At 48.5% G+C, this 72,089-nt stretch overlaps 1 protein-coding gene across 1 annotated transcript; it reads left to right on the top strand.

Moving 5' to 3' along the window:
* Positions 1 to 16,122: 16,122 nt before the first annotated feature.
* rpia (ribose 5-phosphate isomerase A (ribose 5-phosphate epimerase)) lies at positions 16,123 to 52,359 on the top strand. Its single transcript, XM_072497642.1, has 9 exons — positions 16,123 to 16,304; positions 24,461 to 24,521; positions 32,062 to 32,117; positions 41,080 to 41,139; positions 44,759 to 44,823; positions 45,459 to 45,527; positions 46,018 to 46,159; positions 48,574 to 48,673; positions 51,987 to 52,359. The coding sequence occupies exons 1-9, from the start codon at positions 16,149 to 16,151 to the stop codon at positions 52,082 to 52,084; spliced, it is 807 nt and encodes a 268-aa protein (XP_072353743.1). The 5' UTR covers positions 16,123 to 16,148; the 3' UTR covers positions 52,085 to 52,359.
* The last annotated feature ends 19,730 nt before the right edge of the window (positions 52,360 to 72,089 follow it).

Below are 72,089 nucleotides of genomic sequence, written 5' to 3'. Positions count from 1 at the left end.
TGTAATCAGATCTATGAGATGAAGTCATGTCAAAATGAGTACTTAGTTGGATTAGAATGTTTAGATCAAAGATACTTTTTACAATCAAAGTTAAATCAGAGTTACTTTACAATAAAGTCATAAAAACGAGATAACTGTTAGAAAAATATATAAACCCGAAGAAAGAGAACAACAGGCAGAACCAGAACTCAGAGAGAGGGAGAGAGAGGGGAGAAGCAGAGAAGGAACAAGCAGCTCAGAGTCAGATTACAGTCAGCTCGGCCATGGGAAAGGGACAGGGCAGAGCAGCCGAGCTAAAACAGCTAATACATCGAAGGAAGACTAGAATTTAAAGAGTAGGCAGAGTCAGCTCAGAGTCAGCTCAGAGACAGCCAGCAGAGCCAGCTCTCATAGCTCGGTACATGGGAAAGATAGGACATAGCAACCAAGCTCATCAGCAAATACATCTAAAGAAGGCCAAATTTTAAAAAGAAGATTGATTGTCAAGTTGGGCCTGAAGGTCGCTTCAACCAACCAGAAGGATCCAGAAGCAAGATCTTTTTCCTTTCTGTAAAGAAAGTGATTGCAGCTTTTAAAAGAAAAAATATAATAATAAAATAACTTAATTTAACCTGAAATAGTAGTTATTCCAAAGTCTACTTTACTTACTTAGCAATGCGGGACCCAGGATCGATGCGACTAAGTAGTAAGTAGATTAAATCTTCGGTGAAGGTATGGGTTATACCGGGGCATAACCTGAAAACATAGTTTGACCTGAATAGCACCCACTGAAGACTGCATCGGAGTCGGGTGGTGAGAATCCCTGATCACCATTTAGAATGTCGGCCCTTTTTGGTATAGGGGGACTTCTAAGAATAGTGGTGAGTTTTCAAAAACAACTCCCTGTGCTCCATGGCCGTGAGCATTGAGACCCTGGTCGAGGTGGGAACGGGCCTCCAGGACAGGCAGCGGCAGGTGGTGGCTGAGCCTCAGGGGATGGCATCGCTCGCACTCCCATCCCATGGAGTAGCCCGGAGGCCATTGGGCAACCCAAGAGAGGAGGAGATGATGGGGCCCATGCTGGTGACTCCTGCAGAGGAAGTGCCAAAACATTGCAGCGCCTTGGACTCCACCCCCCCCCCTCCCCCTCCTGTCCCTGGTACATCTGATGGGCTGCGGGCAGAACAGAGCGGCACCACACCACTTGGGACTCCCGAGCAGCGGCCAGGCCCATCGAGGCACGGCCGCCAATGGGGACCCGGGTCACAATGCGGGAACGCCAATAGGCCACCTCCACTCCTGACATACTATCTGGGGATCCACTGAGACATGGCGTTAGGGCCCGTAAGGTCAGAAAGGTGGACACCAGTTAGGTTGGCACGGGTGCAGCACACAGTATAGCGATGGGGCTGGAGCATAAGCCTGTATATATATGTTCACCATTTCACAATAAACACCCGTTCACAATGTTTCACCCAGCCTCAGTGCTCTGCTAGACGGGTGTGTGGGATGGGCTGGGTGGCTGGCCAGGGGATGCTGAGGTGGGGAGGAGATGGGTGGAAGGTGGGAGTGGGCTTGGGCCAGGGACCCTAGTTCACCCAGCACTCAATGACCCAATGCCCCACCCCATCCCTCTCCAGTCCATACCCCCGCCTTGACACCCCACCCCACAACCCGCAACCACCCCCCCCAACCTTCCCCACCCTAAGGAGTTGATGGGACCGTGTGGTGGAATGGCCAGCTCGCATGCAGGGATCACCCAGGTGGACAGTGGAAAGTGCTACTATGGGCAGGAGGCAGACATTGTCAAATGAAGCGGAGCACCAGAGCTGATCGCAGAGCGGGTTGTCATCATCCTCCATCCCATCGACCAGACCCGGTATTACTGCAAACCCAGCGCCCCCGGCTCGTAGTGCGGCAGATAGGAATCACAGAGGGGGTTGCAAGGGGATTGGAGGGGGGTATTGCGCAGAGAGGGTGTTCATGGGAGAGGGTGGTTGGCTGCGAAGGCGGTGTGGGGGTGGGAAGGGATGTCCATGCCGCTGGCTAGGCCCCCTAGTCGGTGAACATGGAGGCGATTGGAGTGTCCATGCACGTCGGCCCTGGTGCACATGTTGTTCGGCCTCCTGCGCCTGCCCAGGCCCCCTGTCCTGCCTATCCACACCCTCCTCCACATCCACCTTGTCGAATGAGGCCTGGCGCTCATCCTCCTCTTCCAGCGCATCGCCCCTCTGCTGTGTGATGTTGTGGAGGATGCAAGAGCCCACCATGATGAGGGAAATCCTCCCAGTGCCACACTGGAGGGCTCCTCCAGAGCAGTCCAGGCACCTGAACCACATCTTCAGGATGCCTAAGCACCGCTCGATCATGTCCCTGCTGACGGCCTGGGCATCGTTGTAGTGGGTCTCCGCGTCAGTCTGTGGCCTCCAGATAAGCGTCGTCAGCCACAGTCTGCAAAGAGCTCGTCCCTCACCCCAGGTTGTGTCTCGAAGAGGTTAGAAACAGCTGAGTGTGACAGGATGAAGGCAGATATGCACACTGCCCGGGTATCAGGTGCAGGTGTGCATGATGTGCATCTCATGGTCACACACCAGCTGCACGTTCATCGAGTGGAACCCCTTTCGGCCTGTCATTCACTGGAGCTCGTAGAGCGACCCGTCAATCACCCCCTGTACCCAGGGCATCTCAGTGATGATGGCGAAACCCATGCATCCTGGTAGCCTCGGTCCACATTGAATTTGATTTATTGTGCCAACCGGGCATACAGGGCCTCCGTGACAGCGTGGATGCACCTGTGCATCGAGGTCTGTGAGATTCCGGACAGGTCCCTACTATACACCTGGGAGGACCCCATAGCTTAAAAATTCAGGGCGATCGTCGCCATGACGGCCTCCGGGAGAAGGTGTCCTCCCCCATACCCCTGCGGTTCCAGGTGCATCGTGATCTGGCAGATAAGTTGCACTGACCCCCCCTGCTCAGCCGGAGTATGCAACGGCATGCCAGGTTCGGCAGGACCTTGAATGACAGGCACTATCGGTACACACAAGGCCTGATGCGGCACCTCCTTCCCACCTCCTCCTCGGCCTGTTGTGTGGCCGACTCTCCATCCGCACCGGCTGCCTCCTGTTTCTCTGGGGTGGGCTCCACTGCTGCAGGTCCCCCTCGAGCAGCTCCTGTTTATACAGTCTCAGTGCACCCCCAGGGCTGCGCCGACTAGGGTGAAGGCCACCATTACTGGTTGCATTCCGAAGTCCATTGTCTGCAGGGAGTGAAAGTCAGACATGTTAGCATGGTGTGTAACCCCATGCCCACCAGGTCTATTGGGTTACACGCTGGCCCGGTCTGCACTGCAGACCCTGCCACCGCAAGTCCCCCTCCCCCACCTTCCCAAACACCACACCCACCTCCGGCCATTATTCCTGACACACTGCCCTCCGCACCCCTGGCCTCGTTGGTGCCCAGCACTGTTGGGGCCTCTGGCACTGGTGCCCGCCCTGCTACCATTGACAGGCACTACAGCGATACACTCCGTGAACCCGTCTGTCACCCTCCTGTAGGGGCTACTGTGGGTGCTGCCATTGCGTGGGCTGCATGCTACCGTGCCTGTGGGTGGCAGCTGTTTGGGGTGGAAGAGTTGGTGGGTGGAGGATGAGGGATGGAATACGGGGGGTGGTGGGGTGGGGGCACCCATGTGGCCAGTGTCACTCTGCGCACCACGGGCCAGTGGGGTGCGCAGCAAGATGGCTGCCATGCGGGCAGTGGCAATGGGCACTCCAGTCCTGTGGGGGGGTCACCCCGACACCACGGCCCATCACCTGGTCCCCCCCCCACTGCCCCCCCCTCCCCCGCTGCCCCTCACACACCAGGACCAACCAGACCCCACCCCCCTGCCAGCTCTGCCAGTGGCATGACCAGCAGCCCACGGTCATGCTTCTGCATGCCCTACCTCCTCATTCTTCCTCAGCAGTCACAGCGCCTGCTGCCGATATTTGAAACCACAAATGAAACACGCCGTTGGTAATTCCTCCCAGTCGAGGCGGAGCAACGCCGAGCCCCGGAGAATACCGCTCAGGCCCGCTAATGATATGCGACGTGCGTTTACTGTATGTGCGGAGTAGAACACATTGACGCCACTGTCGAGGCACCGGAGCGGGCATTCTGGCGGGTGTCCGGCACCGGCCAAGATTTTGGCCTCCTGACCGATTTTCTGCCCAATCACATTTCCCGATTTTGGTGTCGGCCGATGGAGAATTCCACCTGCTGTGTTTCTATGGCAGATCAGATATGCAATATTTATTCCACCTCTTTGCAGTTCCCATAGAATGTTCCAGGCTTCTCCCTTTCAAAGTAGCTTCATGCAAATCTCGCACAGAAAAGAACATTCTATTCCTTCTTTGCCTGGTGAGAATAGGCCATTGTGTCAGAGAGAATAACTCTATTGTTTTCAGTTATCCTGGGCATTAGTGTTAATGACTGACTTTAGCAAACATAGTCCAAAAGGTTGATGGCTCTGGCCTTTTCTTTTCAAGCCTATACAGATCTATTTTACAGTTAATGGGCAACACTTTAAAAAGTTACATTGCTTTTCCCTGAATCCTTTGTGTGGAGTAAGAGTGAAAAAAACTCTTCAAAACTCCTCAAACATAAACTTAGATTTTATATGGCTGGTGAAGTACTTAATACGGACACTTTTGGAATGTTGCAACACACTGCAAAAATAATTCATTAGCCATTAAAGGTCTGGTGAGTTGGAACACACAGAGAATATTAAATAGGCTGTTCTATTTTGGAACTCATGACTGGGATCTGATGTGGTCGACATGCCCCCATTCCAAAATATCAGGTGAGTCCCAGGCCAATAATTATCCCTTAAACAACATCACAAAAGCAGACTTTTAAAAATCATGCTTGTACAGTATATGGTTCTCACTGACATGGCCAGCATTTATTGCCCATCCCTAATTGCCCTTGGGAAGGTGGTGGTGTGCTACCTTCTTCAACTGTTGCAGGTCTTGCTGCATTTGGACGTGGACTGCTTCATTATCTGAGGAGTCATGAATGGTGCTGAACATTGTGCAGTCATCCGCAAACATCCCCACTTCTGACCATATGATGGAAGAGAGGTCATTGATGAAGCAGCTGAAGTTGGTGGGGCCTGCACATCTTTGGACTGTGGGAAAAAAACTGGAGCACCCGGAGGAAACCCATGCAGACTCGGGGAGAAAGCGCAAACTCCAAACTGTTACCCAAGGTCGGAATCGAACCCGGGTCCCTGGCAATGTGAGGCAGCAGTGCTAACCACTGTGCCGCCAAAGCCAACAACCACAACCCCTGCGACCTACCAGCCCCGTCTGCTCAACTGCCTCTAATAGTAGTGTGGAGATAATGGCCAAGTTCGACAGGCCAAGATTGGCATTGCCGAATTAGATTAAGTTGACTAGAAATCTTCACAATTAATGAAGGAGACCTTCATGACATCTTCAAAAAATACCAGGAGGTTTTCCAAAATGAGTAGGCAAGACACAGGGCCTGAAAGCAAAAATCTATGTGGATTCTGAGGCCCGTCCAACTTTTACAGAGCCCGGCCCCCATGCCTTACATGAGAAAGGAAGGAGCAGTTCTCCGAAAGCTAGTGATTCGAAACAAACATGTTGGACTTTAACCTGGTGTTGTAAGATTTCTTACTTGAGAAGGTTAAGTTTGAACTCAAGCAGCTAGAAGGATTAGGCATCATCTAACCTGTACAGTTTTAGAAGTGGGCAGCTCTCGTTGTGTCAGTGGTTAAATCAGATGGAACCATTACGATACGTGGGAACTACAAGTGAACCGTGAATTGGGCGGCAACATTGGACCGATACCCAATACCAAGAACTGAAGATTTATATGTTAAATTAGCAGGAGGTTTTACTTGCACTGAACTTGATGTGGTCCATGATAGATCATGGTGCGGAAAGGCATATCACCTATTCCTCGAGGACTCTGACCAATGCTGAACAAACTTACTCGCAAATCGACAAAGAGGGACTAGTGTAATCTTTGGAATGAAAAAGTTCCATCAATACATATATGGACGAGATTTCATAATAGTTACCAATCACAAACCCCAATTGGGCTTATTTAGGGAAGATAGGGCCATTTCTCCCAGGGCTTCAGCTCGGGTCCAACACGTTTGTTGGCAGCCTACTAGTATACGTTTCAGCATAGGCTGGGCACACACACTTCAAACACGGATGCTTTAAGCCGCCTTTCCCTACCCAAAAATATACCAGTACCATTGGAAATTGTTCTTCATTTAAACTTTCTTGATACATTGTCAGTGACGGCATAACAGATCAAGTTTTGGACCCAAAAAGACCCCATATTATCTTGAGTTAAACCATGGTCCTCCACAGCTGACATCATGATTGGATTGGATTGGGATTATGGACAGCACAGCGGCGCAGTGGTTAGCACTGCTGCCTCATGGCGCCGAGGTCCCAAGTTCAATCCCGGCTCTGAGTCACTGTCCATGTGGAGTTTGCACATTCTCCCCATGTTTGCATGGGTTTTGCTCCCACAACGCAAAGATGTGCGGTGTAGGTTGGCCACGCTAAATTGCCCCGTAAATGGAAAAAATGAATTGGGTACACTAAATTTATTTTAAAAACAAATGATTGGATTGGATTGGATTTGTTTATTGTCACAGTGTAGCCATCTGGGATGGCCACTTCCCGATTACAAAATGGACACTTTGCAAAGATTGCAGGGAAAATGGACAATACTGAGAAAACAAGTAGGTTCAGGGTTTGTCTGCATATTGGAGCCGTAGCTCCCAGACAAGACCAAAACTGTAGGCCCATTAGCATACTAATGGCCCATCTCTGGGAACAAAAGAGTAACATTTGAGTAACCGATACGAAGGTAGGCACACCGGCGCCAGAGGAGACCGGAACAAAGCAGGCCAACGGCCACCTAGGACATGCCCAGCCATCAGGGCACCCACCCCTTTATTGGAGGGAATCAATAGGAACGATCGAGAAACGGCCCAATTAATTGGGGCCAAGTTCAAGGCCCGCCCAAAAGCGTGCAAAGCCCCTTTGGGTATAAGAAGTATCCCCCAAGAGAGAATCGTTCCCTTTGCTCTGGCTCTCACCGAGGAGAGACCTGCCCAACAGCTGCACCAGAACAAGTAAGTCCAAGGTCAACGCATGCTACCAGACAGATGACTTTAGCTGTTATCCTGTACCAGTTACACCCCAGCAGCCTCAGAACCGAACAATGGCCATTGTTCCTCTGACTGGGTGGGCGCCCGAAGCTAAGTATAGGCTTTAGCAGTAGTGATAGTTTAGTCTGTAGTGTTTGTGCATGAGTATATTTAACTGTGTGTGTAAATAAATAAGCATGTGACTTTGAACTTACTAACTGGTGTATCGAGTCTTTGATCAGTATTCAGTTTGAACCTTGTGGCAGTATCGAAAGATACCTGGCAACTCTAGAGCGAAACGTAATTAGAATTAAGGAAGGCGACCATATTGACCGCCATATTCAGAGCCAAATAAAGAGAAACACAAATTAGCAACAACGTGTACTGAGGTACAGTGAAAAGTATTGTTCTAAGTGAAGCTCAGACAGATCATTCTGTACATGAAAAGAAAATACGTAATTGAGCAAACATAAAATACACAATGTAAATACATAGACACAGGCATTGGGTGAAGTATACAGAGTGTAGTACTACTCAATAGAGAAGATGGGTGAAGAGATCAGATCAGAATAATAACAAGCCTGACCAGTTCAGACCCTTTCAGATGAGAAAAGACAAGTTAAGTTGTGAAGACGGCGTATTACTATGGGGAGCAAAGGTGGCCGTTCCCACTTCCTCTCGACAGCTATTATTTTTTAAAATATAAATTTTGAGTACCTAATTATTTTTTATTTCCAATTAAGGGGCAATTTAACATGGCCAATCCACCTAACCTACATCTCTTTGGGTTGTGGGGTGAAACCCATGCAGACATGGGAAGAATGTGCAAACTCCACACGGACAGTGACCCAGGGCCGGGATTCGAACCCGGGTCCTTAGCGCCATAGTCCCAGTGCTAACCACTGCACCACATGTAGTCCTTATTGCAAGGGCTACACAGTGCCCATTCTGGGATTACAACGATGAAATTGCTCATACGCAGTTATGTTTGGTGGCCTAGGCTGGACATCGACTTAGACAAATCTGGTCAAACAATGTGTCAAATGCAGTATAACTTGCCATCTGCGTTCTTTAATGCACCTTGGGAATGGCGAGGTCAACCATGGATGTGACTACACATCGATTTTGCAGGTCCATCCATGGGCTCCATGTTCATCCTCATCTTTGATGCTCATTCCAAGTGGTTGGACAGACACAAAATGTAGCCCATGACCTTATCAGCAATGGCAGAAAAATTGCTTCACGTGTTAGCCATCCATGGGTTGCCCGAGGTGCTGGTCTTAGATAATGGGACTGCTTTTACGAGTGATGAGTTGAAATGAAAATGAAATGAAATGAAAATCGCTTATTGTCACAAGTAGGCTTCAAATGAAGTTACTGTGAAAAGCCCCGAGTCGCCACATTCCGGCTCCTGTTCGGGTAGGCTGGTACAGGAATTGAACCATGCTGCTGGCCTACCTTGGTCTGCTTTCAAAGCCAGCGATTTAGTCCTGTGCTAAACCAGTCCCAATTCCAATATTTCATGGGAACCAACAGCGAACCGTTCCCCACCACCCTGCTTCAAATAGACTGGTTGAGAGATCCATCCAAACATTCAAAGCCACCATGAAGAAACAGCCATCAGCCTCGCTCCAAACCAGATTGGCCTGTTTCTTGCTCGTCTATAAAATAAAACCTCATGTCACCACAGGCGTTACACCCACTGAGTTGTTAATGGGCTGATGCATTAGAACACAGTTGTATCTGATATTTCCGAATTTGGCGGGGGGTAAAACAGAATGCCCAGAAGAAACATCACAATTCGAGTGAACATTTGAGTTGCGTGACTTGGTATAAGTAAAGAATTTTGGTGCTTGTCCCAATTGGATCCCTGGAATGGTCAAGGCCAGAACAGGTCCAGTATCCCAATAGTGGGGTCCAGTGCCTATAGTGGGGTCCACGTCTGACTTTATGATGGAAGGAAGGTAATGAATGAAGCAGCTGAAGGTGGTTGGACCTAGGACACTATCCTGAGGGACTCCTGCAGTGATATCTTGAAACTGAGAGTATTGACCTCCAGCCACCACCACATCTTCCTTTGTGCCAGGTATGATTCTAACCAGCGGATGGTTTTCCCCCGATCCCATTGACTCCAATTTTGATAGGGTTCCTTGATGCCAAACTCGGTTAAATGCTGCCTTGACCACGTGATGAGGTGTGTCGATGAGGGTAGTGCAGTTGATGTAGTTTACATGGATTTCAGCAGAGCTTTTGACAAGGTTCCACATGGGAGACTAAAGAAGAAATCTCCAAGTCCGGACGAATTGTGTCCCAGGCTGCTGTGGGAGGCGAGAAGGAGATTTCAGGGGTCCTGTTCCAAATTTTTAATTCTTCTCTTGCCATGGGAGAGGTGTCAGAAGACTGGAGAACCACAAATGTGGTCCCACAATTTAAGAAAGGCTGTAGGGATAAACCATGGATCCACAGTGAGTCTCAAGTCAGTGGTGTGGAAACTAAATGAGAACATTCTGAAGGAGAGAAACTATCTCCACATGGAGAGGCAAGGTTGGATCATGAACAGTCAGCACGGCTTTGTCACAGGGACATCATGCCTAACAAACTTGATTGAATTTTTTGAGCACGTGACTAAGTGTGTAGATGAGTGTAATGTAGTCGATATAGTTTTCATGGATTTCAGCAAAGTCCCACATGGGATACAGGGTAACTTGATAAGGTGGATTCAAAATTGACTTATCTGTAGGAGGCAGAGGGTGATGACAGACGACTGCTTTAGTGACTGGAAGCCAATGCAAAGTGGCGTATGTCATTCATATAAATGACACAGATGATTATGTGGGGGATAGTATCAGTAGGTTTTCAGATGACACAATGATTGGTTGGGTGGTTGACAGTTAGGTTGAGGAAGATATAGGCGGGATGGTCAAATAGGCAGAAAAGGGAGGCAGGACGGTGGCTCAGTGGGTTAGCCCTGATGCCTCGTGGCACTGAGGTCCCAGGTTCGATCCCGGCTCTGGGTCACTGTCCGCGTGGAGTTTACACATTCTCCCCGTGTTTGCGTGGGTTTCGCCCCCATAACCTAAAGATGTGCAGGGTAGGTGGATTGGCCACACTAAATTGTGGCAAATGGAATTTAACCCTGAAAAGTGTGAGGTATTAGACTCTGAAAGGAGTAATGTGACAAGGAAGTATTCAATAAACAGCCTGACACTGGGAAGTTCTGAGGAACAAAGGGACCTTGACGTGTTTGTCCATAAATCTCTGAAGGCAGAAGGACAGGTTAATAGGGTGGTGAAAAAGGCATATGGGATACTTGCCTTTATCAATTGTTTTTCATTTTTTAAAATTTAGAGTACCCAATTCATTTTTTCCAATTAAGGGGCAATTTAGCGGGGCCAGTCCACCTACCTTGCTAATGGGCCTACAGTTTTGGTCTTGTCTGGGAGCTGCGGCTCCAATATACAGACAAACCCTGAACCTGCTTGTTTTCTCAGTATTGTCCATTTTCCCTGCAATCTTTGCAAAGTGTCCATTTTGTAATCGGGAAGTGGCCATCCCAGATGGCTACACTCCATCCTCAACACGAAGCGTGAAGGATCACCTAACCGCATCATCTTCGTTTTCTGACCAAGCCGGGCACCCATAAGCACTTCACGGGCTCTACACTGTCCTATCCTATGAATCGCAATTTTAACCGAAAATCATTTTACATACATACATCATTATAAAACTCTACGGGGCGCTATGGCATTCAGGCATGCATTACAAAATAAAAAAAGTGGAACCTCTAACTATCCTCAATAAACTATCCTCAGTTAAACAATCAAAAATAATCTACAACACTTTAAACTGTACAAATAGCAGCAACACAAGTTTCTCTGGCTTTGCAGTCAAGCACAGAGATTTACATTTCTTTATTGAATGAACAAAACACACACAAAGAAAAACGGATGCACTTTAATTCACTTAAAGGGGTTGGGGGGGTTTGGGAGTCTGAAAATAGGGGATCTAAATGTGTATACCGGGGTGCAAGAGTGGGAGGCTCTCCTTTGCCATTTCCTGAGTCTAAGTGTCTGCACGACACTGCAGAGTATCGCCAGTACTAAGAGGGCTTCTACTATGTAAGATAGTGAATTACAGGTGATAAACTTGTCACACCAGGTCGGGGTGTCGGTAACTGTCTCGGGGGTAATTATCTCGGGGTTCAGTGTATGGCAGGGGTGGGAATCATTCACGGCCTGTGTGGTAGGGGGTCAAGGGGGTAGCGTCCGAGCGCAACTGAAGGGATCCCGCTAAGATCCAGGTGAAAAGCGTGAAGTTTGTCTTCATCTTTCCTTTGGTCGGCCTTCTTCTTTTCTTCCTCTGAGGTTCCAGAGGTCTGTGGACACAAGCATAATATCTGTTATTATCTTGCTTAAGATCTCGTATGTCTGTCCTTTGTTGCCAATTACCCATTATAATTGGTCACCATCTGTGACTCCCTCATTTTTAACTTTTTAAAAACCGAATATTTGGACAAGACATCCGAGAAAAATACTGACACAGTGCGAGCCGTCTCGCAGCCTGTGCGATCTACCATCCTAGTGTTTGAGGGTGTAAATAGCATATGGAAGCAACCTAAGGGTCGCCAAACAAACAAAAGAATTTCGAACTGAAAGTGCCAAAATGGGGTGCATATCGGTCGCGGCGGGTAAGAAATGGGTGGAATCCCCGGGTAGGACGGTAATCAGTGCCGTTTGTGCTCTACCTGAGCGTAGCTGACCAGAGGGGGGGTCCTCAGGCAGGGCGGGGCCCAGTGCTGTTTCTCCACTGCCTGAGCGACCGGCAAGAATGGGTAAGAATGTGGTCATCATGGGGACTGCCTCTCGTGATTACCTTCAAATCAGGAGATGATTGGTTGTCTGCCGACAAACTAGTTCCTCTGAACGGTTGTCTGTCGACAAACTTGTTCCATTAACTGCCAGTGGGCGTTAAAAGAGTGGTGGCGTGGGACCATGAAAACTTTTAAATTCACAAACAACATTTAACATTTACAGTAACAAACATTTAACGTAACACCCAGACATAACAAAAATCATGCAGGTTCCATCAGAGAGTAGGATACCATAAATCACATTTGGACTGGGGTGTAGCTAGCATATGGAGTCAGTGTAGTGTGACCGAAGAAGAGAGGAAGTTGGAGAGAAACAAAAATGAAGTGGCATTGCTGAGGTGTCCCTGCCATGAGAAGTGGTGGGCAAGTGCTCACAGTTTGCATGGGGCAGCTGGGACCTTGCAGCTGCAGTGGGTGGTGTTCTCCTTCATATCTGGGGGTTAGTCTAGCTGGTGGGGGTCTCCTGCAATCTCGGGCAAAGTGTCCTGACTGCCCACAGTTGTAACATGACCCCTGGGGTACTTAAGGTGGAGCAGGCTCTCTGGGGTATTGCTCCCTTGGGTATAGTTCCCTGGGTGGGGGGTTGGGGCTGTTGGTGTCGTTGCTGGTTTGGGGGGCATTTGTGGGCTGATTCCGTTGCTGTTTCGGGGGGCTTGACATTCTCGTGCCTAATGTTCTAACTGTCCCCAATTATAACACTCCAGGGATTTGGTTTGCTGTGGGCTGTTTCTTCCCTCATTTACCCATGCGGGGTTCTGGTGCGTCCTAACTGGATGCATGATTGCATCTGCCTGCTCTTCCTCTGCTTTACCATAAGCTGTTTTACCTTGGATGGACTGTTCCCAAATGAGGGACAATCTCTTTAAAACCCATTTTTTGTTGTGGGCCTCGTCTGAGGGGTCATAATTTGCGCAAGCTCTCTGCCCTGCCTCTGTTGCATGAGAGACTAGGATGCGGATCCATTTGGCCATATTATCTGGGGACAAATGGGCGCGGGCTAACTCTCCAAACACTGCAGTAAAATGTATCCACAGGCGTCCAGCAAACGCTGTGGGGTGCTCTGTCTTTTTTTGCCTACACTTGTTTAGGCCTTCTATGGGGTCTCCTTTGTTATAGCCGATCGCATCTAGGATCGCTGTGTGCATTTCTTGGAGTGTGCCTCCTCCTACATTCTGTGGGTCGGGAAGAGCTGCCATGACTGAAGGGTCGAGGCTTAAAACTGTGAGCTTCACTTGCTCCTTTTCGTCCAGGCCGTACATGGTAGCCTGCTGTTTAACTCTAGCGAAAAACTAGTGGGGGTCTGATGTGGAAGGAACGGTGTAATTTGTCCACACGTGTCCCGTAATTGGGTCACGGTTAACGGGGTTGTATATAGGAAATCTGCGTTTCCTTCTGCTGCGGCCCTGCGGTGTGCGGTTACCGAGTTCATAGGGGTGTGTTCTGCCTGTTCAGTCGGGGGTTGTTTTTTTTTCTCTTTTGTGTGTTTTTCCTGCGTACATGTCCCATGTACATATCTGTGGGCAGTCTCATTTAACTCCTGCCAATCGGGGCCGTTTTCCTGGTCTAACTGGGGTCCAAACGTACTTTGAAACCCATTCTGGACGGAAAGCGGAGATTGCAATTCTGCAATTTGCTTCCGGCACTTTGCGTGATCTATGGAGTTCTGCTTTTGTTCTGTCGTGGAAGTGTGGAGCGCTCGTAGGGCTGCTTTTAAATCATTGCACTGTTTCTGCAATTGCTCTACCCGTTGCTCGGTTTCTTGTCTTACCAAGACCGCGCGTTGCGTGTCCTGGTAGGCCTTATCGTACTGGGTCTGAAAACTACTCAAATGGGCGTGACAAGACTGGTGTGCCCTCTTGGCATCATCCACCTCTCTGTCCCTCGCTGATAACTGTTCTCTTAACTCCTTATTCTCCTTCTCAAATTCGCTCACATCTCCCTCACTATTTCTGTCTCTCTCCTCAATCTCTCTACGGAGCGTCCTAACGACCTCCTCTGTGCCTCGTGATTGTGCCAAGCAGGACACGATTGCCATCGGCTTGCGAGCTTTCCCTAAGCTCTTCTTATGAATCTCTGACAGGTTCTCCCACCAAGTATGTCCTATATTCTCGGGACATGTTTCGTCATTGGCGCAGAATTCACTCCAAAGGGGCCATCCTTTCCCTTTGAGATATTTTCTGATCTCTTCTTCCCATACTGGACACTGTCCTACTCTACTGGTCGCTGCGACCTCAAATTCCTGGGGGTTCATAAGGCGTTCCAATGACTTCATTGCCATTTTCTCTACCTCTGGGTTCTCTACTGAATTTGGAACAGGGGGTGATAAAGTGGTGATTTAAACAGGGTATGGCTTACGCTAATTTCCGGCCGACAAAATTCCCGACAGTTTTACGCAGCAAAATCTCTCAGGTTTACCTTATATCCGTTAGTACGCATGCATTAACACACTTCCGAATCTCGGATGTTTGATCAGTATCGTTCTCACACTTGTGGTTTTTCTGTTTCCAATTGGATTCCAATTCAAATTTGGGTTCTCTCGGAGTGACTAGGCCACTTCTAGGTCGAGTCCCGTCAGAGGTCGCCAGTAAATGTTGCTCTCTTTGATTGGCTCTGAATATGGCGGTCAATATGGTCACCTTCCTTAATTCTAATTACATTTGCTCTAGAGTCGGCAGGTATCTTTCGATACCACCACAAGGTTCAAAACCGAATACTGATCAAAGACTCGGTACACCAGTTAGTTAGTTCAAAGTCAATGCTTATTTATTTACACACACAGTTAAATCTACTCATGCACAAAAACTCTACAGACTAAACTATCACTACTGCTAAAGCCTGTACTTAGCTTCGGGCGTCCACTCAGTCAGAGGGACAATGGCCGTTGTTCGATTCTGAGGCTGCTGGGGTCGAACTGGTACAGGGGAACAGCTAAGGTCGTCTGTCTGGTAGCGTGCGCTGACCTTGGACTTACTTGCTTCTGGTGCAGCTGGTGGACAGGTCTCTCCTTGGTGAGAGCCGGGCCCAAGAGAACGATTCTCTCTTGGGGGCTCCTTCTTATACCCAAAGGGGCTTCGCGCTCTTTTGGGCAGGCCTTGAACTTGGCCCCAATCAATTGGACCGTTTCTTGATCATTCATATTGATCTCGTCCAATAAAGGGGTGGGTGCCCTGATGGCTGGGCGTGTCCTAGGTGGCCGTTAGCCTGCTTTGTTTCGGTCTCCTCTGGCGCCGGGGTGTCTGCCTTAGTATCGGTTACTTAAATGTTACTCTTTTGTTCCCGGAGATGGGCCATTAGTATGCTAATGGGCCTACAGTTTTGGTCTTGTCTGGGAGCTGCGGCTCCAATATACAGACAAACCCTGGACCTGTTTGTTTTCTCAGTATTGTCCATTTTCCCTGCAATCTTTGCAAAGTGTCCATTTAGTAATCGGGAAGTGGCCATCCCAGATGGCTACACCAACCGGCCAACCTTTAAGACCCAACCCGGCCAACCTTCGCGACCCACGCCGGCTGACCTGTGCGACCCACCATTTTCTCTTACCTTGATCGTTGCTGACAAAAATGGAGAAAACGGTTTTGGGTCCCTTTGGCCCCCCCCGAACTTGGAAAAAAAAAGGCTGCGACCATATTAAAAAAAAATGCGGCCGCACAGCGCATGCGTGCCCGATCTTCGGTGCGTATGCACATAGTTGCCCATGCGCACCGATGGTCGGGCACGAATGCGCAGTGCGGCCAATTTTTAAAATCTGTTCCTGGCCATTTTGAAGGCCGCTCGCAGCCGGCATTAATAGCCGGCTGTTGCGCGCGGATTTGGGCGATTCGAAGCGCCATGACGGACGGTTCTGCGACCCACCTGCGGGTCGTGCCCCCGAGTTTGACAATGCCTGGTCTAAACAGTAGCAGTTCATTAAAAAAGTGTTGCCAGCAAGCATTCAACTTTAATGGTTAATACATTGGCGTTGAAAGAGGGTGCAGACTGGGAGCTGTAGTCCTGGCTGCTGTGCAGTGAGGACTACATTTCCCAGGTGGAAGGGAGGGGGGTGGATTGAGAGCCACAGCTCCGGTCCTACCCTGCCCTGCCCGCTCTGGTAGGCGGCCGCGGGGGGGGGGAGTGGCAATGTTACTGAGGCTTCCTGCACTCCTGTCCTGGGGGCTGCGGTGCGGCTCCGCTGCAGCTCCGCAGCGACTGGTACTGAAGAGGAAGTTCAGCGGAGGCATGGAGGAAGAGGCGAAAAGGAAAGCTGGTTACATGGCTGTGGATAATCACGTGCAAGTGAGCAGTGCTGCCAATGAGTGTATCGCAGTGCATTCTGATTCACTGCAGAACTGCCTTTTAATGTTTGCCCCCAGATTCGCTTTGCTCTGGACATTGTGTGTGTTCAACTGCATGGGACGCTGTCCTGGGGTCGCGGGGATAGGTTTGGCAATGTGCTTCAGACTATTTACTGCTATTTCCATTAACTGAATTGTAGATTTATGGTTAGAAGGGGGGTGGAGATACAAGAACATTGTGCCACTTGGCACTCAGCAGATGTGGAAAAGTCAGTTGTGTATATTTTGTGTGAAATTTTAAGGTTCACCTCACCCACTTCCCCACTTTACAGCTGGGAGATGTACTGAAAGATGCCAGCCTAATTTCCAGTCCAAAACTGCATTGGGGTGCCAGTCCCAGAGAGAGCGAGAGAGAGAGGAAGTGGGGCTTTACATGTGTTCACAGTCAGTGAAAACCTTCTCAACTTCTTCCTTGGAGTACACAAAAGGGGGGTGGGGTGGCTGATACTGCCGAAATCTCGAGACCCACACTGCTCACAAGGGAAACTGGAATCGGGGCTGTTTGTTTACAGCCTTGAAGGATTGATTCCCTTCAGCAGGCTTCTCTGAGCTATATTACCTCACTTTATGTAATTTGTGCGAATGATTTGGCTGAGGTGAATTATTCAGATGGAGCAGGCTTCTGTACTCCAGCTATCCCAGCCAGAAATTAGTGGCCCCCTTATTTTAAAAAAATATATATATTTGCTAATTCGTGGGATGTGGGAATCATTAGTTAAGTCAGCATTTATTGCCCATCCCTAATTGCCCTTGAGAAGGTTGTGGTGAGCTGCCTTCTTGAACCATTGCAGTCCCTGAGGTGTAGGTACACCCTCCGTGCTGTTGGCTGGTATGTTCAGGATTTTGAACCAGCAACGATGAAGGAACAGCGATATATTTCCAAGTCAGGATGGTGAGTGACCTGGAGGGGAACTTTCAGGCGGTGGGGTTCCCAGGTATCTGCTGCTCTTGTCCTTCTAAATGGCCGTGGTTGTGGGTTTGGAAGGTGCTGTTGAAGGAGTCTCGGTGAGTTCCTGCTTGCATCTTGTGGATGGTACACACGGCTGTCACTGTTCGTCAGCGGTGGAGAGAGCGAGTGTTTGTGGTTGGAGTGCCAAGCAAGTGTCCTGGATGGTGTTGAGTTGTTGTTGGAGATCTGCTCCCTAATCAGCAATCTAACATCCCCACTTTTCTTTCCCCTTCTGTCCCCCCTGAAACTTTTTTTTTCTCAATTAAGGGGCAATTTAGCGTGGCCAATCCACCTAATCTGCACATTTTTGGGTTGTGGGGGCGAAACCTACGCAAACACGGGGAGAATGTGACCCAGAGCCGGGATCGAACCTGGGACCTCGGCGCCGTGAGGCAACAGGGCGAACCCACTGTGCCACCATCCTGCCCCTCTGTCCCGCCTAAAATAATGATATCCTGGAATGTTAAGCTGCCAGTCCTGCCCCTCCTTTAACCATGTCTCCGTAATTGCAATTACATCACAGTTCTATGCAGTAATCCAGGCTCTCAGTTCATCTGTTTTACCTGTTATCTTATATTGAATGAAACACACCCCAGACCTACAATCCCGCTGAGCCCTGTGGCTTCCCTCTGCCTGTTTATCTCGGTCTCACTTTTTCCCCCAGTCTCTCCACTTACTGGCCTGCTGTTCAAGTTCCCACCCCACTGCCACACTAGTTTAAACCCTCTTGAGCAGCACCAGCAAACTTCCCGCCAGGATATTGGCACCTCTCCAGTTCGGGTGCAATCAGTCCTTCTTGTACAGGTCTCACCGTCCCCAGAAGACATCCCAGTGATCCATATATCTAAAGCCCTCCCTCCTACACCAGCTCTTTAGCCACGTGTTCAACTGCGCTATCTCCCTGTTCCAAGCCTCACTAGCATGTGGCACCGGGAGTAATCCTGAGATTACTACCCCAGAGGTACTGCTTTTTAAGCTCCAGACCTAACTTCCTGAAATATCTTTGCAGGACCTCTTCCCTCTCCCTGCCTATGTCATTAGTACCAATGTGGATAATGACATTTGTCTGCTCACCCTCCTGTTTCAGGATGCCCTGCAGCCGTTTAGAGACATCCAGGACCCTGGCACCAGGGAGGCAACACACCATTGTTATGGGCCAGGGTTTTAGAGAACCCCAAAGTGTATCATGGAGTTCACCTGACCCACAACTTTTAATAGATTGTGGTATGGGGAGCACACGGCCCACTCTACAGGTGTGGTACAGCAGAAATGGAAAAGTATTTTTTAAAGCAAAACAGTGTTTATTCATTGAACTCAAGTTAACCTTTTTAAAACAGTGAACATCTTAGCAACATTAATTCAAATACAATCCCCAAAGAATACAACACTGAGTAATCCTTAAGCTGTCCTTTTAACATCCATAAGAACTTTTTACAGAAGCACATCAGGTTAAAGTCATTACTGAGAGTAGTTATTAGTTTTAAATCACCAAAGGATTGATTTACAGTTTTTAGATTACAGAGAGAGAGACTAATAACGCTTCTGGCTGTGACTGCAGCTATCCAGCTCTGATAACGAAACTAAAACACACCCTGCAGCAAACAGCCTAAAACGAAAGTAAAAAGCTGACAGACAGCCCAGCTCCACCCACACTCTGACAGCACTGATAAACACCCATTTCTTAATGGTACATTTCTTAAACACCCATTTCTTGAAATTATGCCCACATGACACCATCCTAGAGTCCCGTTTGTGGCCACAGAAACGCCTGACTGTGCCACTGACTATTGAGTGTTCTTCTACTATCACTTGCTTGGACTTTGCCCAACCCTGCTCTAGAACAAAACCGTGGTGTCACAGGCCTGGCTGTTGCTGGTATCTTCCCCTGAGAGGCTATTCCCCCCCCCCCCAATCAATAGTATCCAAAACAGTACAACTGTTTGTGAAGGGAATAGCCACAGGAGGCTCCTGCCTTACCTGCCTGCCTCTCCTGGTGGTCACTCATCCACCTGTCTGAACCTGTGGTGTGACCACCTCCCTGAAGCTAGTGTCTATCATACTCACTGTCCCCTGCATGCTCCGCAATGTGTCCAGCTGCTGCTCCAACCAAACTACGCGGTCTGTGAGGAGATGCAGCTGGTCACACTTCCAGCGAACATTCCCATTTCTGCCCTTATGATGGAAGGGAGGTTATTTGGGCAGCACGGTAGCATAGTGGTTAGCACTGTGGCTTCACAGTGCCAGGTTCCCAGGTTCGATTCCCCACTGGGTCACTGTCTGTGTGGAGTCTGCACGTTCTCGCTGTGACTGCGTGGGTTTCCTCCAGGTGCTGCGGTTTCCTCCCACAGCCCAAAGACGTGCAGGTTAGGTGGATTGGCCATGCTAAATTGCCCTTAGTGTCCAAAAACGTTAGGAGGGGTTACTGGGTTATGGGGTTATGGAGGAAGTGAGGGCTTAAGTGGGTTGGTGCAGACTCGATGGGCCGAATGGCCTCCTTCTGCACTATGTTCTTAATGAAGCAGTTGAAGATGGTTGGGCCGAGGACACAACTCTGAGGAACTCCTGCAGTGATGTCCTGGGACTGAGATGATTGACCTCCAACCACCGCAACATTGGGGTTTTATCTAACTGACTTGGCCACATTTGTGAAACCTTGTTAGATCCCACAGACATACACCAAAATGGCTTATTCTGCAGAACGTCCCTTATTAGCAGCTCCCGGGCAGCTGCCTCTGAGGAATGCTGCCTGTTTCATCAGTCTCAGTTGATGAAATATCAAGAAGACCCAAGGACCGTTGATAAGGGGACCACTTATCAGTTTGAGGTGACTGCGCAGCCCCAATGCTGCTTAGTAACCAATAATTGTGATGATTGAATTGTGTCCAGCTGGTGTGGCCTGAGTAACTGTTAGAAAATTATCAATTCTTAGATAATTTGCTGTTCAGTGGAAATGCGCATTGTGCGCCCAACGACTTGTCCCCGCCGAGGTTAAATCTATAAACTGTTTGACGTTTGGAGCAGACCCGAGAGTCGAGTGATTCTTTTGGATTCATTCCTGCTAACAATGTGAATTAAACTGGCTGCAGACTGGCTCCTGTGATGTTGGTAGCCTCCAGAGTAGGTTTCGATGGATCATCCACTCAGCACTTCTTGCTGTAGATTGGGCTGTGGAAACTTCCCCGATCAGTGCAGCACTGAGCCCGTACCCTCGGAGAGGGCCTCTGGTAGAGTCCTGCATTATGTTGCCTTGGAACATCTTGAGGGCTTTGCTGTTGGCCTTGGTGGGGTGGGAGGAACAAGGGGATGAACTGGAAGCTGCACCCATGCTCTAGACGCTTGCTGTGCAATTGTGTGGATGTTGGGCAGATAAGGAAAGAAGTCCATTTCTTTAGCGTCTTTCACAACCTCTGGATGTTAGAAACCTCAATACGTTCAATTCAGTACTTCTGACATGTAGTCTTTGTTATAGCACTGGAAATGTGGCATAGCAAGCTCTCCTGAACAGCAACATAGTAATGGCAAGATAATGCATTTTGTTGTTGTTGGCTGAGGCATAGATTTTGCCCAGGATACCAGGAGAGCTCCCTAGCTCTTTGAATCTACCTGAGAGCTATTGCTACCAGTGTGTCTTTAACCCATAGCGGTGGACAAATGACTGCAAGTCTACTAGTTTGAATCAGACAATATTTATTCGCATTCATACAATGTTATAGTTAAACAATCACACCATCAACATAAGTTATTCTACAGAGTACTACAAATTCATATGAGACCTTAACTTAACTTCAGAGTGACTAGCGAGCCCAATAAAAGGTACCAGACAGATATTGGCCTACATCTGTGTGCTGAATCCTGTAGTCCTCAATGTCCGGTCCTCGGTCTGCCCTGTTCCTGCCTCTGATCTTACTTCTGTTGGTAGGATGATGGACACTGTTGGCCGGTGAAGGACATTGATGTTTCGTTGCTGCCTAACCGAGAGAGATTCTAAGGTGGTGCAGCACCTTTTAACCTGCTTGGATTTTGTGCCCTTTTGGCGTTCTCTGGGTCATTGTCAATCAATTGATCAGGGTCCGATCACCCTGATCGATCAAGTCCAATCAGGGGTTGTCACATCGACTTCTGGGCGGGCACTCAGTGGCCATGCCTGTAAGTGTTGGGTCAGGTAGGCCCTTCTCAATAAGGGGTTTTGGTGCTGCTGTGTCTGGTAGACAAGCGTGATTGACAGGATAGTTCTATTGTTCCTGGGATGGCCTGGAGATGGCCTTTTCCCTGTGGATTGTAGAGTCTGGGCTGCAGTTTATTCATCAGTGTTTGTTTCAGCTGCAGCCTGCTTGTCCTTAAACTTGGCCAATTCTCCCATCATCCTATACAGGACGTCATCTTTGGTGGCCGTTCGGCCACAGAGGGCTGACTGAGCCCCAGGTTAAGATCTCATCTGAAAAATGGCACTCCTGACAGTTCATCACTCCCTTTTTTAACAATGTAATTGGCTTAATAGTGGGAGGACTATCATGATCATTAATAGGGTGATTTCTGCAGTGAATGCATATCCCCACACAAAACGACTTTGCTTGGTTTTGGTCAGTTGGCTGTCTTATTACAATGTTGGACTCCCGAGACAAGGTACTGAAAAATCTTCACCGGTAATCTCCCTCCAATATAGAGGGCAAACTGTATTGTGTAGGCAGGATCAGCCTACCATTAGGGCATTGGATTTCAATGCTACATGCAGCCAATTGGAAATTAGTACACCCTCAGTGATGGGTTGGTGGCTTCCAGTTGTTGAGCCAGGAAAGCCTGGTTCGTGCCCTGGAGAGCTGTGGACGTGAAGAATTGACTTGGTTTTAAAGTTCTTTGGTCAATGGTCTCTTCTTTAATTCCGTGTCCGCAATGGATTCATGTACTTAAAAGTGCAGGTTCGAGTGCCTGTTGGATGCCAGGAACTCTTTACATCTCGCATGGTGAACAGCAGCCCAGACTGCAAAATGGAGGTGTGACTCCACCATAGAGTGATTCAGCATGCTCCGTTCAGTGGTCGTTGCAGCAACTGTGGCATTTCAAAGACACATCTGTCTCTCTGCAACTTGATTCTCGTGGGCATCGAGCCTTGGTTATCGAGTGGGTGCTCTTTATATAACTGGCCTCCAGTAACGCCAACTCACATTTTAGGATTTGTTCCTACATGGCACATATTTGCCTTTAGATTTGAGAAAGGATGTCTACAGAATAGTTTGCAAAATCTCGGCCTTATTGCGTTGTAAATCTTGGAATTCTCTGCCCCGGGGTTGTGAATGTACAGATGTTGAGTATATTCAGGACTGAGGGGGGGAGGGAATGGTGGTGCTGTGGTAATGCCATTGGGCCGATAAGCCAAAAGCACAGGCTAATGTATCTGGGGACATGGATTCAGACCCCACTAGGGCAGCTGGTGAAAAATAAAAGCTGATGTAATACTGAGAGCAGCTTTATTATTCTTAGCATTATAATTCTATCAGTATTGATATCATTAATTGTCGTAAAGCCCACCTGGTTCACTACAGGTCTTTGGGGAAGAAAATCCGCCATCCTTACCTGGTCGGGCCTACATGTGACTCCAGACCCACAGCAGTGCGGTTGACTCTTAACGGCTCTCTGAAATGGCTGAGCGAGACGCTCCGTTCTAGAGCAATTTGGGCTGGGCAACAATGTTGAGCCTGGTCAGTGACATCCATGTCCCAGACCCTCTGGGGGACTCCTCAGACGTCCCCACACACAGACTCTCCAGAAATTGCCCAGAAGGTTTCGACTTCCGATGGGCAATTATCCTGCATCTTGGACCCTGCAAAAGAGTTTGAACCGACGACTTTGAATGGCTCCGACTTAGCAGAATAATTACCCAGGAATGGTTACACGGGTGACACAGCAGTTAGCACTGCTGCTTCACAGTGCCAGGGTCATAGGTTCGATTCTGACCTCGGGTGACTGTGTTGAGTTTGTACTTTCTCCCCTCTTCTGTGTGAGTTTCCTCCGGGTGCTCTGGTTTCCTCCCTCAGGTTAGGAGAATTGGCCATGCTAAATTGCCCAAACGTTAGGTAATATAATGGGGCTAGGAGTGGTGGATTGGGCCTAGGGAGGAGCAAGGGCCTGTGCAGACCTTTTTTTAAATATATAAATTTAGAGTATCCAATTCATTTTTTCCAATTGAGGGGCAATTTAGCGCGGCCAATCCACCTACCCTGCACATCTTTTGGGTTGTGTGAGCGAAACCCACACAAACACGGGGAGAATGTGCAAACTCCACATGGACAGTGACCCAGAGCCGGGATCGAACAGGGGGGGGGGCGGTGCCGTGAGGCAGCAGGGCTAACCCACTGTGCCACCGTGCTGCCCGATTAAAACCAATTCTAACTCCTGAGTAACTGTATTACTGACTGACTCACACTCACACTCCAGGAAGTAATTAGGAAGCTAATAGAAGAGGGGAATTGAGTACAGACGTAGGGAGGATCTACTGCAGTTGTACAGGGCATTGGTGAGACCACATCTGGAGTATTGGTCTGCTTATTTAAGGAAGGATTTAAATGCATTAGAAGCAGTTCAGAGAAGGCTAACCCCCACCCCATGGTGGTGGATGGGGTGTCAATTGAGAAATGTTTTTGGATTGTGATTTACCAATGAAAGCTGAGATTTTGTGTATCTTGCTGTTTTTGAAGAAAAGCCAAAGAGATCTTTGCCTTTCTCTGTGTGCTCCTGGAGGACTCTGACCAGAGTAAAGTGCTGCTGCTCTGAATCACCATTTGGGGACACTTGTACCTTCCTATCAATGTGCTTGAGATATGAGCCAAATGAAGTATTGGTATCATACATGGAGAAACTTGCACCATATTCCCACTCGTTACCCCACTGGTTATGTTCAAGTTGATGAGGTAAGAACTGGGTGAGTGCCACAATATGAGATCATCTACAAACAGGAGCATGGTAATTCTATCAGGAATGCCTTGCATTGACGCTCTGAGATAGTCCTTTCCATGCCATTCAACCCACAATTACAGCAGGTTGCATACTCTGGGGCCAAGAGTTTTTGTGTGAATATTTACCGAGAATAGTCACACCTATCGGCAAGGAATATAACTTCACTTTAACCTGAACCTGTTGTTTTTATGTCCTAGAATAACCAAGCGTTGGGTATCGGCAGTGGATCCACAATAGTCTATGCTGTCGACAGAATAGGTGGGTGCTGCTGATTTGTAGTAAAACGTGAAGCTACTGAATTCACTGAAATTAACTGAATGTTGGAGGCATGGTGGCACAGTGGTTAGCACTGTTGCTTCACAGCACCAAGGTCCCAGGTTTGATTCCCGTTTGGATCATTGTCTGTATGGTGTTTGCAAGTTCTGCCCCTGTGTGCATGGAGTTCCTCCGGGTGCTCTGGTTTCCTCCCACAAGTCCCGAAAGACGTGCTGTTAGGTAATTTGGACATTCTGAATTCTCCCTCTGTGTACCCGAACAGGCGCCGGAATGTGGCGACTAGGGAATTTTCACAGTAACTTCATTGCAGTGTTAATGTAAGCCTACTTGTGACACTAATAAAGATTATTATTAACTTTTTGTTTTTGTTGTCTGCAGATTAATCTGCAAGAAACATTGCTTTATAATTCTGATCCCCATGATCCCGTGGTGAATTTACCCAGTGAGTTACTGAGCTACTGTATAATTTTAGGGAAGTTTCAAGTTTGATCTGCGAGGGTTAGAATCGTATAGCACGGAGGGAGTCCACTATGATCATGCCATAGTTGAAAGTTTGAGCCAATTAGTCCTATTTCTCTGTTATTTTCCCATTGCCCAGCAACATTTTTAATTGACAATTACTTGGGTACGTGATAAGTACTTACCCAAGTAATTACTGTTCAATCTACTTCCATTCCCTTTCAGGCAGCGCATTTTAAATCGTAAGAAAAGATTCTCCCCCTCCATCCTCTTGATTCTTTGGTCAATAACCTTACATCTGTGTCCCTCCTGCCCATAGAAAAGGCTTTTCCTTATCGAACCCACAAAGTGTTTTGTGATGTTTCCACAACCAGCTCCTGCTGTAAGGAGAGCAGTCCCCTTTGCTCTGAATGCTTTTCCTGTCGTAACTGATGTTCCTCACTCTGGTGCCTGTTACGTTCTGGTGCTTGGCTGGTCAGAATAAGTGCACTGGAGAACGTCTAGTTCTTGACTAGTTAAATGTTTATTGTCAAACAATAAAGTGGGTTCGATGACCATAAGAAAATTATCAAAAACTACTAGCTATTATAAATTATCTAAGAGCTCCTACAAATATGACTATCCCCAGACTCCTTGAGATAAGTGTCACGTGGCTGTTCTCTACTGCCACGTGGCTGTTCTCTACTGCCACCTGATGGTTGGAGCTTGTATACATTACTATTTACATGATTGCTTCTGCATATCATCACAGTGCCATTCTGGTTAATCTCCTCGGTACCCTCTCCGAGGCCTTGACGTTCTTCCCAAAGTGGGCTGCTCAACATTCGACACAATGGACGGGTCGGAGAATCGCCGGGGGGCGGTGTGGTTCCCGCCCCCGCCGGCTGCCGAATTCTCCGGCACCGGGATTTTGGCGGGGGCGGGAATCGCGCCGCACCGGTCGGGGGCCGTTGGCATCAGCCCCTCCATCCCGGCGATTCTCCAGCCCGCGATGGGCTGAGAGGCCGCCCGCTTTCGGCCGGTCCCGCCGGCGTAAATCCCAACAGGTCCTGACTGGCGGGACCTGGCTCCACGGGCGGCCTGCAGAGTCCTCGGAGGGTGCGGGGGGATCTGGCCCCGGGGGGTGCCCCCATGGTGGCCTGGCCCGCGATCGGGGCCCACCGATCCGCGGGCGGGCCTGTGCCGGGGGGACACTCTTTCCCTCCGCAACAGCCGCTGTCAACCTCCGCCGTGGCCGGTGTGGAGAAGAACCCCCCTGCGCATGCACTGGGATGACGCCAGCCCACGCTCGTGCTCCCGCACAGGCGCCAACTTGCGCCGGCCGCCGGAGGCCCTTCCGCGCCAGCTGGCGTGGCGGCAAACACTCCAGCGCCGGCCTAGGCCCTGAAGGAGCGGAGGATTCCGCACCTACAGGGCGGCCCGCGCTGGAGTGGTTCACGCCACTCCTCGGCGCCGGAGTGGCCTGCTCCGCCGGTTCCTGGAGAATCCCGTCTCATATTTTCAGCTGGGATTTTATAAATGTGCAGCAATAAGAGTTCCATCAGGCCCCATGGCCCATTGGAGTCACGTTCAAATCCCATAGGCGTGACTGGGGGATTTAAATTCTGTTAGATTAATTAAATACAAAATACAAACTCTTATTATGAATGGAGGCCTTGTAACTGTGGATTGTCGTTTTAAAAATCCATTTGGCTCACTAATGGATTTGCCTGCAATCTGTAATGCAGATGGAATGATTTCTAAAGGGGACTGCTCTTGCAGCTTCGACACTGAGTTTCACAGCACTTGTTGGAAACTTTGGAAACAACATTGCATCACCTCCCTGCATACTCTTCAAAAAAAAAGGATCAGTGGATCAAGGTCCTTATTGCAACACATGAACTGAGATGATACTCTCTCACTGCAGTGATGTGACAAAGCTTTCTGGGCCCCAAGGTGAAATATGCATGCTCTTAGAGATCAGTTTGAGCCACATTTTGTGGTTCAGCAACACCAGGTAGCTAGCTATCTGTGTTGGTGACAGGCCTATTATAAATGGATCTCAGATTTTTATGCACACCTTTTTTCTCTACTTCTCCTCCCCTTCTTGTCTGAAGATGTTGCCTTTGCTCCATCTCCAAGGTTACGATTCCTCATAAGTGACCTATGACAGTGAGAGTTAGTGGATTATAGGTGAGGTAAAGTCACCATAGTCCCAGATGGCCATAGGTTGTTTTCCCCTTTGAGGGGGAGAGCTGACTGGTGGTGATTTAACCTGAGGATCACCACGCCTCCGCTCAGGGGAAAGGTTGAGAAGGCGGGGCTTTATGAATAACCTCAGCCGGTAAGGGGATTGAACCCGCGCTGCTGGCAGTCTGCATCATGAACCAGCTGTCTAGCCAAGTGAGCTAAACTGGCCCCTATAGGCTCATGCTGATTATGGGAATGGGTAGGGAGGATTATCCAATCCAGTCCTTGCATTGATGTGCGTACTTGCCAGCAGGAGTCAGCCAACAGTGATCAGGAGCGAAGATCTGGGCTACGCTTCCCTTCGCACTCTGGGCATCGGCACTAACTCTGCAGAATAACTGTCACAGAGGCTGACAGCACAGAAAAGGCTCTTCGGCCCATCGCGTCTGCACTGGTCAAAAACAATCTCTTGACTATTCTAATTCCATTTTCCAGTATTGACATAGAACCTTGCCTGCCTTGGCATCCAAATATTTAAACGTAATGAGGGTCTCTGTCTCCACCACTCTTTCAGGTAGTGAATTCCAGACTCCCACCACCCTCTGGGTGAAAAGGCTTATCCTGACATCCCCTCTCAACCTCCTGCCTTTACCTTAGATCTGTGACCCCCGATCATTGATCCCTCCGCCAAGGGGAAAGGTTTCTTCCTGTTTACTCTATGCCTCTCATAAATGTACACATCTCAATCATGTCCCTTCATTGTTTTCTCTTCTCCAAGGAAAACAATCCCAGTCTATCCAATCTCTCTTCCTGCCACGCAGCCAATTCTGGATCCAATTTCCCAAATTTCCTTGGATCCCATGGGCTCTTAACTTCGCTACCAGTCTCCCATGTGGGACATTCTAACATTCCTGATTTTCTGTTGAATTTTACCCCTTCGTGGCTATGCAGTTGCAGGTTTAAACCTCTTGGCAGTGAGACCTCTATAATTAGTCAAAGATTTTCCCGCAGGTTAGGAAAACGCAACTGGCTATTCTGAATGTACGTTTAGCGGGGTTCTCGATCCAGTGGGATAAAAATAAATATCTGTGTAATGTTGACATTCAGTATTGGTGACAACCTCACAAGAGAGCCAGAGGGTGACCAGCTGAACTTTTGGCTCCCTGGATTCAACAGTGCCTCATTATTTATACTGAATGAATGTGTATCTCAAAGTCTGTGTGCTCCATCCAAGAGGCAGGCCTCGGTCAAGTCTGTGCACACATTTTCACTGGCTATGAATCAGAAAAAAATATTCTTTGCTGGACTAGACTGCAGTGGTCAATGTAATTCCTACCGCTGCACTTTTATAAATTATTGGCATTTTTAATGAATTGATTCTTGGGATGTGAGCGTCTCTGGGCGGCCAGCCCTTCTTGACTACCCAAAATTACCCTTGAGCAGGTGGTGGCTAGCTGCCTTTCACCGTTGCAGTCCACGTAATGTAGTCACACTCGCAGTGCTGTTCAGAAGGGTGCTCCAGAATTTTTGACCCAATGACAGATTCGCAGCACTTGTTGGAAACTTTGGCAACAGCATTTCATCACCAGATACAACCAAAAAAATGTTGAAACCGTTCCCAAGTCTGGAATGGTGTGTTGCATCGAGGGAGACTTGCAGCGAGTGCTGTTCCCGTGCATTTGCTGCCCTTGTCCTTCTCGGTTGTAGATGTTGCAGTTTGAAAAATCACGAGGAAGGAGCCTTGGTCAGTCGCTGCACTGCATCATGCAGATGGTTCACACTGCTGTCAGTGTGTACCATTCTGGTGGATAGGCTGCTGATCGATTGAGCTGGTGATGTCGAGCTTCTTGAGTGCTGTTGAGCTGCACTTCTCCAGGCAAACTGAGAATATTCCACCCCATTCCTGACTTGTGCGTTGTAGACAGGCTTTGGGGAGTCAGGGGGTGAGTTAGTCTCCACAGAATTCGGAGCCTCTGACCTGCTCTTGCAGCTACATTATTTATATGGCTGGTCAGTTGAATGTCTGGTCAATGGTAACTCCCAGAAGGAGATTCAGTAATGGGAATGCCATTGAATGTCAAGGGGAGACGGTTAGATTCTTTCCTGCTGGAGATGGTCATTGCCTGGCACTTGTGTAACAAGGATGTTGCAAGTAGTCTAGTAATGAGCCAGTAACCCAGAGGTTGATAAATCCAATCTCACCGTGGAAAGTTTAGCCATTGAGTGAAATAAGCCCCCTATGGTTCCTGTTCCACGTTATTTTTTCTTTATTCTTTCATAGGGTGTGGACGTTACTGGTAAGGCCAACATTTGTTGTCCACCCCTAATTTCCCTTTCACTGAGTGGCTTACTGGGCAGAGAGTCAACCAGATTGTTGTGTGGTTGGGAGTCGCTTGTAGGCCAGACCCAGTAAGGACGGCAGATTTCCCTCCCGATAGGACAATCGCAAACCGGATGGGTTTTGACAATTGATTTTAAAAAAAAAATAAAATTTAGAGTACCCAATTCATTTTTTCCAATTAAGGGGCAATTTAGCGCGGCCAATCCACATAGTCTGCACATCTTTGAATTGTGGTGGTGAAACCCACGCAAGCACGGGGAGAATGTGTAAACTCCACACGGACAGTGACCCAGAGCCAGGATCGAACCTGGGACCTCGGCGCCGTGAGACAGCAGGGCTAACCCATTATGCCACCATGCTACCCTTGGGTTTTGACAATTGATGATAGTAACCTGAGCCTCTGGATTACATATCCAGTGACGTTGCTGCTATACCACCATTTCCCCATATTGACTCGGTTCTCACTTGACGGAAGGCTTGCCTGGCATGCATCATATGGGCGGAACGTTAGCACAGTGGTTAGCACTGTTGCTTCACAGCACCAGGGTCCCAGGTTCGAATACCGGCTTGGGTCACTGTCTGTGCGTAGGCTGCACGTTCTCCCTGTGTCTCTGTGGGTTTCCTCCGGGTGCTCCGGTTTCCTCCCATAGTCCTGAAAGACTTGCTGGTAGGTGAATTGGCCCTCTGTGTACCCGATCAGGCGCTGGAATGTGGCGACTAGGGGATTTTCACAATAACTTCATTGCAATGTTAATGTAAGCCTACTTGTGACACCAATAATGATTATTATTATAATATCCATTTTATGTTATCGGATTTTCTATCTCCCTTGTCATCCAAAAATGCAAATTTGTTTCAGAATACATGTGGGGGGAGGTTATTGGACACAAGGATCTCCAGGATTATAGAAAAGAGCCATGGAAAACGTGTGTTCATTTACTGGGATGATATCAAAAATAGGAAGATACAGTTAAAAGCTAGTTTTTAAAAACTAGGATTGTAAAACTAGGATTGTGTTTATTAGAGCAGAGTAGGTTAACAAAGAACAAAGAAAAGTACAGCACAGGCCCTCTGGCCTTCCAAGCTTGTGCTGATCATGATGCCCTAACTAAAGAAAAATTCTTCTGCCCTTCATCGGTGAGAATATCATCAATTCACCCAATGGTTACAGCGGCGAAGGAGGGCACTTAGTCCATTGTGTCCATGTCTGTTCCCCTCAAAAGCAACCTACCTAGTCCCACTCGCCCACCTTTTGACCCTGGCAGATATTTTCTTTTCTGGTAATCATCCAACTCACTTGTGAAGATCTTGATTGAATCTGTCTCCAGCACGCTCTTCGGCAATGCATTCCAGATTCTAACCACGTGCTGCTTTTAAAAAAAAAAAAAAAAAAAAAAAAAATTCCTCCTGTCCTGTCGCCAATACTTCTTTTGTCAATCACCTTTGGTTCTTTATATGTCTGCCAACAAGAATGGTTTCTCCTCCTCCAGTCTGCCCAGTCCCTCATGACTTTGAACACTTCTATCAAATCGCCTCTTAATCTTCTCCATGAAGAACAGCCCATTCACTAGGTAGATCAAGTTCCTTGTCCAGGAACCATTCTCGTGAATCTTTTCTCTCTAATGCCTTTACATGTGTCCGAAATTGGACTCGATACCCTAGTTAAGGCTGAACCTGAATTTCATGGAGGCTTTATCATAATTTACATGCTTTTCGCACTCTAGGTCCCAGCTTAGAAAGTCCAGGATCCCATATGCGTTGTTGACCACTTTCTAAACCTGCCTTGCAACAGTCCGTGATCTATGTACATATACCCCCAGGTCCCTCTGCTCACGAACCCCCTTTAGAGTTGATCACTTTGTACTTCCCTGTATTCTATTTCATCTGCCAAGTGTTCATCCACTCCACAAACTCCTATTCTCTCCTGAGGTTTATAACCAACCCCCTCACCGTTTACAATACTTCCAAGTTTGGTGTTAACATCCAACTTTGTAATTGTGCCCTGCACACCCATGTCTTGGTCATTAATAGAAGTGAAGAAAAGCAGCGGCCCCTGGGGAACTCCCCATTCCTCCAGTCCGTTTACCACGACTGATTCCTATCGCTCAGCTATTTTCATAACCCTTCCAGTGAAATGAAATGAAATGAAAATCCCTTCTTGTCACAAGTAGGCTTCAAATGAAGTTACTGTGAAGAGTCCCTCGTCGCCACATTCCAGCGCCTGTTCAGGGAGGCTGGTCCGGGGATTGAAGCGTGCTGCTGGCCTGCCTTGGTCTGCTTTAAAAGCCAGCTATTTAGCCCTGTGCAAACCAGCCCAGTGTATTGAAGTGTTTACGATTGTGCATTAGCGGTAAAGATTAATTAATGTAGGGTTAATTTACGGGGTTGGTTGGTGTACGTTTATTTATTTGTACTTACTGAACAAAATAAATTATCTACCGTGTTCTACGGCCTAATTTTTTGGTCACCCTCTTATGTGAAGAGAACAGATTAGACTAGATTTCTGCCACCTTCTCCTCTGTTCTCAAAAACCTTTGTTTCTGTTTTCTGCAGCTAAACGGGTTCGAGACGAGAATCTGAAAATAGTCTGTGTTCCTACCTCATTCCAGGTGAGCCTGAAGTTAATATTCTCAAACACCAGCATTCTGTATACTGTGCATTTGCCCTAGCGACATGGGAAACACAAATTGAAGTTTCCACAATGACCCGATAACAAAGGTTTACTTGCGTTTATATAGTGCCTTTCATGGCCATAAGACACCCCAGACACTTGATGGCCAGTGACTTACAAAAATTTCCACGCTTCAAATGCAAAAGCAGCAAATTTGCGCATGACAAGATCCCACAATGTGATGATGACCCAGCCAGTTTTTCTTTTCAGCGATGTTGATTGGTTGGTAAATATTGACCAGGACATTTGATGAGAATTTCCACGCTCTTTTTTGAAACAGTGAGAGAATAGACGGGAGCCTTGGTTTGACATCTTGTCCAAAAGGCAGAACCTCTGACAAACATTCCCACAGAACTGCATTGGAAAGTGCCAAGCAGAGGTTTGGTGCACAAACGTGTGGTAGATGAGATTGGGTGTGGAGAAATGTGACATGATGCGTATTAGTGTGAAGATTAAGGGGCAATAAAAGGGTACAATTCTAAAAGGATCGCAGGAACAGCGGGACCTGGAGGTTTATGGGCATAAGTTATTCGAGTGACGCAGGCAGAGAAAATGGTTACAAAATACACACTACAAAAAGCAAGTGGGCAGCACGGTAGCACAGTGGTTAGCACTGTGGCCCCACAGCTCCAGGGTGTGTCTGTGTGGGTTTCCTCCGGGTGCTCCGGTTTCCTCCAAAGACGTGCAGGTTAGGTGAATTGGACATGCTAAATTGCCCTTAGTGTTCAAAAAGGTTAGGAGGGGTTATTGGGTTACGGGAATAGGGTGGAAGTGAGGGCTTAAAGTGGGTTGGTGCAGACTCGGTGGGCCGAATGGCCTCCTTCTGCACTATGTTTTATGGTGAACCATTTGTAACACCCTGGTTCCTGCTGAAACTGCGCATTGTGCCTAATTGTGGCCTCATCAGGTTGGATATGAAGGTTTTGGAGAGGGTGCAGAAAAGTATAATAAGAATGGCTCCATGGATAAGGAACTTGGGATAGATTGGAAAACCCGAGCGATTTTGCTTCGAGAAGGGAAGGAAGATTGAGAGAAGGTTTGATAGACGTGCTCAAAATCACGAGCGGGTCTAGACAAAGTAGTTAAAGTGAAACTGTGCGTTCTGGTGGGAGGGTTGAGAACCAAAGGGGGCAAATCTAAGGTGAGTGGCAAAGGAACACACAGTGGCAAGAGGTACAGCGAAGTTACCTCTGGACATAGGAGCCGAAGTAGGTCACTCCACCCCTTCTCCGCCATTTGACGAGATTGTGGCTGATCCGTTTGTGTTTTAGAACATAGAACATAGAACAATACAGCGCAGTACAGGCCCTTCGACCCACGATGTTGCACCGAAACAAAAGCCATCTAACCTACACTATACCATTATCATCCATATGTTTATCCAATAAACTTTTAAATGCCCTCAATGTTGGCGAGTTCACTACTGTAGCAGGTAGGGCATTCCACGGCCTCACTACTCTTTGCGTAAAGAACCTACCTCTGACCTCTGTCCTATATCTATTACCCCTCAGTTTAAAGCTATGTCCCCTCGTGCCAGCCATTTCCATCCGCGGGAGAAGGCTCTCACTGTCCACCCTATCCAACCGCCTGATCATTTTGTATGCCTCTATTAAGTCTCCTCTTAACCTTCTTCTCTCCAACGAAAACAACCTCAAGTCCATCAGCCTTTCCTCATAAGATTTTCCCTCCATACCAGGCAACACCCTGGTAAATCTCCTCTGCACCCAACAAACAAAGAACAAAGAAATGTACAGCACAGGAACAGGCCCTTCGGCCCTCCAAGCCCGTGCCGACCATACTGCCTGACTAAACTACAATCTTCTACACTTCCTGGGTCCGTATCCTTCTATTCCCATCCTATTCATATATTTGTCAAGATGCCCCTTAAATGTCCCTATCGTCCCTGCCTCCACTACCTCCTCCGGTAGTGAGTTCCAGGCACCCACTACCCTCTGCGTAAAAAACTTGCCTCGTACATCTACTCTAAACTTTGCCCCTCTCACCTTAAACCTATGCCCCCTAGTAATTGACCCCTCTACCCTGGGGAAAAGCCTCTGACTATCCACTCTGTCTATGCCCCTCATAATTTTGTATACCTCTATCAGGTCGCCCCTCAACCTCCTTCGTTCCAGTGAGAACAAACCGAGTTTATTCAATCGCTCCTCATAGCTTATGCCCTCCATACCAGGCAACATTCTGGTAAATCTCTTCTGCACCCTCTCTAAAGCCTCCACATCCTTCTGGTAGTGTGGCGACCAGAATTGAACACTATACTCCAAGTGTGGCCTAACTAAGGTTCTATACAGCTGCAACATGACTTGCCAATTCTTATACTCAATGCCCCGGCCAATGAAGGCAAGCATGCCGTATGCCTTCTTGACTACCTTCTCCACCTGTGTAGCCCCTTTCAGTGATCTGTGGACCTGTACTCCTAGATCTCTTTGACTTTCAATACTCTTGAGGGTTCTACCATTCACTGTATATTCCCTACCTGCATTAGCCCTTCCAAAATGCATTACCTCACATTTGTCCAGGTTAAACTCCATCTGCCATCTCTCCGCCCACGTCTCCAGACAATCTAAATCCTGCTGTATCCTCAGACAGTCCTCATCGCTATCCGCAATTCCACCAACCTTTGTGTCGTCTGCAAACTTACTAATCAGACCAGTTACATTTTCCTCCAAATCATTTATATATACTACAAAGAGCAAAGGTCCCAGCACTGATCCCTGTGGAACACCACTGGTCACAGCCCTCCAATTAGAAAAGCATCCCTCCATTGCTACCCTCTGCCTTCTATGGCCTAGCCAGTTCTGTATCCACCTTGCCAGTTCACCCCTGATCCCGTGTGACTTCACCTTTTGTACTAGTCTACCATGAGGGACCTTGTCAAAGGCCTTACTGAAGTCCATATAGACAACATCTACTGCCCTACCTGCATCAATCATCTTAGTGACCTCCTCGAAAAACTCTATCAAGTTAGTGAGACACGACCTCCCCTTCACAAAACCGTGCTGCCTCTCACTAATACGTCCATTTGCTTCCAAATGGGAGTAGATCCTGTCTCGAAGAATTCTCTCCAGTAATTTCCCTACCACTGAAGTAAGGCTCACCGGCCTGTAGTTCCCGGGATTATCCCTGCCACCCTTCTTAAACAGAGGAACAACATTGGCTATTCTCCAGTCCTCCGGGACATCCCCTGAAGACAGCGAGGATCCAAAGATTTCTGTCAAGGCCTCAGCAATTTCCTCTCCAGCCTCCTTCAGTATTCTGGGGTAGATCCCATCCGGCCCTGGGGACTTATCTACCTTAATATTTTTTAAGACACCCAACACCTCGTCTTTTTGGATCACAATGTGACCCAGGCTATCTACACCCCCTTCTCCAGACTCAACATCTACCAATTCCTTCTCTTTGGTGAATACTGATGCAAAGTATTCATTTAGTACCTCGCCCATTTCCTCTGGCTCCACACATAGATTCCCTTGCCTATCCTTCAGTGGGCCAACCCTTTCCCTGGCTACCCTCTTACTTTTTATGTAAGTGTAAAAAGCCTTGGGATTTTCCTTAACCCTATTTGCCAATGCCTTTTCATGACCCCTTCTAGCCCTCCTGACTCCTTGCTTAAGTTCCTTCCTACTTTCCTTATATGCCACACAGGCTTCGTCTGTTCCCAGCCTTTTAGCCCTGACAAATGCCTCCTTTTTCTTTTTGACGAGGCCTACAATATCACTCGTCATCCAAGGTTCCCGAAAATTGCCGTATTTATCTTTCTTCCTCACAGGAACATGCCTGTCCTGTATTCCTTTCAACTGACACTTGAAAGCCTCCCACATGTCAGATGTTGATTTGCCCTCAAACATCCGCCCCCAATCTATGTTCTTCAGTTCCCGCCTAATATTGTTATAATTAGCCTTCCCCCAATTTAGCACATTCATCCTCGGACCACTCTTATCCTTGTCCACCAGTACTTTAAAACTTACTGAATTGTGGTCACTGTTACCGAAATGCTCCCCTCCTGAAACATCTACCACCTGGCCGGGCTCATTCCCCAATACCAGGTCCAGTACCGCCCCTTCCCTAGTTGGACTGTTTACATACCCGCTCCAAAGCCTCCACGTCCTTCCTATAATGCGGTGACCAGAACTGTACGCAATACTCCAAATGCGGCCGTACCAGAGTTCTGTACAGCTGCAACATGACCTCCTGACTCCGGAACTCAATCCCTCTACCAATAAAGGCCAACACTCCAATTTGAATTCCAGATTCCCATCTTATAATAATAATAATCTTTATTGTCACAAGTAGGCTTACATTAACACTGCGATGAAGTTACTGTGAAAAGCCCCTAGTCGCCACATTCTGGCGCCTGTTCGGATACACAGAGGGAGAATTCAGAAAGTCCAATTCACCTAATATCACGTCTTTCGGGACTTGTGGGAGGAAACCGGAGCACCTGGAGGAAACCCACGCAGACACAGGGAGAACGTGCAGACTCCACACAGACAGTGACCCAAGCCGGGAATCGAACCTGGAACCCTGGCGCTGTGAAGCCATAGTGCTAACCACTGTGCTACCGCGCTGCCCACAGAATCTACCACTTTATTTACCACCGATAAACTTTGATTCCCTTGCCTCACAAAAATCTAACCGCTTCTGCCTTAAAAATATTCGGTGATTCCGCTTCCCCCGCCTTCTGAGGCAGAGAGTTCCAAAGTCGCACAACCCTCCTGAGAGGGAAGAATTCTCCTCAACTCTGTGCGAGAAGGGCGACCCCCAACTTTAAACGGTGCCCCCGAGTTCTGGACTCACCCGCATAGGGGAAGCACCCTTTCCACGTCCAGCTTGTCAACACCGTTCAGGATCTTATTTACAGGTCACCCGTCTGAACTCCAGTGGAAATGAACCCAGATTGTCCAATCTTTTCCTCAGAGAACAACCTGAGTTGTTATCGCAAAATTGTTATGGCGCTAGAAAGAGGCCCTTTGGCCCATCGTGTGTGCACTGGCTCTCCAAACGTGCATCCATGTCTTAGTGCCATTCCCCTTCCTTTTCCCCGTACCCCTGCACGTTGTTCCTATTCAGATAATCATGTAATGCCCTCTTGAATGCCTCCGTTAAAACTGCCTCCACCACACTTCCAGGCCACGCAATCGCTCAGTGTGAAGTAGTTTTTTCCTTACATCGCATTTGCTTCATTTGTAAATCACTTCAAATCTGTGCCCTCTTTTTTTTTTTAATGATTTTATTTAGTGGGAACAGATCCTCCCATATTCTACTCTGTCCAGCCCCCTCATGGTTTATTTATTAATTAAATTTTTTATATTTTTTACAGTACCTAATTCATTTTTTCCAATTAAGGGGCAATTTAGCGTGGCCAATCCACCTAACCTGCACATCTTTGAGTTGTGGGGGCGAAACCCACACAGACACAGGGAGAAAGTGCAAATTCCACACGGACAGTGACCCAGAGCCAGGATCGAACCTGGGACCTCGGCGCCGTGAGGCATCAGGGCTCACCCACTGTGCTTTTTTTAAAATTTAGAGGTCCCAATTCATTTTTTTCCAATTAAGGGGCAATCCACCAACCCTGCACATCTTTTGGGTTGTGGGGGTGAAACCCATGCATGAGAATGAGCAAACTGCACACGGACAGTGACCCAGAGCCGGATCGAACCTGGGACCTCGGTGCCGTGAGGCAACAATGCTAACCACTGTGCCACCATGCTGCTCAATCATGGTTTTATCGGTATCTGGAAAGCACTGCTGGAGAGAGGCAGATTCAATCGAGGCTTTCAAAAGAGAATTGGATAAGAATGAAAATTTCCAGGGCAACGGGGAAGGGGAGTGGGATGAGCTGACTTGCTGTTGCAGAGAGCTGTCAGGGACATGTCCGGCTGAATGGAGTCCGACTAGACGGTAACCATTCTGTGACCGCCTTTGACAAGGTGCCACATGGGAGACTGTTGAATAAGTTAAGAGCCGTAAGATCTTGGCATGGATAGAGGATTGGCTGACTGGCAGAAGGCAGAGAGTGGAGAAAGCGGTCTTTTTCAGGATGGCAGCCGATGACTATTGGTGTACCTCAGGGGTCTGTGCTGGGACCACAACTTTTCACAATATACATTCATGATCTGGAGTAAAGAACTGAAGGCACTGTTGCAAAGTTTGCAGACAATATAAAGATCTGTAGAGGAGTAGGAAGTATTGAGGAAGCAGGGGGACTGTAAAAGGACTTGGACAGGCTAGGAGAGTGGGCAAAGAAGGGGCAAATGGAATATGATGTGGAAAAGTGTGAGGTTATGCACTTTGGAAGGAGGAATGGAGGCATAGACTATTTTCCAAATGGGGAGATGCTTAGGAAATCAGAAGCACAAAGGGACTTGGGAGTCCTTGTTCACGATTCTCTTAAGGTTAACGTGCAGATTCAGTCGGCAGTTAGGAAGACAAATACAATGTCAGCATTATGTTGAGAGGGCTAGAATACAAGATCAGGGACGTACTTCTGAGGCTATATAAGGCTCTGGTCAGTCCCCATTTGGAATATTGTGAGCAGCTTTGGGCCCTGTATCTAAGGAAGGATGTGCTGGCCTTGGAAAGGGTCCAGAGGAGGTTCACAAGAATGGTCCCTGGAATGACGAGCTTGTCGTCTGAGGAACGGTTTGAGGACTCTGGGTCTGTACTCGTTGGAGTTCATAAGGATGAGTGGGGGGGTCTTATTGAAACTTATAGAATACTGCGAGGCCTGGATAGAGTGGACGTGGAGAGGATATTTCCACTTGTAGGAAAAACTAGAACCAGAGGACACAATCTCAGACTAAAGGGACGATCCTTTCAAACCGAGATGAGGAGGAATTTCTTCAGCCAGAGCGTGGTGAATCTGTGGAACTCTTTGCCGCAGTAGGCTGTGGAGGCCAAATCACTGAGTGTCTTTAAGGCAGAGGTGGCCTAATTCTGCTCCTATATCTTCTGGTCTTATGGACCGTCTCTTTTGGGTTCATGCTGTAATGCAGTCCACATTTCATAGAATTATAGCACCAAAAGATGCCATTCAGCCTGCTTTGTGCACCAATATGGCAGGGCGGCACAGTGGTTAGCACTGCTGCCTCACAGCGCCAGGGACCCGGGCTCAATTCCGGCCTTGGCTGACTGTGTGGGGTGTGCATGTTCTTCCCGTGTCTGCGTGAGTTTCCTCCGGATGCTCCGTCTTCATCTCACAGTCCATAGATGTTTTTAAAAAAGTGTTTTTATTGAAGATTTTCATTTATATTTATAACGGGGGAAAAAAAGCATATTAACGTATAATCCAAATACACAATTGTGACAAACCTCCCATAAAGTATGAACAGGCTACACCATTATAGTGAACACAATAGAAATATCATCAAAGTAACCAAAACATAACAGAGAAATTGCTATGGCAACATAAATAAGTCTTTTGCATCCTTCGATCCCCACTAAACACTATGCGGGTTAAACTATTCACCTGTGCTGCACATTTTGCTGGTGTGGTTTATGTTGGTGGATTGTGCCCAACCCGGAAGCAGGAACCCCAGCTGTACACTATGGCGAGGCCCACCGAGGGTGGTGAGGCCATGTCAGGAGAACTTGCCCTTCTTTTGGGGGGCATGTATCTGTAGTGCTGCTCGTGCCCCGCCAGTCTGCGGCCTTGGGTGGCGCTGCTGATCCCCACCCGAGCAGGATTCTCAGGTGGGCAGCTGAGAGTCCAAAGATGTGGGATTGGGTAGGTTAGCTGGATTGGCCATGATAAATTTCCCCTTAGTGTCCAAAGATGTGTAGGTTAGGTGGGGTTACGGGGAGGGGAGGGGGGTTGGGCTTAGATTGGGTGCTCTTTCAGAGGGTTGGTGCAGACTTGACGGGCTGAATGGCCTCCTTCTGCACTACAGGAATTCTAATTGTTGAAGAGGCCAGTCCTCCTGCTCTGTCCATTCTGGCTCTTGCAGAGTGCAGCCGCACTGCCCTGCCTTTTCCCTGTAACCCTGCTGCAAGTTCTTTCTGTTCAGATAATTCTTTTTGTTTGAAGTCCTTGATTGAGTCTGCTTCGATCATTTGTTCAGTTGGATGTCACATACCCCATTGTGTCCTTGAAGCTGGGAGGTGTGCTAGTCTTCACCTTTCCTCAACCAAAATCAAACAGTAGACTAGTTGGTCATTCATATATGTCGTGTTGTGGGATCTCGCTGCAAACACGATATACAGCATAGCTGACCCTAGTGGCATTTTAATTCATTGCATATGTAGGGCTTAAGTGTTGTTCCTGGGAAAGTGATCGGATGTTATTCTACAGGTGCATCTTTCACCACAAAGATTCCTCGGTAAGATGTTGCCACTTTTGTCTTAAATGCAGCATCTTTTTGTACAAGTAGCAAAATAACGATTGGGAGCCTGTGTTATTCCCATCCCTGCAGAAAACCCTTTAATTCCTCAACCAAAGCCTGCTTGACCTGGGCATTGAGTGTGCAGTTTGACTAAGAGAGAGAGGGAGAATCACAGCCATATCTTGTCCAGTCCTATCCTGGCCAATCTGTGTGTGCGTGTGCGTGTGCGTGTGTGTGTGTGTGTGTGCGCGCGCATGACCTCCTCAATTCGGCAGTCACTTGTAACTTCTCAGTTGCTTAGTCTGTTTATCAACCTATTCCTTCATAAAGTGGATCACCCTCTTTATGACTCCCAAGTATGAATGATTCTTCATATCTATGAGAGACTTGTAGGTCTATAGTGCCTCCTATCTTTTGAAGTTTGTGTGGATCATTCGATTATCCACAGACCTTTTTATATAAGAGAGCCGATGTTCGGATTTTCTTTAACACTAAGACTGCAGCCTATCTTACTAAATGTGAATGTGCCTGTTCAAACTGTTATCTGTTCTGCTCCTTCAGGCTCGTCAACTAATCCTACAGCACCAGTTGACTCTCAGCGACCTGGACAGACACCCTGAGGTAGGGCGCCTTTACCTGTCTTCGTTGTGCTGCCAGTTCTGATTTTGGAGGACTGTGGGTGGGCCTACGGAGAAAATAGAGTTCCCGTACAAAAGCAAAATGCTGTGTATGCCGGAAATCTGAAATTACAATAGAATGTTGGGAACACTCAGCAGGGCACCCTGCGACTGTGGAGAGAAACACAGTTCATGTTCCAGGGTGTGATGGGCCACCATAAGAACTTGTGTTAGTTCTGAGGAAAGGCCATCGACCTGAAATGCTAACACTTATTCTCTCTCCAGATGCTGTCTGACCTGCTGAGTGTTTGCCGCATTCTCGGTTATTATAAAAATGGTCGTTCAAAAGACCGTAAGACCATAAGACATAGGAGCGGAAGTAAGGCCATTCGGCCCATCGAGTCCACTCCACCATTCAATCATGGCTGATTTCAACTCCATTTACCCGCTCTCTCTCCATAGCCCTTAATTCCTCGAGAAATCAAGAATTTATCAACTTCTGTCTTAAAGACACTCAACGTCCCGGCCTCCACCGCCCTCTGTGGCAATGAATTTCACAGACCCACCACTGGCTGAAGAAATTTCTCCTCATCTCTGTTCTAAAGTGACTCCCTTTTATTCTAAGGCTGTGCCCCCGGGTCCTAGTCTCCCCTGCTAATGGAAACAACTTCCCTACGTCCACCCTATCTAAGCCATTTATTATCTTGTAAATTTCTATTAGATCTCCCCTCAACCTCCTAAACTCCAATGAATATAATCCCAGGATCCTCAGACGTTCATCGTATGTTAGGCCTACCATTCCTGGGATCATCCGTGTGAATCTCCGCTGGACCCGCTCCAGTGCCAGTATGTCCTTCCTGAGGTGTGGGGCCCAAAATTGCTCACAGTATTCTAAATGGGGCCTAACTAATGCTTTATAAAGCTTCAGAAGTACATCCTTGCTTTTATATTCCAAGCCTCTTGAGATAAATGACAACATTGCATTTGCTTTCTTAATTACGGACTCAACCTGCAAGTTTACCTTTAGAGAATTCTGGACTAGGACTCCCAAGTCCCTTTGCACTTCAGCATTATGAATTTTGTCACCGTCTAGAAAATAGTCCATGCCTCTATTTTTTCCAAAGTGCAAGACCTCGCACTTGCCCATGTTGAATTTCATCAGCCATTTCTTGGACCACTCTCCTAAACTGTCTAAATCTTTCTGCAGCCTCCCCACCTCCTCCATACTACCTGCCCCTCCACCTATCTTTGTATCATCGGCAAACTTAGCCAAAATGCCCCCAGTCCCGTCATCTAGATCGTTAATATATAAAGAGAACAGGTGTGGCCCCAACACTGAACCCTGCGGGACACCACTCGTCACCGGTTGCCATTCCGAAAAAGAACCTTTTATCCCAACTCTCTGCCTTCTGCCTGACAGCCAATCGTCAATCCATGCTGGTACCTTGCCTCGAATACCATGGGCCCTTATTTTACTCAGCAGTCTCCCGTGAGGCACCTTATCAAAGGCCTTTTGGAAGTCAAGATAGATAACATCCATTGTCTCTCCTTGGTCTAACCTATTTGTTATCTCTTCAAAGAACTCTAACAGGTTTGTCAGGCACGACCTCCTCTTACTAAATCCATGCTGACTTGTCCTAATCCGACCCTGCACTTCCAAGAATTTAGAAATCTCATCCTTAACAATGGATTCTAGAATCTTGCCAACAACCGAGGTTAGGCTAATTAGCCTATAATTTTCCATCTTTTTCCTTGTTCCCTTCTTGAACAGGGGGGTTACAACAGCGATTTTCCAATCCTCTGGGACTTTCCCTGACTCCAGTGACTTTTGAAAGATCATAACTAACGCCTCCACTATTTCTTCAGCTATCTCCTTTAGAACTCTAGGATGTAGCCCATCTGGGCCAGGAGATTTATCAATTTTTAGACCTCTTAGTTTCTCTAGCACTTTCTCCTTTGTGATGGCTACCATATTCAACTCTGCCCCTGACTCTCCTGAATTGTTGGGATATTACTCATGTCTTCTACTGTGAAGACTGACGCAAAGTACTTATTTCGTTCCTCCGCTATTTCCTTGTCTCCCATCACTAGATTACCAGCGTCATTTTAGAGCGGCCCAATGTCTACTTTTGCCTCCCGTTTGTTTTTAATGTATTTAAAGAAACTTTTACTATCATTCCTAATGTTACTGGCTAGCCTACCTTCAAATTTGATCCTCTCTTTCCTTATTTCTCTCTTTGTTATCCTCTGTTTGTTTTTGTAGCCTTCCCAATCTTCTGACTTCCCACTACTCTTTGCCACGTTATAGGCTTTCTTTTTTGCTTTGATGCATTCCCTGACTTCCTTTGTCAGCCATGGCTGCCTAATCCCCCCTCTGATAACCTTTCTTTTCTTTGGGATGAACCTCTGTACTGTGTCCTCAATTACTCCCAGAAACTCCTGCCATTGCTGTTCTACTGTCTTTCCCACTAGGCTCTGCTCCCAGTCGATTTTCATCAGTTCCTCCCTCATGCCCCTGTAGTTACCTTTATTTAACTGCAACACCTTTACATCTGATTCTACCTTCTTTCTTTCAAATTGCAGATTGAATTCTACCATATTATGATCACTGCCTCCTAAGTGTTCCCTTACTTTAAGATCTTTAATCAAGTCTGGCTCATTACATAACACTAAGTCCAGAATGGCCTGTCCCCTTGTGGGCTCCATCACAAGCTGTTCCAAAAAGCCCTCCTGTAAACATTCAATGAATTCCCTTTCCTTGGGTCCACTGGCAGCATTATTTACCCAGTCCACCTGCATATTGAAGTCCCCCATGATCACTGTGACCTTGCCTTTCTGACATGCACTTTCTATTTCGTGGTGCATTTTGTGCCCCTGGTCCTGACCACTGTTAGGAGGCCTGTACATAACTCCCATTATGGTTTTTTTGCCTTTGTGGTTCCTCAACTCTACCCACACAGACTCCACATCATCTGACCCTATGTCGTTTAGTGCTATTGATTTAATTTCATTCCTAATTAACAAGGCACCCCCGCCCCCGCTCAGGTAGCTAGTAGAGTTCAAGCTGGGCAAAGCCGCAAGACAGGAGCACTCCAGGCACCTGAACGTGGGACTAGATGTCCATTAACCCATCCACCGGCTCAAATATTCACTCTGTCCAGCATGGTGGCGGCTACTATCCACCAAGGTGCTCTGCAACAAGCATCTGAGCTTCATCAACGACGTCTTCCAGGCCTGTGACCTCTACCACCGAGAAGATCAAAGGCAGGAACATGAGAACAACCTCCACGTTCCCCTCTAGGCTGCACGCCATCCGGACTTTGAAATATATCACCATTCCTGCATTGTCCCTGGATCAAAATGTGGAGGCTCCCTGCTCCGAGCACTGTTGAGTGTCCCGACATCACGTGGACAGCAGCTGCTGAAGAAGGCAGTTCACCACCATCTTAAGAGTAACTGGGGATGGACATCAAATGCTCGCCTTGTTAGTGTGACCCATAGTTCAAGCACAAATAATTCATGTGCTTTGCATAATATGCTGGCCAGTGTCAATGAGGGCAGCTGTATTGTTGCACATTTACTGGACTGGTTTACTTAATTTTCTCCTTTCGTTACCCTGCTAGCTCGATGTGGCTATTGATGGTGCGGATGAGGTGGACTCGGACCTTAACTTAATCAAAGGTGGAGGGTGAGTGTTCCACAAGAACGTGTTGCATCTTTGCTCCTTTTGGACATTAGGTGTAGAAAGAACTTTCATTTATGAAATGTTTTTCACAATCTCAGTATCTCCTGTGGAAACAGCACAGGTTGCTCTTCACTGGATCAAGCACAACCCACTCTACCCCAATCACTGAACAATTTAACTGGGGATTGTGGGGGGGGGGGGCGCGGGGGGCGGGCGGGCGCTGGGGCTGCACAGTGCTGCTCTCCGCCTCCAAAATATTGATCACATAACGCACAAAAATAATCCACCAGTGTGGTCTAATCTCCTTGGCATGAGTTTTCCAGTGATCTTTTTCGTTTTTGGTCTCCCATTTCTGAATCTGTCCAGAGCTTTTAGTGTGGCACTCTGCCAATGTGTTGCACAGTCCGAATTCTCCATACTTCTCAACGCTTGGGAGTCAACTTTTGAGTTGGATCATGGAGGCAAAAAGTTTAGGCTCGCTTTAAGAAACAGTTAGCAGTGAGTGACTTGTGGTGGGGAATGGGCTAAGATGAGCCACTTGGCCAACCTCATCTATCCAGGAATTATCTAGTGGTAAATGCGGGATGGGAGGTACGTGAGTTTTGAGAGTAACACTGTTGCCTCTCCTGCTCCAACAGAGGTTGTTTGACTCAGGAGAAGATTGTTGCTGGCTGTGCCAAGGAATTTATTGTTGTTGCAGATTACAGGTGAGCTGGATCATTTGCCCTTTTAAGTAAGCATTGTTGGAAAAGATGTAAAGGATTTCATGCAATCTTTTCGTGGTTACATTCTCTGGATTCAGATGAAGACAACCTTTCAGGCAATTTGAATGGGATCCTCAAAAAGATTACCCGAACCCATTTTCCTACTGCAGCTTTAAGCACAGGCAGGCAGAGTCTCAGTTTCATGTACCATCTGAAGGACCACACCCATGACGGCACAGGACAGTCCCTCAAACGAGACTGAAAGTGTCCGTCTGTCAGACTGAAGATTTTTTTTGTTATGGTCACCACAAATATAAGAAGTTAAACGGTGCAGACAAACTGCTGGACTTCCCGCGCTAAAGATTGGCACGGTACAAAAAGGGTGTTTTTTGGGTGTGTTTGGTTTCCGAGTTATGGACGATGAATACACCTGTACTAAACTTGGTGACGTGTGACCTCGTCGTCTTTTCAGTTCCTTTTAATTTTTGTTTAGGAAGGATTCCAAAAGCCTTGGGGAGAAATGGAAAAGGGGCGTTCCAATCGAAGTCATTCCAATGGCTTATGTGCCAGTTACCAAGGCGATTGCTGCTAAGTTTGGTGGGGCAGCTGAGTTACGAATGGCTGCAAATAAAGCTGTAAGTACACAACTTAGCGGGAACTCTCGTTGGTGTCCAAGCCAAAACTTTCTTTGTAGATCAGAGAAGACCTGTTGGTTAAGTGCAATGTAGTGTGGACTCGGGAATAGAACAGGCCAGGCAGACTAGAGCACGCATGTGTTCGTGTCCCTCCCCTCCCACAAATCAGTGCTGAACTAGCTAATGCTAGCTGAGGTGGGAATTGGAATGCTGAATTTGGTTAGCCCTGTGCGAGCATTCCTGCTGCTAAACTGTATTCAATGATTCCTGTTGGAAGTACTATGTATCTGCGCACTAATTGTAATATAATGGCGCAGATGGAGACCGTTGAGTCCATCAAGTCCGTGTAAACTCCCTGTACAGCAATCCAATCAGTCCCATTCACCCACTCTGTTTCCGTGGCCTTTCAACTTTATTTCCCTCAAATGCCTATAACTCGTTTTCATTCGCAACACAATCAGGGGTACCACATGGAAACAGCCAGACTCCAAGAAAGATCGTTATCCCCGGACATCTAGGCAAGGGAGGCCTTTAGCACCTTCCCAGAACTGAAACTTTCTTTTGACATGCTAAATGGGGGTCAGAAATCGTCTGGAGATGCGATGACCAGGACTGTTTCAAACAATGTCTGTACTTAACAAAATTATGCGAACCATCCGGCATTCAGTAAAACAAATCAATATGTTAATATTACGTTTTTTCAAACTATCTGTATTCAGTAAACAATTACCATATCAATACGGAACCTTACGACATTGAACAGTATAACTGACCATTGCAATGTACAATCTGGGAGAGCCACGGACTCGGGGGCGGGGGGGGGGGGGGGGGGGAGCTGCATCATTCAGGGCCGAGCTCTCTGTGTCTCCCACATGCAAGTGAAACAATAAAGATTTTCCTTGAAGCTAAACACAGTCTCCAGAACTCACCTTTAATTCCCTCCAACAGTTAGCAAAGTCACCATAGACCCCAGATGACCATAGGCTGCTTTCCCCTTTGAGGGGGAGAGCTGACTGGTGGTGATTTAACCTGAGGATCACCACACCTCAGGCAAGGGGACAGGTGGAGACTTTGGGCCTTCATGGATAACCTTTTTTGTAATCATTGATTGTCTCCACTTCCACCACCATCTTAGGCAGCGAGTCTCGGGTCATTACCATACGCTGGGTACAAATAAAACTTCTTCCTCACATCCCTCCCCTTTTTCTCTTTCCCCAAACCTTAAAATCTGGTGTCCACACATCCTTGTGCCATCAGCTCATGGGGATAGTTTTTCTTTGTCCATCTTATCAGAGTTGGTAAAGTTCAGCAGGTCTGGCAGCGTCTGTGGAGGGTGAAACAGAGTTAACGTTTTGAGTCCACACGACCCTTCAGAACTCTTCTTTGTTAACTGTGTTTCCCTCTCCACAGATTCTGCCAGGCCTGCTGATTGCACCAACTCATTCTGGTTTCAGTTCAGATCTCCAACATCTGCCGAATTTTGCTTTTGTTATCGTAAACCTGTCATGACCATAGTCACTTAAGTGAGGCTGTTCCATCACTCAATAATATCATGGCTGATTTTGATTGTAACTTCCCCTTCACTTCCTGCCTACCCCTGATGATCTTTCATTGTCTTGTTGATCAAGAATCGATCTAGCTCTGCCTTAAAAATATTCAAAGACTCTGCTTCCACTGCCTTTTGAGGAAGAGTTCGAGAGATTCTCAACCCTCGAGAGAAAGAATTTCTGTCTTAAATGAGTGACCCCCTAGTTTGAGATTCTCTCAAGTAGAAACATCCTCCTCAGTCACCCTGTCATGACCCCCCAGGACCTTATAGATTTCAATCAAGTCACCTCGTACTCTTCTAAATTGCAGCGGATATAAGGCTAAATGTCTGACCTTTCCTCATAAGACAACCTGCCCATTCCTGGTATTAGTCCAGCAAACCTTCTCTGTCCTGCTTCTAATCCATTAACAATTTTCCTGAAATAAGGAGACCAATAATGTACATAACACTCCAGGTGTGTTCTCATCACTGCTCTGTACAACTGAAGCATTACCTCCTTACATTTGTATTCAGTCCCCCTTGCAATAAACAATAACATTTTATTAGCTTTTCTAATTACTTGCATACTAACCTTCTCCAATTCATGCTCTAGGACACCCAGATCCCTCTGCATCTCAAGAGTTCTGCAATCTCTCACCATTTAGACAATATGCATCTCTTTTATTTGCCATTCGCATTTCCCCATATGATGCTCCACCTAATCCTTTGGCTCAGAGGTGAGAGTGCTACCCACTGAGCCGTGGCCGACACCTATTCAACAGATAGTAATGTGGCAGGTTAGCATCTTTTGAGGGTTGATGTGAACCTCTTTCCCCATGTTGATGGTGAGGGATTTGAGGTGTTCTAAAGTGTTACTTTATTCCAGGGACCAGTGGTGACGGATAACGGCAATTTCATCTTGGATTGGAAGTTTAATAATATTTCTGACTGGAAAAACGTGAATGTCAGCATTAAAATGATTCCAGGTGAGGAAATTGTTTCCATTCTACGTAGAAACAAAGAAAATAAAAGGAAGAGGAGGCCATTCGGCCCTTCGAGCCTGCTCCGCCATTCATTATGATCATGGCTGATCATCAAGTTCAATACCCTGATCCCGCCTTCCCCCCATATCCTTGATCCCTTTCACCCCAAGAGCTATATCTAATTCCTCCTTGAAATTACAAAATGTTTTGGCCTCAGCTACTGTCTGTGGTAGCAAATTCCGCAGATTCACCACTCCCTGGGTGAAGAAATTTCTCCTCACCTCAGTCCTAAAAGGTTTACCCATTATCCTCAAACTATGACCCCCTAGTTCTGGACTCCCCCACCATCGGAAACATTCTTTCTGAATCTACCCTGTCTAATCCTGTTAGAATTTTGTAAGTTTCTATGAGATCCCCTCTCGCTCTTCTAAACTCCAATGAATATAATCCTAACTGACTTAGTCTCTGCTCATATGACAGTCCCGCCATCCCAGGAATCAGCCTGGTAAACCTTCGCTGCACTCCCTCCATAGCAAGAACATCCTTCCTCAGATAAGGACACCAAAGCTGGACACAATACTCCAGGTGTGGCCTCACCAATGCCCTATACAATTGCAGCAAAACATCTGTATTCCTATACTCAAATCCTCTCGCTATGAAGGCCAACATACCATTTGCCTTTACTATCTGTTGTACCTGCCTGCTTACTTTCAGTGACTGATACACGAGGACACCAAGGTCTCGCTGAGTATCCACCTCTCTCAATTTACACCCATTCAAATAATAATCTGCCTTCCTATTTTTGCTACTGAACTGGATAAGCTCAGCTTTATCCATATTATCCTGCATCTGCCCACTCACTCAGCCTCTCCCAATCCCAATGAAGCATCCTCCTCACAGCTCACCCTCCCACCCAACTTTGTATCATCTATGAATTTGGAGATAATATATTTAGTTCCCTCATGCACCATTAATATATGTATTAGCCACTTGGAAAACTAGCGTTTAGAACTGACCTTTAACCTATTGGGAGATGTTCACTGTGGTTGCCTAATTATAACAATATTAGGCGGGAACCGAAGAACCTAGATTGGGGGTGGATGTTTGAGGGTAAATCAACATCTGACATGTGGGAGGCTTTCAAATGTCAGTTGAAAGGAATTTAGGACCAGCATGTTCCTGTACGGAAGAAGGATAAATACGGCAAATTTCGGGAACCTTGGATAACGAGAGATATTGTAGGCCTCGGCAAAAAGAAAAAGGAGGCATTTGTCAGGGCTAGAAGGCTGGGAACAGACGAAGCCTATGTGGAATATAAGGAAAGTAGGAAGGAACTTAAGCAAAGAGTCAGGAGGGCTAAAAGGGGTCACGCATATAGGGTTAAGGAAAATCCCAAGGCTTTTTACATGTACATAAAAAGCACGAGGGTAGCCAAGGAAAGGGTTGGCCCACTGAAGGATAGGCAAGGGAATCTATGTGTGGAGCCAGAGGAAATGGGCGAGGTACTAAATGAATACTTTGTATCAGTATTCACCAAAGAGAAGGAATTGGTAGATGTTGAGTCTGGAGAAGGGTGTGTAGATAGCCTGGGTCACATTGAGATCCAAAAAGAAGAGGTGTTGGGCGTCTTGAAAAATATTAAAGTAGATAAGTCCCCAGGGCCTGATGGGATCTACCCCAGAATACTGAAGGAGGCGAGAGAGGAAATTGCTGAGGCCTTGACAGAAATCTTTGGATCCTCACTGACTTCAGGTGATGTCCCGGAGGACTGGAGAATAGCCAATGTTGTTCCTTTGTTTAAGAAGGGTAGCAAGGATAATCCAGGGAACTACAGGCCGGTGAGCCTTACGTCAGTGGTTGGGAAATTACTGGAGAGAATTCTTCGAGACAGGATCTGCTCCCATTTGGAAGCAAATGGACGTATTAGCGAAAGGCAGCATGGTTTTGTGAAGGGGAGGTCGTGTCTCCCTAACTTGATAGATTTTTTCAAAGAGGTCACAAAGATGATTGATGCAGGTAGGGCAGTGAATGTTGTCTATATGGACTTCAGTAAGGCCTTTGACAAGGTCCCTCATGGCAGACTGGTACAAAAGGTGAAGTCACACGGGATCAGGGGTGAGCTGGCAAGGTGGATACAGAACTGGCTAGGTCGTAGAAGGCAGAGAGTAGCAATGGAAGGGTGCTTTTCTGATTGGAGGGCTGTGATTAGTGGTGTCCCGCAGGGACCAAAGCTGGGACCTTTGCTGTTTGTAGTATATACAAATGATTTGGAGGAAAATGTAACTGGTCTGATTAGTAAGTTTGCAGACGACACAAAGGTTAGTGGAATTGCGGATAGTGATGAGGACTGTCAGAGGATTCAGCAGGATTTAGATTGTTTGGAGACTTGGGCGGAGAGATGGCAGATGGAGTTTAATCCGGACAAATATGAGGTAATGCATTTTGGAATGTCTAATGCAGGTAGGGAATATACAGTGAATGGTAGAACCCTCAAGAGTATTGACAGTCAGAGAGATCTAGGTGTACAGGTCACTGAAAATAGGCAACACAGGTGGAGAAGGTAGTCAAGAAGGCATACGGCATGCTTGCCTTCATTGGCCGGGGCATTGAGTATAAGAATTGGCAAGTCATGTTGCAGCTGTATAGAACCTTAGTTCGGCCACACTTGGAGTCTAGTGTTCAATTCTGGTCGCCACACTACCAGAAGGATGTGGAGGCTTTAGGGAGGGTGCAGAAGAGATTTACCAGGATGTTGCTTGGAATGGAGGGCATTAGCTATGAGGAGCTGTTGAATAAACTCGGTTTGTTCTCACTGGACTGACGGAGGTTGAGGGGTGACCTGATAGAGGTCTACAAAATTATGGGCACAGACAGAGTGGATAGTCAGAGGCTTTTCCCCAGGGTAGAGGGGTCAATTACTAGGGGGCATAGGTTTAAGGTGAGAGGGGCAAGGTTTAGAGTAGGTGTACGAGGCAAGTTTTTTAGGCAGAGGGTAGTGGGTGCCTGGAACTCGCTACCGGAGGAGGTGGTGGAAGCAGGGACGATAGTGACATTTAAGAGGCATCTTGACAAATACATGAATAGGATGGGAATAGAAGGATACGGACCCAGGAAGTGTACAAGATTTTAGTTTAGACTGGCAGCATGGTCGGCAGGGGCTTGGAGGGCCGAAGGGCTTGTTCCTGTGCTGTGCTTTTCTTTGTTCTTTGTTCTAATACATTTTGGCCTGATCCCATTTTCCAAGACTTTACTCTTTTAATTCACATCTGAAATGCTTGTGAATATTCTGTACTTCTAAACACTTGTGTCCCTGCAGGAGTGGTAGAGACAGGATTATTCATCGACATGGCAGAAAGGGTTTACTTTGGCCTGGAGGATGGATCAGTCTGCTTCCGTGACCGACATTCACATTGACGAAGAGCAAGAGCACCTGAGGCTCCTCAGACCTGTGGAGATCACCTTGCCTTAATTGTCCGGCCAAATATCTTCGATTTAAAAAAAAATTGTTATATTTCTTGTTTATATATCCCTGCTTTGGACATGCGATTATGGAATAATTAGTTGAGACGTAACAATCTGCAGAATGTGGTATTGTGTACCATAAGAGACCGGTTTCATACTGTGCCAAGGAACAGGATCACTGTATCCCATAAAAGGGGAGGGGGCGAGGGGAGGGTGTGGTACTGTGGATCCAGAGGGTGAGGTGAGGTGGGGGGGGGGCATGGTCCCGTGGATCCAGAGGGTGGGAGGGGGGCGTGGTCCTGTGGATCCAGAGGGTGGGAGGGGGGGGCGTGGTCCTGTGGATCCAGAGGGTGGGAGGGGGGGGGGGGGGAAAGAGTATGGTACTGTGGATCCAGACTATGTGTATTCACCCAGGTCTTTCTCATTACTGAATTCTGTGACTCAGCCATTCTACATGTCACATTTTACATAATAGTCTGAAGGAAGGGAAGTTACCCTTGTTTTGTTTACTCGAGGGATGAATCCTGATGGTGGCGACACAACCTCCACCTTCCATCCCTGCTTGGTCCTCTTTGTGCGCGTGCCAGCTCACTGGAAACGAAGGTGCCTGGATTGAAGGGAAACCTGTCTGTTTTTGTCGCATGTTCAATATACTTGGAGCCAGCAATTGAAATTTACAGACGTTCACCGTTTGTCTTAAGCCTATTCGAGCTGGTAAACCATGTGACTGCCTTAAAGCACCGATCGCCTCAGTTACAGTCTGTGTGAAACACTCTGTAACACCTGCCCGACAACTGTTCTATTGTCGGTGCGTTTTCTGGGGATCCCCAGTTAAACGTGTTCGGCAAAAGTGAAATACTTTTCTTTTGAAGTTGTGAAAATGTATTATTTTGAGACCTGCAACTTTTTTTTCTTTGTTTTATTTTGGTGCATCACTTTTAACTGGATCAGTGAAAGTATTGTTTATACGTCTAATAAAACGAATGTGACCTTATTTACCTGGCTTTTAAGAGTACCTGCTTTTTATTTCTACATTTTAAGTTGAATTAAAATACCGTGGTGCGATTTGAACCTGCGTAACTTTATTAGTGTTACTAATCTAATAACACATCAGATACTGCCCTATCTAATATGTGGCCATTCCTTCATCGTCGGGCCCAAATCCTGGAATTCTTTTGTGGGAGCAACTTCCCGCGTTGCCAGCAGTCCAAGATAAAGGCTCTCCACCACCTCGTCCAAGTACAACAAGGGACAGGCAGTGAATGCTGGCTTTGCTCCTGGTTTGGGGGAGGCCGGGAAGGTGGGGGGGGGGGGGGGGGGAGAGAGAATGTGTTGGCGGGTCACTGCTGTGACTAGAATAAATTTTCCACAACCTATTGCTACAGGGAGCTACAACTTGGTGCAGTCAGTCCCTTCTGTTGACTGTCTTGATAATTTTTGTATTACTGTGTGTTTTAATGATGTGGAGATGCCGGCGTTGGACTGGGGTGAGCACAGTACGAAGTCTTACAACACCAGGTTAACTCTGTTGGACTTTAACCTGGTGTTGTAAGACTTCGTACTGTGTGTTTTAAGACATTGAGGATACTTACATTGCACAGTATGTTTCACAGTTTGCATCAATGTGACACTTTTGGGGAGTGTTTAACCTCCAAATTCACTTCACATTAATTTATTCCTTTGAGGCTTTGACATTCAGGCAGTAGGAGACAATCTAAAAACTCGGGAAACATTTACTAAGCAACAAAAGTAATACTGAGGCGGCGACTTTACTGGCTCAGGTTGGACAGTGGTTAGCACTTCACCCTCAGCGCCAGGGACCCGGGTTTGATTCCAACCTTGGCGATTATGTGGAGTTTGCGCTTCTCCTCGTGCCTGTGTGGGTTCCCTCCGGGTGCTCCAATTTCCTCCCACAGTCCAAAGATGTGCAGGTTAGGTGGATTGGCCATGATCAAGTTTCAGGGAAATGGGGACAATTAGCACACCATCGAAATTGGCTTGACAAACACAACGCTTTGATATTGTAAACGGGTACACAGGGTAGTCCAGAAAACAATTAAAGTTAAAGCACACAGGACAATGGATCCGCATAATGTGATCAAAATAACTGTAACAAATTCAAAGTAACAATATGATGACCTAATGTAAATGCAACGCTTTGTAACGCAAAAAAGGATATAAGAATATGTAAGAATCTTTGAGGAGCAGAAGCAAACTGGAATTACAGCTCCCGAGTTCTGCTCTCCCTCAGGCATGTTGTATAAAAGCCGGTTTTGTTGAAGCTCAATACGGGCAGCACGCTAGCACAGTGGTTAGCACTGTGGCTTCACAGCGCCCGATTCCCCGCTGGGTCACTGTGTGGAGTCTGCATGTTCTCCCCGTGTCTGCGTGGGTTTCCTCCCACAGTCCAAAGACGTGCAGGTTAGGGGGATTGGCCATGATAAATTGCCCTTTGTGACCAAAAAGGTTAGGAGGGGATATTGGGTTATGGGGATAGGGTGGAAGTGAGGGCTTAAGTGGGTCGGTGCAGACTCGATTGGCCGAATGGCCTCCTTCTGCACTGTATGTTCTGTTCTGTCTCAAAAGACTCAATTCATTTATTCACTCCAACAAAGACCAAGCTATTTCTGACCAATATCGAATCATGCAGTTGTTTTACTTTACACAGGGCCCAGTCATGTGTCCTGACGACTATTCAGCAAAAGATGGTGTTGAGTGAATTGATTAATATATAACCAAGTTGACTTCCGGGTTGTGGCGATGCGGAGCTAAGCCGCGCGATTCGGCAGCTCCCGCGAACACGGACTTTTGGGCCCGCTAACGGAGCCCCAACGGCATTTAAAAAAAAAAAAACCCGTGGGGAAGGAAGAAGAAAGGTCCCCTACAGACCTGCATGGATCAGACCCGCAGCGAAACGGCGAAAAAAGCGGCCCTGGAGCAGCGGGAGAAGAAAGAAAAAAAAGAAGGAAAAAACAAAATGGCGGCGCCCACTGACAGAGAGGAGATGAAAGAGTTCATCAAGTGCTGCTTCGAGGAGCTGCGTAAGGAGATGGTGGCGCCTATACTGGCAATGGTTGAAAAACTTGGAGCAACCCAGAAAGCCCAAGAGGTGAAGATTCAGGAGATCCAGGAAAAAGTGAGTGAGAACGGCGACGAGCTCGTGGGCCTGGCGGAGAGAGTGGAGCGGCACGAGGCGCTGCACAAGTCGTGGGCGGGAAGACTCGAAGACCTGGAGAACAGATCAAGGAGAAACAACTTGAGGATCCTGGGTCTCCCAGAAGGAGTGGAGGGGGCCGATACCGCGGCATATGTGGGCACAATGATCGGGCCCCCCCCGGGATTGCTGGAGCTGGATGGGGTGCACCGAGTGCTAGTGAGGATGCCCAAGGCAAAAGAGCCGCCAAGGGCGATGGTGGTGAGATTTCACCGGTTTACGGACAGAGAGAGGGTCCTGAAATGGGCCAAGAAGGAACGGAGCAGCAAGTGGGACAATGCGGAGATCAGAATATACCTGGACTGGAGCGCGGAGGTCGCTAAGCGGAGAGTGGGTTTCAACCGGGCCAAAGCGGTGCTCCATCGGAACGGAGTGAAATTTGGAATGTTGCAGCCAGCGCGACTGTGGGTTACACATAATGGCCAACACCACTACTTCGAAACGCCCGAAGAGGCGTGGACCTTTATACTAGCTGAAAAATTGGACTCTAATTGAGGGTTTGTGTGGGAGGGTGGTGTTTGAGGGTTGAAGTATGATGGTTGTTGTACATAGGGAGTCAACCACGCGCAGGAAATGCTATATGGGCTGGGGGAGAGGGACAAGGCCACGACAGGAGTTGCGCCATGGGGGGCGGGGCAGGCTTTGGAAGGCGTGGGGTTGTCTTTCCCGCGCACGGCAAAAAAGGCGGGAAGGGGAACAAAGGAATGTACATTGATTGGGAGATTCCCACACGGGGTGGTTAAAGTGATGGCGGGGGAAGCCGGGGTCAGCAGGTGTCAAACAAAGAACAAAGAAATGTACAGCACAGGAACAGGCCCTTCGGCCCTCCAAGCCCGTGCCGACCATGCTGCCCGACTAAACTACAATCTTCTACACTTCCTGGGTCCGTATCCTTCTATTCCCATCCTATTCATATATTTGTCAAGATGCCCCTTAAATGTCCCTATTGTCCCTGCTTCCACTACCTCCTCCGGTAGCGAGTTCCAGGCACCCACTACCCTCTGCGTAAAAAACTTGCCTCGTACATCTACTCTAAACCTTGCCCCTCTCACCTTAAACCTATGCCCCCTAGTAATTGACCCCTCTACCCTGGGGAAAAGCCTCTGACTATCCACTCTGTCTATGCCCCTCATAATTTTGTATACCTCGATCAGGTCTCCCCTCAACCTCCTTCGTTCCAGTGAGAACAAACCGAGTTTATTCAACCGCTCCTCATAGCTAATGCCCTCCATACCAGGCAACATTCTGGTAAATCTCTCCTGCACCCTCTCTAAAGCCTCCACATCCTTCTGGTAGTGTGGCGACCAGAATTGAACACTATTCTCCAAGTGTGGCCTAACTAAGGTTCTATACAGCTGCAACATGACTTGCCAATTCTTATACTCAATGCCCCGGCCAATGAAGGCAAGCATGCCGTATGCCTTCTTGACTACCTTCTCCACCTGTGTTGCCCCTTTCAATGACCTGTGGACCTGTACTCCTAGATCTCTTTGACTTTCAATACTCTTGAGGGTTCTACCATTCACTGTATATTCCCTACCTGCATTAGACCTTCCAAAATGCATTACCTCACATTTGTCCGGATTAAACTCCATCTGCCATCTCTCCGCCCAAGTCTCCAGACAATCTAAATCCTGCTGTATCCTCCGACAGTCCTCATCGCTATCCGCAATTCCACCAACCTTTGTGTCGTCTGCAAACTTACTAATCAGACCAGTTATATTTTCCTCCAAATCATTTATATATACTACAAAGAGCAAAGGTCCCAGCACTGATCCCTGTGGAACACCACTGGTCACAGCCCTCCAATTAGAAAAGCATCCCTCCATTGCTACTCTCTGCCTTCTATGGCCTAGCCAGTTCTGTATCCACCTTGCCAGCTCACCCCTGATCCCGTGTGACTTCACCTTTTGTACTAGTCTACCATGAGGGACCTTGTCAAAGGCCTTACTGAAGTCCATATAGACAACATCTACTGCCCTACCTGCATAAATCATCTTAGTGACCTCCTCGAAAAACTCTATCAAGTTAGTGAGACACGACCTCCCCTTCACAAAACCGTGCTGCCTCTCACTAATACGTCCATTTGCTTCCAAATGGGAGTAGATCCTGTCTCGAAGAATTCTCTCCAGTAATTTCCCTACCACTGAAGTAAGGCTCACCGGCCTGTAGTTCCCGGGATTATCCTTGCTACCCTTCTTAATCAGAGGAACAACATTGGCTATTCTCCAGTCCTCCGGGACATCCCCTGAAGACAGCGCGGATCCAAAGATTTCTGTCAAGGCCTCAGCCATTTCCTCTCCAGCCTCCTTCAGTATTCTGGGGTAGATCCCATCAGGCCCTGGGGACTTATCTACCTTAATATTTTTTAAGACACCCAACACCTCGTCTTTTTGGATCACAATGTGACCCAGGCTATCTACACCCCCTTCTCCAGACTCAACATCTACCAATTCCTTCTCTTTGGTGAATACTGATGCAAAGTATTCATTTAGTACCTCGCCCATTTCCTCTGGCTCCACACATAGATTCCCTTGCCTATCCTTCAGTGGGCCAACCCTTTCCCTGGCTACCCTCTTGCTTTTTATGTACGTGTAAAAAGCCTTGGGATTTTTCTTAACCCTATTTGCCAATGACTTTTCGTGACCCCTTCTAGCCCTCCTGACTCCTTGCTTAAGTTCCTTCCTACTTTCCTTATATTCCACGCAGGCTTCGTCTGTTCCCAGCCTTTTAGCCCTGACAAATGCCTTCTTTTTCTTTTTGACGAGGCCTACAATATCACTCGTCATCCAAGGTTCCCGAAAATTGCCGTATTTATCTTTCTTCCTCACAGGAACATGCCGGTCCTGTATTCCTTTCAACTGCCACTTGAAAGCCTCCCACATGTCAGATGTTAATTTGCCCTCAAACATCCGCCCCCAATCTATGTTCTTCAGTTCCCGCCTAATATTGTTATAATTAGCCTTCCCCCAATTTAGCACATTCATCCTCGGACCACTCTTATCCTTGTCCACCAGTACTTTAAAACTTACTGAATTGTGGTCACTGTTACCGAAATGCTCCCCTACTGAAACACCTACCACCTGGCCGGGCTCATTCCCCAATACCAGGTCCAGTACCGCCCCTTCCCTAGTTGGACTGTCTACATATTGTTTTAAGAAGCCCTCCTGGATGCTCCTTACAAACTCCGCCCCGTCTAAGCCCCTGGCATTAAGTGAGTCCCAGTCAATATTGGGGAAGTTGAAGTCTCCCATCACCACAACCCTGTTGTTTTTACTCTTTTCCAAAATCTGTCTACCTATCTGCTCCTCTATCTCCCGCTGGCTGTTGGGAGGCCTGTAGTATACCCCCAACATTGTGACTGCACCCTTCTTATTCTTGATCTCTACCCATATAGCCTCACTGCCCTCTGAGGTGTCCTCTCGCAGTACAGCTGTGATATTCTCCCGAACAAGTAGCGCAACTCCGCCTCCCCTTTTACATCCCCCTCTATCCCGCCTGAAACATCTAAATCCTGGAACGTTTAGCTGCCAATCCTGCCCTTCCCTCAACCAGGTCTCTGTAATGGCAACAACATCATAGTTCCAAGTTCTAATCCAAGCTCTAAGTTCATCTGCCTTACCCGTAATGCTCCTTGCATTAAAACACATGCACTTCAGGCCACCAGACCCGCTGTGTTCAGCAACTTCTCCCTGTCTGCTCTGTCTCAGAGCCACACTGTCCCTATTCTCTAGTTCTCCCTCAATGCTCTCACCTTCTGACCTATTGCTCCCGTGCCCACCCCCCTGCCATACTAGTTTAAACCCTCCCGTGTGACACTAGCAAACCTCGCGGCCAGGATATTTATGCCTCTCCGGTTTAGATGCAACCCGTCCTTCTTATACAGGTCACACCTGCCCCGGTAGAGCTCCCAGTGGTCCAGATAATGGAAACCCTCCCTCCTACAACAGCTGTTTAGCCACGTGTTTAGCTGCTCTATCTTCCTATTTCTAGCCTCACTGGCACGTGGCACAGGGAGTAATCCCGAGATTACAACCCTCGAGGTCCTGTCTTTTAACTTTCTGCCTAGCTCCCTGAACTCCTGCTGCAGGACCTCATGCCCCTTCCTGCCTATGCCGTTAGTACCAATATGTACAACGGCCTCTGCCTGTTTGCCCTCCCCCTTCAGGATGCCCTCTACCCGTTCGGAGACATCCTGGACCCTGGCACCAGGGAGGCAACATACCATCTTGTAGTCTCTTTCACGTCCACAGAAGCGCCTATCTGTGCCCCTGACTATAGAGTCCCCTATTACTATTACTCTTCTGCGCTTTGACCCTCCCTTCTGAACATCAGAGCCAGCCGTGGTGCCACTGCTCTGGCTGCTGCTGTTTTCCCCTGATAGGCTATCCCCCCCGACAGTATCCAAAGGGGTATATCTGTTCGAGAGGGGGACAACCACAGGGGATTCCTGCACTGACTGATGGCTTACGGGAGGGATATGGGAGTGTCAGCTGACTTACGGGAGGGATATGGGGGGAGCACAAAAGCTAGACAGGGATCTAGCTGGGGGGGGGGGGGGGAAGGGTTGCTGCTGCACTGGCCAAAAGAGAACGGGACACAGAAGAGGTGGCTGGGACGGGGGTCCCCCGGCTGGGGGGCTGGAGAGTGAGGGAGACGCGGACAAGGGACTGGCCCAGAAAAGGAGATAGCTAGTCGGGGGGGCGTGGGGGGGGGGGGTTTGGTGAGAGTCCCTCCAATCCGGCTGATAACGTGGAACGTGAGGGGCCTGAATGGACCGGTGAAGCGGGCTCGAGTGTTCGCGCACTTGAAGGGACTGAAGGCAGACGTGGCAATGCTCCAAGAGACACACCTGAAGGTGGTGGACCAGGTCAGGTTAAGAAAGGGATGGGTAGGACAGGTATTTCACTCGGGATTGGACGCAAAAAATAGAGGGGTGGCAATTCTGGTGGGAAAGCATGTGTCATTTGAGGCCAAGACTATCGTAGCGGATAAAGGAGGGAGGTATGTGATGGTGAGTGGTAGGTTGCAAGGGACGTGGGTGGTGTTGGTAAATGTATACGCCCCAAACTGAGATGATGCGGGATTTATGAAGCGCATGTTGGGGCGCATTCCGGACCTGGAGGTAGGAGGACTGATAATGGGAGGGGACTTCAATATGGTGCTGGACCCAGCACTGGACCGCTCCAGATCAAGGACGGGAAGGAGGCCGGCGGCGGCCAAGGTACTTAGGGGGTTTATGGATCAGATGGGGGGAGTGGACCCATGGAGGTTTGCAAGACCGCAGGCCAGGGAATTTTCTTTTTTCTCCCACGTGCATAAGGCTTACTTTAGGAAGAGGAAGATAGATTTCTTTATTCTGGGCAGGGCGCTCATCCCGAGAGTGGAGGGGACGGAGTATTCGGCCATAGCCGTTTCGGACCATGCCCCGCACTGGGTGGAACTGGAGCTGGGAGAGGAGAGGGACCAACACCCGCTGTGGCGGCTGGATGTGGGACTGCTGGCCGATGAGGTGGTGTGTGGGAAGGTGAGGGGGTGTATTGAAAGGTACTTGGAGGCCAACGACAATGGGGAGGTGCGAGTGGGGGTGGTATGGAAGGCGTTGAAGGCGGTGATCAGGGGAGAGCTGATCTCCATCAGGGCTCATAGGGAGAAGATAGAGGGAATGGAAAGGGAGAGGTTAGTGGGGGAGATCTTGCGAGTGGACAGGAGATACGCAGAGGCCCCGGAGGAAAGATTACTAGGGGAAAGGCGACGGCACCAGACGGAGTTTGACCTGCTGACCATGGGCAAGGCGGAGGCACAGTGGAGGAAGGCGCAAGGGGCGACTTACGAGTACAGGGAAAAGGCTAGTCGGATGCTGGCGCACCAGCTCCGTAAGAGGGCGGCAGTGAGGGAAATAGGAGGAATCAAAGATGGAAGGGGAGCCATGGTTCGAAGTGCAACGAAAATAAATAAGGTATTCAAGGACTTCTATGAAGAGCTGTACAGATCCCAGCCCCCAGGGGGGATGAGGCGATTCCTGGACCAGCTGGGGTTCCCGAGGGTGGAGGAGCAGGAGGCGGTGGGTTTGGGGGCACCAATTGGGTTGGAGGAGTTGAGTAAGGGTTTGGGGAGCATGCAGGCAGGGAAGGCCCCGGGGCCGGACGGGTTCCCGGTGGAATTCTATAGAAAATATGTGGACCTGCTGGCCCCGCTACTAGTGAGGACCTGCAACGAGGCAAGAGAGGAGGGAATCCTGACTCAGACAATGTCGGAGGCGACAATCTCCTTGATTCTAATGCGAGACAAGGATCCACTGCAATGTGGATCGTACAGGCCGATTTCGCTCCTCAATGTGGATGCTAAGCTATTGGCGAAGGTACTGGCCACTAGGATTGAGGACTGTGTCCCAGGGGTGATTCACGAGAAACCAAACGGGATTCGTAAAGGGCAGGCAGTTAAATACCAATGTGCGGCGGCTCTTAAACGTGATAACGATGACACGGAGGAGGGAGAGGCGGAGATAGTGGCAGCTATGGATGCGGAAAAAGCCTTTGACCGAGTAGAGTGGGAGTACCTCTGGGAGGTATTGCGCAGGTTTGGGTTCGGGGGAGGGTTTATTAGATGGGTTAAGCTCCTTTACAGCGCCCCGGTGGCGAGCGTAGTGACGAACCGGCGGAGGTCGGAGTACTTTCGGCTGTACAGAGGGACGAGACGGGTGCCCCCTGTCCCCCCTGTTGTTTGCATCGAACCCTTGGCCATATCACTTAGGGAGTCTCAGAAATGGAGGGGGATAGTCCGCGGGGGAGAGGAGCATCGGGTATCGCTATATGCGGATGACCTGCTGCTATACGTGGCGGACCCAATGGAGGGGATGGTGGAGGTCATGCAGACTCTGAAGGAGTTTGGAGAGTTCTCGGGCTACCAGCTTAATGTAGAGAAGAGTGAGCTTTTTGTATTACAGGCAGGGGACCAGGAAAGAGGGATAGGGGACCTACCGCTGAGGAGGGCGGAGAGGAGTTTTCGGTATCTGGGGATCCAGATAGCCAGACGTTGGGGGGCCCTACATAAACTGAATTTGACGAGGGTGGTGGAGCAAATGGAGGAGGATATTAGAAGATGGGACATGCTCCCGCTCTCATTGGCGGGTAGGGTGCAGTCGGTCAAAATGGTGGTCCTTCCGAGGTTTTTGTTCGTGTTTCAGTGCCTCCCCATCGTGATCACCAAGGGCCTTTTCAAGAGAGTAGGTAGAAGTATTATGGGGTATGTGTGGGCAAATAAGACCCCGAGGGTTAGGAGAGGGTTCTTGGAACGCAACAGGGACCGAGGAGGGCCAAACCTAGAGAGTTACTACTGGGCAGCAAACATGGCGATGATCCGCAGGTGGGTCATGGAGGGGGAGGGGGTGGCATGGAAGAGGATGGAGATGGCGTCCTGTAAAGGAACAAGCCTGGGGGCGTTGGTAACGGCACCGCTGCCGCTCTCGCCGACAAAATACACCACAAGCCCGGTGGTGGCGGCAACACTAAGGATCTGGGGCCAGTGGAGAAGGCACCGGGGTGCAATGGGAGCATCGGTGTGGTCCCCGATCACCAGTTTGTCCCGGGGAAGATGGACGGGGGGTTCCAAGGCTGGCATCGGGCAGGGATAAGAAGAATGGGGTCCTGTTCATAGATGGGACATTTGCGAGCCTAGGGGCACTGGAGGAGAAATTTGAGTTACCCCCGGGAAATGCATTTAGATATATGCAGGTGAGGGCATTTGTGAGGCGACAGGTGAGGGAATTTCCGTTGCTCCCGGAACACGAAGTTCAAGCTAGGGTGATCTCGGGGGCATGGGTCGGGGAGGGCAAGGTGTCGGAAATATACCAAGAGATGAAAGAAGAGGGGGAAGCGCTAGCAGAAGAATTGAAAGGTAAATGGGAGGAGGAGCTGGGGGAAGAGATTGAGGAAGGGCTATGGGCGGATGCCCTCGGTAGAGTTAATTCCTCCTCCTCGTGTGCCAGGCTCAGTCTGATACAATTTAAGGTGGTTCACAGAGCGCACCTGACGGGGGTGAGGTTGAGTAGGTTCTTTGGGGTAGAGTATACATGTGAAAGATGTTCAGGGAGCCCGGTGAACCATGTCCATATGTTTTGGTCATGCCCGGCATTGGAGGGGTTCTGGAGAGGTGTGGCGGGAGTAATATCCCAGGTGGTGAAAGTCTGGGTCAAGCCAAGCTGGGGACTAGCAATATTTGGAGTAGTGGATGAGCCGGGAGTGCAGGAGGCGAAAGAGGCCGGAATTCTGGCCTTTGCGTCCCTAGTAGCCCGGCGAAGGGTCTTGCTATTGTGGAAGGAGGCGAAGCCCCCTAGCCTGGAGGCCTGGATTAACGACATGGCGGGGTTCATAAAATTGGAGAGAATTAAGTTTGCTTTGAGAGGGTCTGCACAGGGGTTTTACAGGCGGTGGCAACCGTTCCTAGAATATCTCGCGGAGCATTAGAAGAAGGTCGATCAGTAGCAGCAGCAGCCCTGGGGGGGGGGGAACGAGAGATTGTTCGAGGGGATGGACGAGCGGGAGATAGCATGGAGGGTGGGGGGAAACGGTACGTGCGGCCAAGAACCAGTGTATAAAGCTATGTAAATATACTATCTTGCCATCTATATATCTTGCTCAGGGAGATTTTGCGTTATTTTGTTACGGGGGGGGGGGGGGGGGCGGGGTGTTACTGTTTGTAAGGGGAAAAATTGTGTTGTTAAAAAACCGTAATAAAAAAATATTTAAAAAAAAATATATATATATATATAACCAAGTTACAAACTAATAGTTAAACCTCAACTTTTCTACACCTTTCACAACCTGAGCTGGCCACAAAGTGCATTACAATCAATGAAATACTTTGCAAGCGCAGTCGTTTTTTGCAACACTATTCGTTAATGTTAGTCAGGAATCAAGGCAGGCAGTTTGCATGCGCAAGATCCCCTAAACTAGGGTGAGATTAATGTTGGTGATGGATTGACAGGAACTCTGGGGGAACATCCTTGCTTTTTGGGATAATGTAAGATCATTTTCATCCACATTAAAGGGTCTGTGATTAACATCTGCAAGAGAAGGCAGCTCTTGCCTGTGCAGCATGCCCTCCATACTGCACCGTCAACTGAGATATGCTTGAGTCTCAAGTGAGAATTGGACCCATAACCTTCTGCGTCAGAGGCCCGACTGCTTGGCTGAGCTAAGATCACCACCTTGGTTTACAATTATTGCTGTTCCTGAAATGTGGCATTAACCCTGTGCTTGCTATTGTTCATAAAGAAAGTGCTGGGGGAACCAGCGTGGAAATGTCAGTGCAATGAAATAGCTGATGAAATATTTGGCTCGTGAGGTAGATGTGACAGGTTAAGAATTTGGTGTCCTTCTGACAAGATGTGAAAAAAAGACTGGAGCTGTTGAGATTGCTCCAGAATTATTAATAACATAATTGTGTGCAAACTCGAGAACAGGTTGGTGATGGTAATACTATTATAATGCCACCTGGTGGCGCCATTGAGGCCATTAGCTTCTGCCAGCTCAACAGCAGCACCAACTGATGGAGTTTGGTATTTGCACACTGTTTTAATGTGATATTTTTGAATTTATGAAATAGAACAGTACAGCACAGAACAGGCCCTTCGGCCCTCGATGTTGTGCCGAGCATTGTCCGAAACCAAGATCAAGCTATCCCACTCCCTGTCATTCCGGTGTGCTCCATGTGCCTATCCAATAACCACTTCAAAGTTCCTAAAGTGTCCGACTCCACTATCACAGCAGGCAGTCCACTCCACACCCTAACATCTATATCTCCCACCCTGAATCTTATAGTTATGCCCCCTTGTAACAGCTACATCCACCCGAGGAAATAGTCTCTGAACGTCCACTCTATCCCCTTCATCATCTTATAAACCTCTATTAAGTCACCTCTCATCCTCCTCCGCTCCAAAGAGAAAAGCCCTAGCTTCCTCAACCTTTCCTCATAAGACCTATCCTGCAAACCAGGCAGCATCCTGGTAATTCTCCTTTGCACCCTTTCCAATGCTTCCACATCCTTCCTATAGTGAGGTGACCAGAACTGCACACAATACTCCAAATGTGGTCTCACCAGGGTCATGTATAGTAGCAGCATAACCCCGCGGCTCTGAAACTCAAGCCCCGTTAATAAAAGCTAACACACTATAAGCCTTCTTCACGGCTCTATCCACTTGACTGGCAACCTTCAGAGATGTGTGGACATGAACCTCGAGATCTCTCTGTTCCTCCACATTCCTCAGAACCCTGCCGTTGACCCTGTAATCCACATTCAACTTTTTTCGACCAAAATGAATCATCTCGCACTTATCAGGGTTAAACTCCATCTGCCATTTTTCGGCCCAGCTCTGCATCCTATCAATGTCTCTTTGCAGCCTGCAACAGCTCTCCACCTCATCCACTACTCCACCAATCTTGGTGTCATCAGCAAATTTACTGACCCACCCTTCAGCCCCCTCCTCCAAGTCATTGATAAAAATCACAAATAGCAGAGGACCCAGCACTGATCCCTGCGGTACACCGCTGGTAACTGGTCTCCAGTCTGAAAATTTTCCATCCACCACCACCCTCTGTCTTCCCAATTACTTATCCAATTGGCCAAATTTCACTCTATCCCACACCTCCTTACTTTATTCACGAGCCGACCATGGGGAACCTTATCAAACGCCTTACTAAAAGGACTTCCGGGTGAGGCTATGCAGAGCTAGGTCGCATATTCGGTAGCTCCTGCTTGGAACGAACTTTTGGGCTCGTTACAGGGCCCCCACGGCATTTGTTTGCCATTTCCCGGTGTGGGAAGAAGGCTGCAACATTCCCCCATAGTGTCCCCCAGGAAGGGTATGTCTCTTGGTTGCCAGACACGGCAGAAACAGTAAAAGATTTGGCTGCAACTGCAGGATAAACAGGGCCTCTTCCAACATGCAGGCGGGGGAAGGGCAAGCTTAAAGCTGCAAGCTGACCTGAGGGCCTGTATCAAAGGTGAATTCTAGCAGCAGAGGGAACAACTGTGAAAAGATCTCATCAAGGCCACTGAAGGGACTTCCGGTTGCGGTGATGCCTAGCTAGCCGCACGCTTCGGCGGCTCCAGCTCCGACGGACCTTCGGGCTCTTTTAAGAGCCCTAACGGGGAATTATTCGACGACGCAACCCGGTGTGGGGTGTGTGAGAAGGGAGTCCCCCCCAAACGAAGGAGGAAAAAACCGGCGGCGGCGGCTGCAGCGCGAGCAATCGTCGACCAAAGGATCAGAAAGAGAGAAGTACAAGATGGCGGTGGAGAAAGCGCAGGCGACATGGGGGCCTGAGCAGGATGAAATCATGAGACGGTGCGTGGAGCTGCTGAAGAGGGAGGTGCTGACCCCGATGCTACAGGCAATTGAGGGGCTCAAGGAGACATTAAAGACCCAGGAGACTGAGCTCCGCGTGGTGGAGCAGAAGGTGACAGATATTGAGGACGAGATCCTGGGCCTGGCGGTTAAGACTCAGACGCACGAGGAACTTCATAAAAAGTGTACTGAAAGGATCGAGGCCCTAGAAAACGGAGCGCGAAGGAAGAACCTTCGGATACTAGGTCTCCCTGAGGGTGTGGAAGTAGTGGACTGTGGAGAGTACGCAAGTAAGATGCTGAGCTCACTGATGGGTGCTGAGGCCCCTGCGGGCCCCATGGAGGTGGAGTGGGCAGGTCGGATCCCGGCGAGAAGACCAAAAGCGGGAGAACCACCGAGGGCGATAATCGTGCGATTTTACCGCCTTAAGGTCAGAGAAGAGGTCCTGAGATGGGCTAAAAAGGTGCGGAGTAGCAGATGGGAGAATGCTGTGGTACGGATATACCAGGATTGGAGTGCGGAGGTGGCGAGAAAGAGGGCGAGCTTCAACCGAGCCAAAGAGGTGTTGCATAAAAGGAAGGTGAAGTTTGGGATGCTGCAGCCGGCAAGACTATGGGTCACGTAAAGGAGGGACACTATTATTTCGAGACGGCGGAGGAAGCATGGTCCTTCATCAAAGAAGAGAAATTGGACCGGAACTGAGGGACTGATGCTGCAGGGAATGTTATTGTTATTGTTTTTGTTAATGTTACGGTGGAAGTTAATTGAGAAGTAAACAGGGAAGGGGGGAGACATTGGGGAAATGTGGGCGCCGGTGAGGGGGGAAAGACGGGACATAGTTGGAGAATGGGGAAGGAGAGGGGGAGGGGAAAGGGAGCTGCGCCATAAGAGGCAGGTCAGGTAAAGGGATGTTCCCGCGCCAGAAAGAATAAGGCGGGAAAACAGGCGCAAGGTGGATGGGAGTTCCCTCACACCGGGGGGGGTCGAGGAGTGAGCAGGAGTAGCCGGGGTCAGTTGAAGTCAGCTGACTTACGGAAGTGATATGGGGGGAGCAATCATGCTAGATAGGGATCTAGCGGGGGGGGGGGGGGGGGGGAGGGGGGGGGACAACTGGGTTGCTGCTGCGGAAATCCAAAAGGAAATGGCTAAAGAGTGGGTGGGCGGGGATGGTGTGCGACGCTGGGGGAGCGAGCGGGAGCGCGGAGGCGGGATATGGGACTGGCCTAGTGAAGGTAATGGCTAGTCGACACGGGAGGGGGGCAGGTAGCCCCCTAGTGAGGCTGATCACGTGGAACGTGAGAGGCCTGAACGGACCGATAAAAAGGGCCCGAGTGCTCGCGCATTTGAAAGGACTAAGGGCAGACGTGGTTATGCTCCAAGAGACGCACCTAAAGGTGGCGGACCAAGTTAGGCTAAGGAAAGGATGGGTGGGACAGGTGTTCCACTCAGGACTGGACGCAAAGAACAGAGGGGTGGCCATTTTGGTGGGGAAACGGGTAGCATTTGAAGCAAAGAACATCGTAGCAGATAGCGGAGGTAGATATGTAATGGTGAGTGGTAGGTTAGAGGGAATGGAGGTCGTGTTGGTTAATGTGTATGCCCCAAATTGGGACGATGCGGGATTCATGAGACGGATGCTGGGGCGTATACCGGACCTGGAGGCAGGAAACTTGATTTTAGGAGGGGACTTTAATACGGTGCTGGACCCGGGGCTAGATAGATCCAGCTCAAGGACCGGAAGAAGGCCGGCAGTGGCCAAGGTACTTAAGGGGTTTATGGACCAAATGGGGGGAGTGGATCCATGGCGATTTCTTAGACCTAGGGCTAGGGAGTTTTCCTTCTTCTCCCATGTCCATAAAGTGTACTCCCGGATAGATTTCTTTGTGTTGCGAAGGTCGTTGATCTCTAGGGTGGAAGAAGCTGAGTACTCAGCCATAGCGGTTTCGGATCATGCCCCACATTGGGTGGACCTGGAAGTAGGAGAGGACAGGGAGCAGAGAACACTCTGGCGATTAGATGTGGGACTGATGGCGGATGAGGGAGTGTGTGCAAGAGTGCGGGGGTGTATTGAGAGATACCTGGAGGTCAATGACGACGGCGAGGTCCCTGTGGGAGTGGTCTGGGAAGTATTAAAAGCGGTGGTCAGAGGAGAGCTGATCTCTATTGGGGCCCACAAAAGGAAAACAGAGGCCAAGGAAAGGGAAAGATTACTGGGGGAGATTTTAAGGGTGGACAGGGAATTTGCAGAGACCCCGGAGGAGGAATTGTACAGGGAGAGGAGACGACTCCAGACGGAGTTTGACCTTCTGACCACCAGAAAGGCGGAGGTACTGTGGAGGAAGGCACAGGGGAGGAGGTATGAATATGGGGAAAAGGCTAGTCGCCTGTTGGCGCATCAATTGCGAAAGAGGGCAGCAGCGAGGGAGATAGGAGGAATTAGAGACGAAAGGGGAGACACGGTGCGAAGGGCAGGAAAGATAAATGAGGTGTTCAATACCTTCTATGAGGAACTGTATAGGTCTCAACCCCCAGAGGAAGAGGAGGGGATGCGGCAGTTCCTGGACCAATTGAGGTTCCCGAAAGTGGAGGAGCTGGAGGTGGCAGGCCTGGGGGCGCCGATTGAGGTGGACGAGGTTATTAAGGGACTGGGAAGCATGCAAGCAGGGAAGGCCCCGGGGCCAGACGGGTTCCCGGTGGAATATTACAGAAAATATGTGGACTTGTTGGCCCCGTTGATGGCGAGGACGTTCAATGAGGCCAGGGAAGGGGGGACTCTACCCCCGACGATGTCGGAGGTGACGATATCGCTGATTTTGAAGAGGGACAAAGATCCGTTGCAGTGCGGGTCCTATAGACCTATTTCACTATTGAACGTGGACGCCAAATTGCTGGCAAAGGTACTGGCAGCGAGGATAGAGGACTGTGTCCCAAGGGTGGTGCACGAAGACCAGACAGGGTTTGTAAAAGGGAGACAACTGAATGTTAACGTGCGACGACTATTAGGGGTGATAATGATGCCCCCAGTGGAGGGGGAGGCAGAGATAGTGGCGGCAATGGACGCAGAGAAGGCATTTGATAGGGTGGAGTGGGAGTATTTATGGGAAGTGTTAAAGAGGTTTGGGTTTGGGAACGGGTTTATTAGCTGGGTTAGACTTCTTTATGGGGCTCCAACGGCAAGCGTAGTTACAGGTTGACATCGATCGGAGTATTTCCGACTATATAGGGGAACAAGACAGGGATGCCCGCTGTCTCCATTGTTGTTCGCGTTGGCAATTGAACCTCTGGCCATGGCGTTGAGAGACTCCAGGAAATGGAGAGGGGTGATTAGAGGGGGAGAAGAACACCGAGTCTCGTTATACGCGGATGACCTATTGTTATACGTGTCGGACCCAGCGGGGGGGATGATAGAGGTTATGCGAATTTTGAGGGGGTTCGGGGAATTCTCGGGGTATAGGCTAAACATGGGGAAGAGTGAATTATTTGTGATACATCCAGGGGACCAGAGTAGAGAGATAGAAGGCTTGCCGCTAAGGAAAGTGGAAAGAAACTTCCGATACCTGGGGATTCAGATCGCTAGGAGCTGGGGAACCTTGCACAGACTTAATCTGACACGGCTGGTAGAACAAATGGAGGAGGACTTCAAGAGGCGGAACATGCAGCCTCTATCGCTGGCGGGCAGGGTGCAAGCAATTAAGATGATGGTCCTCCCGGGGTTCTTATTTGTATTTCAATGTCTCCCTATACTAATCACCAAGACCTTTTTTAATAAAATAGATAGGAGCATCACGAGCTTCGTGTGGGCAGGGAAAGTTCCGAGAGTAAGGAGGGGGTTCCTTCAGCGTAGTAGGGACAGAGGAGGACTGGCACTACCGAACTTGGGTGATTACTATTGGGCCGCCAATGTGGCAATGATACGTAGATGGATGATGGAGGGTGAGGGAGCGGCGTGGAAAAGACTGGAGATAAAGTCCTGTAAAGGGACGAGTTTAGAGGCGCTGGTGACGGCGCCGCTACCGTTCTCACCTAAAAGTATACCACGAACCCGGTGGTGGCGGCAGCACTGAATATCTGGGGACAGTGGAGGCGACAGAGAGGGGTGCGGGGAGCCCTGGTGGGGTCCCCTATCAGGAACAACCATAGGTTCGCCCCAGGAAGAATGGATGGAGGATTTCAGAGCTGGTACCAGTTGGGAATTAGGAAGGTGGGAGATTTATTTATAGATGGGACTTTTGCGAGCTTGGGTGCATTGGAGGAAAAGTATAAGTTGCCCCGGGGAAATTTCTTGCGATATATGCAGGTGAGGGCGTTTACTAGACAACAGGTGAGGGAATTTCCGTTGCTCCCGACACAGGGGATACAGGACAGGGTGCTTTCAGGGGTGTGGGTCGGAGAGGGCAAGGTGTCAGAGATTTATAGAGAGATGAGGGAAGAGGGGGAGGAGTCGGTGGGCGAACTAAAAGGAAAGTGGGAAGAAGAATTAGGGGAGGAGATAGAGGAGGGTATGTGGGCCGATGCCCTAAGCAGGGTAAATTCCTCTTCCTCATGCGCCAGGCTTAGCCTGATTCAATTTAAGGTGCTACATAGAGCACACATAACGGGGGCAAGATTGAGCAGGTTCTTTGGAGTGGAGGACAAATGTGGGAGATGTGGCGGGAGCCCGGCAAACCACGCACATATGTTTTGGGTGTGTCCGGCACTGGAAGGGTATTGGAAGGGAGTGACGGGAGTGATTTCGCAGGTGGTGAAGGCCCGGGTCAAACCAGGCTGGGGGTTAGCTCTATTTGGAGTTGCGGAAGAGCCGGGAGTGCAGGAGGCGAAAGAGGCCGATGTCATGGCCCTTGCGTCCCTAGTAGCCCGGCGCAGGATCCTACTCATGTGGAAGGAGGCGAAACCCCCCGGACTGGAGGCCTGGTATGGTATGGCGGGGTTCATTAAGCTGGAGCAGATAAAGTTTGCCCTGAGAGGTTCGGCTCAAGGGTTCACCAGGTGGTGGCAGCCATTTCTCGACTACCTAGGGGAACGTTAGAGGGAAGACAGATGACCAGCAGCAGCAACCCAGGGGGAGGGGGGGGGGGGGTTAGTTTAGTTTAGGTCAATAGACAATGGGTTTTGTTACCTGTGTATTGTTAAAAAATTCTGTTTTGTTATTGTTTCGTTTGCTTTGTAAGAGGGAAAGATTGTTCTTTGGAAAAAAATTTCAATAAAATATATTTAAAAAAAAAAAAACGCCTTACTAAAATCCATGTATACGACATCAACTGCTCTACCTTCATCTACACACTTAGTTACCTCCTCAAAGAATTCAATCAGATTTGTGAGGCAAGACCTACCCGTCACAAATCCATGTTGACTATCCCGGATTAAGCTGCATCTTTCCAAATGGTCATAAATCCTAT

This window comes from Scyliorhinus torazame, chromosome 3, assembly GCF_047496885.1.
Source record: "Scyliorhinus torazame isolate Kashiwa2021f chromosome 3, sScyTor2.1, whole genome shotgun sequence".
In the NCBI taxonomy this organism is placed as follows: Eukaryota; Metazoa; Chordata; class Chondrichthyes; order Carcharhiniformes; family Scyliorhinidae; genus Scyliorhinus; species Scyliorhinus torazame.
This window is presented reverse-complemented; position numbering and strand designations above follow the sequence as displayed.

Excerpts from the sequence above, each read along its gene's own strand:
- rpia (XM_072497642.1), top strand. The coding sequence starts at position 16,149 with ATGTTACTGAGGCTTCCTGCACTCCTGTCCTGGGGGCTGCGGTGCGGC. Across the intron at positions 46,160-48,573 it reads GAATGGCTGCAAATAAAGCT|GGACCAGTGGTGACGGATAA; the intron begins GTAAGTACACAA and ends ACTTTATTCCAG. Across the intron at positions 48,674-51,986 it reads CAGCATTAAAATGATTCCAG|GAGTGGTAGAGACAGGATTA; the intron begins GTGAGGAAATTG and ends GTGTCCCTGCAG.